Source organism: Gastrolobium bilobum, unplaced genomic scaffold (assembly GCF_033153095.1).
Source record: "Gastrolobium bilobum isolate Gb01-03AN ecotype WA unplaced genomic scaffold, APGP_CSIRO_Gbil_v1 utg32472, whole genome shotgun sequence".
Classification (NCBI taxonomy): Eukaryota; Viridiplantae; Streptophyta; class Magnoliopsida; order Fabales; family Fabaceae; genus Gastrolobium; species Gastrolobium bilobum.
The window spans coordinates 230,537-302,625 of record NW_026898916.1 but is presented as its reverse complement, the minus strand read 5'-3'; the positions used below and the strand labels follow the sequence as shown (position 1 = coordinate 302,625).

The 72,089-nt window shown below is 33.0% G+C and overlaps 6 protein-coding genes across 8 annotated transcripts; 2 read left to right on the top strand and 4 right to left on the bottom strand.

Moving 5' to 3' along the window:
• The first annotated feature begins 17,166 nt into the window (after nucleotides 1-17,166).
• On the top strand, nucleotides 17,167-19,031 carry LOC133285492 (F-box protein At1g67340-like). Of its 2 annotated transcripts, XM_061482732.1 has the most exons (4): nucleotides 17,167-17,506; nucleotides 17,598-17,760; nucleotides 17,859-18,173; nucleotides 18,249-19,031. In XM_061482732.1, the coding sequence occupies exons 1-4, from the start codon at nucleotides 17,286-17,288 to the stop codon at nucleotides 18,624-18,626; spliced, it is 1,077 nt and encodes a 358-aa protein (XP_061338716.1). In that variant the 5' UTR covers nucleotides 17,167-17,285; the 3' UTR covers nucleotides 18,627-19,031. The 2 variants fall into 2 exon arrangements, with proteins under 2 accessions (XP_061338716.1, XP_061338715.1); XM_061482731.1 differs by having other exon boundaries at nucleotides 17,859-19,024.
• Nucleotides 19,032-27,742: 8,711 nt separating this feature from the next.
• On the bottom strand, nucleotides 27,743-42,112 carry LOC133285457 (uncharacterized). The gene is given in 12 exon segments (XM_061482689.1): nucleotides 27,743-28,429; nucleotides 29,216-29,452; nucleotides 29,566-29,591; nucleotides 30,714-30,773; nucleotides 33,844-33,847; nucleotides 37,891-38,061; nucleotides 38,412-38,749; nucleotides 39,523-39,999; nucleotides 40,130-40,217; nucleotides 40,529-40,665; nucleotides 40,947-41,189; nucleotides 41,921-42,112. Coding segments are annotated over 11 exon segments (2,154 nt in total). The 5' UTR covers nucleotides 41,104-41,189; nucleotides 41,921-42,112; the 3' UTR covers nucleotides 27,743-27,970.
• On the bottom strand, nucleotides 41,640-57,425 carry LOC133285471 (cytochrome P450 78A5-like). The gene is made up of 4 exons (XM_061482703.1): nucleotides 56,493-57,425; nucleotides 55,443-56,044; nucleotides 41,921-41,982; nucleotides 41,640-41,833 (listed from the first exon to the last, which is right to left on the bottom strand). Exons 1-4 carry the CDS (start codon nucleotides 57,423-57,425, stop codon nucleotides 41,640-41,642), a joined length of 1,791 nt encoding a protein of 596 aa, XP_061338687.1.
• A 5,512-nt stretch (nucleotides 57,426-62,937) lies between these two features.
• LOC133285495 (mitochondrial import receptor subunit TOM20-like) lies at nucleotides 62,938-66,292 on the bottom strand. 2 transcript variants are annotated; one of them, XM_061482735.1, is made up of 6 exons: nucleotides 66,162-66,292; nucleotides 65,247-65,325; nucleotides 64,964-65,133; nucleotides 64,825-64,872; nucleotides 63,958-64,041; nucleotides 62,938-63,347 (listed from the first exon to the last, which is right to left on the bottom strand). In XM_061482735.1, exons 1-6 carry the CDS (start codon nucleotides 66,258-66,260, stop codon nucleotides 63,189-63,191), a joined length of 639 nt encoding a protein of 212 aa, XP_061338719.1. In that variant the 5' UTR covers nucleotides 66,261-66,292; the 3' UTR covers nucleotides 62,938-63,188. The 2 variants fall into 2 exon arrangements, with proteins under 2 accessions (XP_061338719.1, XP_061338720.1); XM_061482736.1 differs by having other exon boundaries at nucleotides 62,938-63,314.
• A 248-nt stretch (nucleotides 66,293-66,540) lies between these two features.
• On the top strand, nucleotides 66,541-66,972 carry LOC133285470 (NCT transcriptional regulatory complex subunit A). The gene has a single exon (XM_061482702.1). It carries the CDS (start codon nucleotides 66,541-66,543, stop codon nucleotides 66,970-66,972), a length of 432 nt encoding a protein of 143 aa, XP_061338686.1.
• A 646-nt stretch (nucleotides 66,973-67,618) lies between these two features.
• LOC133285517 (65-kDa microtubule-associated protein 8) lies at nucleotides 67,619-71,736 on the bottom strand. Its single transcript, XM_061482759.1, has 11 exons — nucleotides 71,653-71,736; nucleotides 71,355-71,558; nucleotides 70,842-71,093; nucleotides 70,529-70,741; nucleotides 69,676-69,831; nucleotides 69,441-69,600; nucleotides 69,192-69,343; nucleotides 69,013-69,100; nucleotides 68,852-68,925; nucleotides 68,189-68,263; nucleotides 67,619-68,041 (listed from the first exon to the last, which is right to left on the bottom strand). The coding sequence occupies exons 1-11, from the start codon at nucleotides 71,734-71,736 to the stop codon at nucleotides 67,712-67,714; spliced, it is 1,788 nt and encodes a 595-aa protein (XP_061338743.1). The 3' UTR covers nucleotides 67,619-67,711.
• Between the last annotated feature and the right edge of the window lie 353 nt (nucleotides 71,737-72,089).

Below are 72,089 nucleotides of genomic sequence, written 5' to 3'. Positions count from 1 at the left end.
AAAATCTCACTATTCCCAATTACTTATCGTAGTTTATTGGTAGTAATTAAGAGTATATTCAGGAATGAGAATAAGGAAAATTTACGCTACCTTGAGCTGCCATCACGTTTTAATTTAACCCTTCATTTTGTTCTCAATTATTATTATAATATCAACTGCTCCCCCATTAAGGTTTTTTCTTGCTTTCCTTCGATTGCAATGTGTTTGCTTTGAATTGAGCCCAAATAGTGCTACTAAATATTTCACTAGGAAAGTTGTTACTTGTTATAAAAAGAATTGCGTTGGATAGCTTTGTAAATTAAAATTGAAGTTAAAGCTTACAAGAATATAGATGCGTGAATAATCAAACAAACATTAGTTGTGGTTTATAGAAATTGAGAAAGATATTACGGACAAGATGATTTAGGACTTAAAAACAAGATGATGGCGTGCCATTAATTACCCTTACATAAAAGTTTAAAATGTATAACTTAAAAAAAAAAATGAAATTCACAAATAAAAAGTGCATTTAGAGTGCCATACCGTGATCTTTGGTAAGGGTTAGCTACCGACTATACATGTGTTATGACACATTTTCAGAATCGTCAAACTTAATTTACTCACATGAGCAGAATTAGTCGACACAAACCTGTTATTCATTTATAATGTGTAGATGAATGGACTTCAGCTTTTGTTTGTATTGTTAAAACCAGCTTTGCCGAATCGAATCCCACTCAGTTGTCGCATCAATAGTATCGTCAATTTTATTATATGTATATTTGGATCAAACGCTTTTTGCAATTGTCACTATAATTAGTTAATGTATTGCAATTTGAGACTCGGAAACGCGTACATGGGCAATTTTTCTGAAGTTTTTTCTCTAAAATTTTCTTATATAACTGAGTTCTTCAGCTATGAAAGTGACAAAAAAAATTAATTAAGCTTTTTAGGTCATTTATGATTTTAACTAAAGCTCTAATCTAATTATAAAACAATGGTCTAAATTGATATGCTCCATATATAATAGGATTCAGTTTTTATGTAACAGTGGCAGAAAGCAAACATATATCACAGAGACAAAAAAACAAAATTCATTGGTATTTTTTTTTAAAATAAAAATTATCAGAATTTAACGTTGTATCCTAATAAATATGTATTTGTGGCAGATAAATAATTTTTGCCACAACGGCGAAAATAATTTTGCCTATATAATATAAGGGGATTACTTCTTTCATGTAATATGAGAGAAGTTCTCTCATATGAAGAGACAAATAAAATAGGTCTTACCAATTTAAAAAAAAAAAAAAACATATTTTTCAAAATAAAAGTAACACGAAAGATCAATATCATGCAACATAATAATATGATTTGTCAAGCATGTTATTTGTTTCTTTCTTATACTTCTGACCTAGATAAAATTGGAATTAATGTAGCAATATATTCCCCACCACCACTCACAATGCACTGACCTGTGTGGGGATGGGGTTTGAAATGCAATGATTTATGTTTCACCCACTCGCCATCTTAAACCAATCTTTTATTTTTTTTTCTTCGGCTAAATTCCTGTTGACTCGTGTGGATAAGAACTTTCAAAGATAGGAAACTGTAGTACTTCGCTTCAATTGCAAATTTCTAAAATTCAAAGACAAGGGTTAATCTCTTTCAACGTGCTAATGAAAAAATTGGCTGGAACAGTCAAATAGTACTGTTTGGCCTTCAAAGCAAAACCGTAAAAGTCGTGGGTTGATAGTATGAGTAGGGTCACCTTTGGTTTAGGGCCAGGCGGTTCCAACTTTGAAATTCAGCTAGACTTAAAAAGCTTCTTCTTTTTTGTTTTTATTTTTTTAATTAATTATTGTTATCTTTTTTTGGAAGTTCCTTCTTCCGCTGCTTGTGTTTGTAGTTAAAATTGGTCAAGTTCACTTACCATGCACGTAAAGTTGAAGGGAAGCAGGGAGCACAGTAGTTTGTCCCAAGAATGGGACGCAAAAAACAACCTACTCCTTGCTTGCACGGCCAAGTAAGTGAGCGAATATATCAATTCAGCTGAATTGTTAAGAAAACCCCTTTTTCCTATTAGTGAATCCAATCCAAGTTCAGATTCAGAATTTCAGTGCATATAGAATTTTGATCTTTTCATGTGAAAAAATGGTCATGTGATCATATTATTTGATCATAATTACTCATTTAAAAATTATATATTTTTCTCTTTTTTATTTCATCATCAATGAGTGATTGTGATCAAATAACATTACTATATGACAATTTTTTCACATAATAAGATTCAAATCCGTGTATATGTGTTTCGGCCAAATTTGAAGAATTTTATTATTGAAAATATGATATTTTTTTTAATAAAAAAAGTATCATTCGTGAAAAGTAATTCTGTTTGGAATAAATTTTGAATTAAGATTTTAAATTTCTCCTAAAAATAATATTGAAAATAATCGAACACATGTTTTCCTGCTCCGCCTCGGCGTAATCAGCTTTAGTATCACCCGTTAAATAAAGTATCACCGTTTGCTTGAAAAGATGATCTGATTCGTTCATCCTAGTCCACTCTACTCTGTTACTCTAATAATAATAATGAACGGAGAAAAAAAAAAAGTTTTTTACTTTACTGCCAATGAATTTGTCATTCAGCTTCAAAGCGGCAAAGACGGCGAATGAACAAGTAATATGATATTGATATATGGTAGATGCCAAATGCCACTAGCTAGGGTAGTAGGATCTGAGCGTTAAGATGGCGTGCTCATCCACTCGCTTGTAACTTTTCAATACAGGGTAAGGTTCCCATGCTGTAAAGGACCAGTCAAAAATATGCCCCTTTCATCTGACTCATCACTTTCTTGCAAGAGAAAGTAAGGTAACGTGCAAATCTACTGGTACAATCGAGTCGAGCCGATCACGTGCAACAACATCAGTTGCTGAGATTCACGTGCCAGGTTAATTGCACAGTGTACATCATGATTAATTTATATTTTTATTATCTTAATTAAAGTTGTTTTTTACCTAAATATTTTTCATTTACCGTGAGTAACTGAAATATAATTGTATTTCTAACATAGTCTACATGACCTTATATGTATCACTTACATATGGTGTGCCTATCTATGATAATCAATAATACCTCAATATTTCTTGTGTTCATTTTAGGGGATCTAGAGCACTACAATTAAGATCTTAAACCCCTAAGTGGCTCCAGAAATTACAGGGCATTGCAGTTTGTTTCACATATCTCATCCATTTTTCTTTCTTTTTTGTTTACTTGTGGCTCACCCCAACCTGAGCCTGTTTGGAATTCTCAAAGCCACCCTTATAATTTTGAAGTAATTAATAGTTTTTTTATAGATATTTCAATCGATTAATCGCTTCGCAACTACTCGATTTAGAGCGGATTCTGAAATTAAAGTTTTAAATCTCTATCAAAGATGATATTGAGGATGATTAAGCACATACTCTCACCTTTATCTGTTCAGTTCTCTTGCCCTAACTGAATTACAATCATTTGGTACAGAGACTTTAATTATCAAGAAATTAAACGAGGCTCAAATATAACACAATCAAGCAAATTCTAGCTTAGACCATACTCAACTCAACTGGGATTTGCTTTTATATACATAGCATCACGTGCACTCGCTCACACCGGTCACGAGAGTCCCTAATGAACAAATGGCACATTTGGCAAATGCGTTAAGCAACATCCTCTGCATTTGTCTCGTTCAAATTCGTCAGTCAGGTATATTGAGATATGAACGCATGCACATGTTTATAAATGAAGTAATCTTTATAGTTTCAATTAGTTAATTTAATTTATCGATGAATCCCTGCGTAAGGAATGGGGAATGAGATTGATATAATTGCACGTAAACCATGATCACCTTATAGCTGAATTTAATATAAACCAACCTCCTCTCGATTCTCATAAGCATTCGTGGCAACAATCATAGCACAATGTAACCTTTTATATTACCCGTGCCTAGCTTTATATCTTACGAGTTTGAAGCAGGTGCATGCATGCTACGAATGGCAATGATAGGGGCACGTAGCCAAGTTAATTAAATAGAAAACAACCCTATCCGGAACGAATGGGTCATAAGAAATGGAATGCAAACTATCTTGAATCTTGACATTTCTTTAGCTAGCGATCATACATTTTGCGTGCCTTACCCATGACTTTTCATTCACCATCTATCATCGTCACATATTGGTGAGGCCACATGAACCCCATTTAATTGCGGTTTTGATGGCCTTGTCAAATTCTATTGTTGCTCTTATTCGCTTAAATGAGCAGATTGAGTTAAGTCGAAATAAGATAAGAAAAGTTTAAGAGCCATGAAAGGCACTGCCAAATGAAAGAGCATATGATTTATATGTATTTTTAAAGAATTAATTAACTCATTGCCCCCTCTTTTCTTGCACTAAATTGGGATTACAATTTTTGAAGAACTCTAGAATTCTGATTGATGTCTAGTTGAGTGGGTTTTGGTAGAAAGTCAGCGCATCTGTTAATTGGAATTACAGCTAATAGTAGAATGTAAAAGTGTTTATCCTTTTAAATGATACAACTTATATCATTTCACTTTCACAAAGAGGTGAGATTCATACTTTTATTTTTTTTTATACCCTCTCTCTCTCTCTTTCTTTCTCTTAAAATGATACAATTTTACATCCTTCAAAATCACACACACTTTTTTCATAGTAGAAATATGGAACAAGTATTTAAAATTTTAGGTATTTTGGAAGTAAAATGTTTTCTTCCAAAATGAAATGAAATGAAGAAAACATTACAGCTAATTTTCTTCCAAAACATATTATATATTGGGAAAACTTTTTGTAATTTTAAGGGATGTATGTTGTGATTAGGGGTGTTAACGGACCGAGCTGAGCCGAGTCGAGTTTTGGTCTTAAAAGGCTAAGCCTGTGTTTAAATGTGTCAGTCTGACCAAGCCTGTTACCTGTTATGGATATAATTTCAGCTTGTGGCCTGTCTTATATACAAAAAATAAAAGTCTGATTTGGCCAGTTAGCCTGTTTAAAACAAAATAAGACCACAAAAATTTATCCAAACAAAATATACAGTCAACAACACTAGTAATTCCATAAATATTCATAAATTTAATGTATATCCAAACAATATAATATAAAACAAAATCATTCAAAAATTTGTTTAATTAATAAAATGTGATGAAATGGATTGAGGAGAGAGAGGGCTATCACAAGTAGTATAAAAAATATAAAATAAAAATAAAAATTAATATATTAGGTCAGCCTGAGAGGCTCTAAGACCGAGCTTTTAAATTGGAGCCTGAGGCCTTTTTATTAAAGGAGCTTTTATACAAGTCCAGGCCTGGTCCAACAATCGATTTTAGACATAAAAACTCAGGCCTTCACGAGCCGAGCCAAAGGCCCTGTAAGACACCTGGCTCGTTTAGCATCCCTAGTTGTGTTATTCTAGATGCTTATAACTATGTACCGATGAGAGTACATAATTATAATATTAAAATTGTATTTTTTTTCCTCTTTCCACTCTCCATATCAGTACAACTTCTGAGAAGAGAGAAAAAAGTATTAACTTTAAGATTATAACAATATACTCTCAGGAGTACATAGTTGCATTATGTAGGGATGTAAATGGGTTGGGCTTTGCCCTTACTGGCCCAAGCCTACGTAAAAAAAAATTTAGCCTATCTGGCCTACTGGCCTATTAAAGGCTTTATTTGTAGGCCAAGCCCGACCTATTTTTAAAAATAAGAAAGCCTGACATGGCCTACAGGCCTTATAGGCCTCCTACGGTAGATACTAAGCAAACAAACTAATTGTATAGAGCAAAGAAAGTTCCATTCATGCATGCACTATACTTCTCATAAGAAAAAAACAAGAAAGAATCAACATAATACCCCAACTCTAGAATGTATATCATAGAGGAATAGAGTCAGAGAAATGGGAAAAATAAGAAAAATACAATTACTGGATGCTGAAATAAAGTCTACAAGAGAATATCATTCATCTAAAAGTCTTTAAACCACCATCGAGACAAGGGAAAGAAGAGTATTATTAAAAAATCTTCATGAGTAACATCATAATCCAGCAAGGTACCCATTGCTCCATGGTATTAAGCTGCAATAGCATGTAAAATTTGGAGACATTAGACAAGTTTTCCTTTCATAAAATAAAATAGCACAAAAAGTAAAAGATATTGGTATTTGGTACTTTGCGTCTTTGCCACATAAAATAAATATTATTTTATTATTTTATTTAAATAAATTAATTAGGCCAGCCTACAAGGCTGTAGGCCGGGCTTGACAAAATTGGCCTATGGCCTATTTGTTGAAAAGCTTTTTTATAAGTCTAAGCCTACTCTACTTTTCTGAAAGGTCGGACTTGGACCGGACTCAATGTAGGCCGGGCTGGGCCAGGCTGGCCCATTTACACCCCTACCAAAAATGATATTTACTCTATTTTTTTTAATACCAACCTTAATTATTTCTATAAAGCACGTTAGCTTCCAGGGTATTTCGACAAACCTTAAACTTGAACTGGTTATGAAACTAAATATTAATATTTTAAAGTACAAGTTATTTTACCTATCATTTTTTCTGCCTACCTTTGTCTACCTTCCTCCAACATCGTTAGATCAGAATCTCAAGAAGAGAGAGAATGATAAATGTTAGTTAAGATTCTGATCTAACGGTGTTGGAGGATGGTGAGTAAAAGTAAGCAGAAAAAATAATAGGTAAAATATCATATATCATATTTTAATCAAATGTGACGTATCATTTCTACTATTATTCTTATATTTTTTACTGAAAAACAAATATTGTCCAAATTTAAAGTACACACAATGCTTTTTCGTTTTGCTACACAAGAAGGGGATATCATTTATCAATAGGTGTGAAAGTGGATTGGGCCAAGCTTTGTCCCGAAAAGCTCAAGCCTACGTTAAAAGATTTCAATTTGGCCTGGGCCAAGTCTTGTACGAGTCTAACTGTCAGCCTGACTTAGCCCGTTTATAAAAAACAAATGGCCTGGCCTAGCCCGTTAGCCTGTTAATTTTTAACTTCCAAACAGAAACATGAATCAACTTTACAAAATATTCAAATTTTGTTGCTAAACCAAAAATCATAATTTCAACGTCCAAACAGAATCATGAATCACAACAAAACTCATACAATCTGCATTTAAGTCAATTTCAAAAGCAAAATGCTCAAACTAAATAATATATATTTCATCATATCAAACAAACAAATCCATACTATATAAATTATAATAACTACATGAATCCAACAAACACATCATGATGCCTGTAGTAAGCACAGCCGGCAAAACGGGCTCGGCTCGGCGGGCCAACCCGCCCCACCATCTAAACGGGGCGGGGCGGGCTCATTTTTGGCAGGTTGATGACGGGCATAGGCGGGCCGAGGCGGATCAGTGTAAAATAGGCTCAGGCTGGCGGGCCAACCCGCCTAACCTGCCAAACGGGCGGGGCAGGCTGAGTTTTTCAGCCCACTTTCAAAAGCGGAGCGGGCTGACTCATTTTTTGACGGGTTGATGGCGGGGCGAGGCGGACCGCCCACTTTGCCACCTCTAGTAGTAATTATAACATCTCCCAAAAACCTTTTAATATATTCATATACACAATCTAACATGCTGAGATGTTGGTTCCTCCTACATAAAAAATAAAGTTGGATTTCTATTAAAATATAATCAAATATAATTAAGTTATAAATAATTGCAATTGATTAAATTTATATATTTTGTTTTTCTTCAAGTCATACTTATTATATTTTATTTTATTTAAAATAAATAGTACAATATAGGTCGGCCTTGTAAAAGTGAGCCTACGACCTTTTTATTAAACAAGCTTTTTCAAGGTCTAAGTCTGGCCTATTTTACGAAATATACTAGGTCAGGTTTAGTTTGACGTAAGCCGAGCCGTAAGCCCCGCTAGGTCAGTCCGACCCAATTTCACCCCTACTTATCAGTATACAGGAGACAAAATCATTTTTCTCAAGCGAGGTGAATGAAAGCACTCATTTACGACACAAATGTCTACAAATCTCCTTCTTCACCACATTGCGACACTTAGGATGTACTCCGTAAAAATTGTCTTGCGTGGCATGTGAGACAGGGAACAAATCTTTGGAACTCCAGAGTATCATACATCCCCTTATAAAAAGGTAAGAAGTTGGGATTTAAATAAAAATAAAAATAAAAACATTGATTTAAATATGGAAAAAAAATTAAATTATGATTCTCCCATAAAACTAAGGAGTGTTTGGTAGGAGGTCAGGTGAAGTTTTTTTTATCCAAGAAAGTGGAGTGGAAAACATCATATATCCATGTTTGGTAGGAAGAAGAATAAAAGTAAGGTTGGAAAAAAAATTATTTGTTTTTCCACGTAGAATTGTCACAAATATTGTCATTGATGGGATGAAAAAAAAAATTCTCATGCGGTGAAAAAATAATCACATAACATCAGTAAAATTAACTCAATATTTTCGAAAAAAATTTGACCTATCAAATACATTTTAGTAACTTACTCGAAAAAAAAGATTTTATCATATTCCTGAAAATTATTTTTTACAAGTAAAAAAAATCCTCCTCTATCAAACGTTCCATTGAAGAAAAATTCGTGAGACTGGTGACAGAACTACATCGAAATACCTAGAAGTCATTCCACGTGGCATAATTTGACAAGAGTCGTGCTAACCCAAAGGGAACTTATCTGTCTGTAAACCTCTCAACTAGGGTTATAAATGGGCCAGACTCTAGCTTTCATGGCCTAAGCCTATGTAAAAAGATGGTGAGTTTATCTGACCTATTAGCTTATTAAAGACTTAATTTATTGACTAGGTTTGGCCTATTGTTAAAAAATAAAAAATCTAATATGGCCTAGGAGGCCTTTTAAGCCTACCGAGTTGCAAAGTTAATTAAAATAATAATAAAATATCTTATTCATTAAACAATATTTCCAGCAAGGGTCCAAATTACAAAAATTCTTAAACATAATTTTTAACAAGAATTCAAAGATTTTTAAAAATTATTCATGACAACAAAAGTTGATTTTTCTTAGTAGACTTAGGTAGATGAATAATATTTATGATAATTGATAAATATATTATTTTATTTTAAAATTAAATAGGTTGGGCTATAGATTTTAAGGCTAGGTTGTTATTTAGTTGGTCTATGGCCTATTTTTTAAAAAGACTAATTTATAAGTCTAAGCCTAATCTAATTTCTCAATAGGTCAGACTGTACGCCACTGTAGACTAACCTGACTCATTTACACCCCTACTCCCAACAAAATGAGTCCTACCTAAATAGCTCTTTTTTTTTTACTAAAATAAAAATAAAATAGCTCTCTGCATATCAGATTCTGCCCAAATTTAGAAGAAAATAAGAGTCTTAGTTTGTTGTATATAATTAACTTCTGATGACTTTTATTTCTTTTTAAGCATATTTCTTATTTAATTCTTCGTTAATTGCAAATACTTTAAAATAATAGCCAACTAAAAATACTAAGCTAAAAGATAATACATATGCCCTTACGACCTTATATCCATTGCAGCTAGCATTAGCCAAACATTTGAAATCGCTTCTTTCCCAACAAATTATAAACTATGACTTGGACAGTTACAACGTCGTTCATCTTATCATTTTATGGTCATTCTTGATTCTTATTGCCTTTCAATTTCGTGATTCTTGTTATTTTACCCGTTTATTAGGAGCTGCTTTAATCCATGCTGTCCACGGACAAGGTTTGTTACCTCATGACTTTATTGTTAGGTGGTCACGGAAGTTTATGATTAGGGGGAGAATTATTACTAGAAGACTAAGTGACAATTTAGTGCAATAAGGGACTCAATACTACTCATATATACTTGAATTTTCAATATTTTTTTCCATAATGTGAGTCTCAATTTTGTTTTCTCTCAATTTATATATATATATATATGGTTTCGACTAATCGGCTCAGGTCATTTTATAAAAGAAAATGAGTTGAATATAATATAAGATATTTATTGTTGGTTCATTGCATTTGACCCAGTTAATTAATGTCCAAGAAATTTGGAGTCAAACAGAATGACTCTTATGTTCAAAGAAATATCAATTTAAAATCTCATAAATTACAATCAAATTCAAGTTGTTGCATCAAATTTGATCATAATTTATTTGGAAAAAAATTAAATAAAATTTTGTCATAATTTAAGATTTAAGATATATTTTGAATGATTTAATTTTTTTTATAGAATATAGCAATTATTATATATTTTTTTAGGATTTTTAAATTTCAAATTGATTTATAATTAATTTAAAAAAGGAGCTTAAGATTTTTACTGTAAGAGTTAAATATTTTAAGGTAGCTCAGTTGGCAACTGAGCTTCCAATAATTTGCTTGGGTCAAGCAAATTTTTGGAAAAAAATTTGGAGTCAAAGACGTGCCTTTGTCCTCAAAGGGGGATTAGTCTCATCCTTCACTGTTCCAATGAGGAGCTAGCCTTCGGGCCATACTCCGAGGACAAGATGACCGGAGGAGGTTGAATAGGGATATCCTCCGAGTTATATAAAAAAAATATTTTATTATTTTATAATTATAATTGAGAATACAAATTTCTCTTTTATTAAATTTTAACTTTCTATTTAGTCACTTTTTTTATACGCTTTCCACATCCATCTATTCATACAAATTAAACCCAAGAATTTAAAACACAATTTATTAGGTTGCATTGCAAACAGATCGCTTAGAATGTCCTAAAAATTCTTAAAATCAGACATCTCTAACTTTAAAAAAAAAAAAAAAAAAAAAACAAAAAAAAAAAGTGAGGCAGAAAATGAAAAGACGAAATCCGGATAAGAATCATAAGATACACATCTTATTTATCGCAATTGAAGGCGATGGTAGCAAGCCGTGCCACTTGACCCTGCTCTACACCTTTGTTTGCAAATCTAGATATGCTTTGTATTATATATATATATATATATATATATATATATATTAATCTCATGTAACATAAGAGAAACTCTCTTATGTCATAGAGGTAGTTATGAGTGGGACCCACTCACTTAAAGAAAAAGAAAAAAAAGTAACACGGAAATCGATGTATGTGTAGGAGAGAAAAGTACTCTTCTACCACATAAGAAAATATTTTCCCTATATATATACACATTAATTATCGTAGTACCACTTGACCCTGCCACGTGTCGTGCTATTGCAAAAGTCTAATCCATTTGAGAGGGAAAAAATTTCATTTGATGTTAGAAGGTCGTGGGGTCTTTTTCCGCGTCGGATCGAAATCTATTTACACATTTAAGGCATTTAAATAAAATTTTCTCTCATACACATTGAACATTTCAATTCAGATCAAGAAAAAAATCCAAATTCTTTATAAGTTATACCTTGTTACAAAATAAAAATGATCTTAGTTAATATAAATTAGCTCAACTAATTTAAAGATTTTGAATAATTTACATTCATCAAATTGATAGATTTTAATCCTCCCCTGATCAATAGTCAATTTTGTTGAGTAAAATTTGCTTAAGGACGTGTAAAAAACCTTTGTGGTTAGACTTTTGAAACCTCAAATATGTCATTAATATCCTCCTGATTAATAATAAGAATTTTTTTTTTATTTTGTAGAAAAATAGTTACGAGAAAAAAAGAATGATAAGATCTACTCCTCTTTTATGTGTGTAGAAAAATTATTTGTCTCATATAAAATAAAAAAATATAACATTTAATAATGATTAATAATATTCAATGAACCCCGCTCACATGAGTCGGGAAAGAGAAAGAAGAAAATAGAAGAGAGAGAAAGATGAAGAAAGAAGAAAGAGAGGGACCACACAATAAATTTCTTACAATCAGAGAACACATAGGTTCATCTAAACATGACGTGAGTGGTCGACATCACTACCCCGTAATTTTCCAACCTATATCCGGTCTTCTTTCGAAAATTGCTACTAATTCGAAAATGCTTCATCTGTAGACTGCAAATGGCAAAAAAAATAAAATATTACTATTTTAATAAATAATTACGAATACATAACTGTTTTGAAACAATTAACAAATTTATTGTACTCATTCACACCCAGATTAACTATTCAGGTCCAAATTAGGCGTGACTCCCAAGGCATTCACGCCTAATTTAGACGTGATTCATCTGGTGTTGACACATGGCAAAAAAAGTCAACTTACAAACCGTAAAACTTTGGAAAGTCATAACTTCTGTCTCGGATATCCGAATGAAGTAATTCTTTTTTTGATTCCACATAACTTTTCGAGATCTACACAATGAAGCCTCATTTGATATATTTATATATCACAAACACAACTCAGATTTGCAACAACGATACTATAAAGATGACACCAAAGTGGATTAACTCATCTATAAATAAGATGGCACCAAATATTCTACTAAATACAAAACGCAATCAGCTCCTGTTAAATACAAAATGCAATAAACTCCTATAACATTAAATTCAAAATTCAAATAACCTCCAGCAAAATTTATTTGAATTGGCGATAATCTGTAACCAACTCATAAAATTACAATACAATCAGCTTCTATTATATACAAAACACAATCAACTCCTATTAAATACAAAATGCAATCAACTTATTGCAGGTTATTTGAATTTTGAATTTAATGTTATAGTACCATTATTGGGCGTGAATGAGTGCAATATATTGTAATTAGGTTCAAAATGGCAACTTATTTGTAATTAATTATTAAAACATATACAAATTTATATAATATTCTACCAAGTGTTTAGAATATTTATTTATTTATTTTCTTTATTAATACATATTTTTTAAATTAATTTTTGAGTTTAAATCATAAATTAAATCTTTATTTTGTTTTTCTTATTAATAATAATTTTTTAAAATTTTTTGGTAATACACTATATAATATAATTATTGCAAATTTGAATCGTGTTTGTGAGAGATAAAATATATCAAATGAGGTGTCATTGCGTATATCTCGAAAAGTTATGTGGAATCAAAAAAAGAATTACCTCATTTAAATACCCTAGTCAAAAGTTATGGCCTTATAAAGTTTTACGGTTAAACAATTAATTTTTTGTGTCACGTGTCAACACCAGACGATTCACGCCTAATTTAGGCGTGAATGCACTGGTAGTCGCGCCTAATTTGGGCGTGAATAGTCACGCATAATTTGAGCGTGAATAAGTGTAATAAATTCGTAGATAATTTCGAAACAGCTATGTATTCGTAATTATTTATTAAAATAGTAATATTTTAATTTATTTGCCTTCTGCAAATAGTTAATTATCCTAAATTATATATATGCGCTTAAATTGTATACAAAGATTAAGAAAATGAATATTTTACATCGAACTAATCATTGATCATGGGATAATATATATATATATATATATATATATATATATATATATATATATATATATAGGGTAGGATATTCTTACACTGGTATAAGAGTTAGAAGTCTTACCCTTAATCTTGATCATTGATTCACTTCTATCCAATGGCTCACATTATTAAAAAAACTTGAGCCTTAGATATAAGTGGGATTAACGGACAATATTAAGAATGTAACTTACACTGATATAAAATTATCCTGACCTTATATATATATATATATGAATACGAGGTAGGATCCATTGACATTAGAGTCAAATTTGAAATTTGACAACTAATCTGAGAGGCATTAGATCAAAAAAGATCAATGGTGTCACATGCTTACAAATCAGAGTCGTTGATCTTTTTTGATCTAACGGCACTCATATGAGGTGTCAAAGGATCCTACCTCATATATATATATATATATATATATATATATATATATATATATATATATGGGTTAGGATCATTTTACATCAGTGTAAGTTACACTCTTAATCTTGTCCGTTAATCTTACTTATATCTAAGGGTTCAAATTTTTTAGTAATGTGAACCATTTGATACAAGTGGATCAATGATCAAGATTGAGTGTAAGACTTATAACTCTTACACGGGTGAAAGAATATCCTGCCACTATATATATATATATATATATATATATATATATATATATATATATATATATATATATATATATATATATATATCATGGAAACGATCAATTAACAACCGAATAAAAATAATAAATTTATATCCTTTTATTAGTTTTTATCATATTTATATCTAATAATTTTAATTTATTAATTATATGGATATAGGTGAAATTTACAATCAATATTTATAAAATTTGTGATACATGTGTAAGTTGATTAATGGTTATCAACTAAAGAGTAGCATGTTATCAAATAAAAAAATCGATTGGTAATGTAATAAGTTATGTAATTTTATTTTATTTTTAAAATACGCAAAATTAAGTAAAATGTGAAGGAGAAGACAACATTATCTCCGGTAAGAAATAAATCTATACCATTTTTCGTGATATTGTTGTCTTCTTTCACAACAGCAAACCACGAAAAAGTTTTAAACACAAGATTTTCTACGAAAGAGATAAATATAAGAAAAAGAGAAACAAAACTTCTTTTTATGACAACTGTTAAAAGAACATCATGAATTTAGGTTTTGGTTTTTTATATTTTTTTTATGTTTATTAAATCTGATTTTATTCTCTCGAAACTAGTAATTTAGTAAACGAAAATTATGTTATTTAATCTGTTATGAAAAATAAGTAAATATTTTAATGAACAGAAATAAAAAAAAATGTACTAAACTACTAATACTCAAATCCATAAAAATGCTCCAGGGGTAGCTTAGTTGGCAGCTGAGCTCCCAAGGGATTGCTTGGTGCAGGGATCAAATCCTGTCTCAAGCAATTTCTTGGAAAATCTTTAGGGGTCAGAGGATAAGCCAAAAAATCTTCGGTTGGGGGATTAGTCTCGTCCTTTCTCCGGTTGCGAAGCTTAGTGCACCCACTGTTACAATGAGGGGCTAGCCCAAACGGGCCGTATCCCGAGGACATGGTGCCCGGATAAGGTTGAATGAGGATACTTCCTGGCAATGTAGCAAAAAAATAAAATAAAATGCAAGAACCGTTATTTTAACTGTATGAATCAAAATTTAAATAAAAATAATAAAAATATTTCTTATTTAAACCTGTTGTTCACAAGAACTTCTTTTTGGTACAAATACATATACCTAAGTGTATCTACTCAAGCGAGGGGGCGTGGCTCAATTTACTTAAATTGCTTAATTGTCCATGAAATAGAACCAATTCAGTTAGGGTAATGTTTTTTTCATGCTATCGAAGAAAGCTTATCTCATGTCATTAATTCTTTGAAATTTGAGCCATCAATTTCTTTTTTTGTCCTTTTTTTATAGTGTGGGACCCACTTGAAAATGTCTCTATAGGAGATAGAGTTATCTTCAATGACATGAAAAAACACAATCTCATTCAGTTATGATACTTCAACTCTATTAAAATAAATTTTTTTTTTGTAACTTACAGGGAATAGAACTATTAAAATAATTTTTTATTTCATATTTAGTTTTCATTCACTTCATAATTTTTAATTTAAAGAGGAAACAAAACTTATCGTTAAAAGATAAAGAAAATGCTGTCAGTTGTTATTTGTTTTTAGCAAAATAACTGTAGAATATATGAATTATAATTTTCATTTATGCTTATAATATAAATAAGGGAAAATTATTTTTCAAAAATTTTATGTAACTGTTTTTTGATTAGTATTTATAGTTGATTTTTTGCCTTATCATTTCTCAGCGATACTTTATTTTTTCTCTCTTCTAATTTTTATCAGAGAATATAAAATAGTTTCAATTTTTTTATGTGGTAGGATAAATATTTTATGCTATAAACATATCTTGTATAAGATTTATATATATTCAAAAACTAAAAATAAAAGAAAATATAACACAAAAATTGAAGTGTCACTGATAAAAGAAAATAACTTTCATGGAAGTTGTTTTCCACAATATAAAAAGTACCAAAACCCATAATTATTTCACGTAAAAGGGCAATAATTTTTTTTATTATACGAGAAAACATTATCTCGTGTAGAGATATAATCAGGTGAGCTTCACAATTAAAAAAAGGAAATATTGACTTGGATTTTAATGAGTGTGTGATAGGATAAAAAATTATCATATAAATGAGAAAAACATTTCTTCTCACTTAGAATAAAATATAAAATTATGTTTTTTGAGATGATAATTTTTTCGTAAAAAAAAAAAAAAAAAAAAAACATTAGCATTCATGTGAGTTGGCTCTCGGACTCTGGTATTTATATAAATTTTGATTCTTTAAACTGATTATGACATTAATTCAAAATGCGAAACAGATCAAAAATAAATATATTTAAATTTTAAACTTCTTCTAAAAATAATGTCAGAATCAAACTGAGAATATTTCCTTTTCACTGTATTATTTTACCGCTTGAAAATAAGATTATGTCAGCGGTTGTTTGTTGGCAATTTTTCCATCCAGAAGCCCAAAAGGGTGGGGAAAAAATGGGCAGAAATGGTAACCTTTTTTTGTTTTTTCTGAAAGAAAAGAGTACAATACAACTAAGCAAGTAAAACAAACTAGTGTAACTGAACCAGTGCTGAATCATACATTTTGGCCTTAAGAGATGAATTTGTTAGGAAGAGTTACGTTATTTCCCTCGCCACTCGCCGCTGATTCACGTTATGATAGGGCACGTACGTTTTATTTATTAAATCATGGGCGGTGAAGTTTGAATTTTAGAAATAACCGTACTTTTTTTTTTAATTGAAAAGATAAATAACTGAAGTTAGTTTTTTTTGAAACAAACCTAAACACCGAGACATAAAAAAAGCAGCAAGGGTACTTTACTCTTCCTCTCCCGCTCCCTTCGAAAACAAAGTAATAAGGAGTGATAAGTAATTTCAATAGTTTGCATTATGTTAAACGTTAAAATTATTTTTATTATGTATAAAAAAAAAAAAGAGAAAAAAGAGAAGAGACTGTTCAAAAGCGTGAAGACAAGGGAGAAGGGTTTTGCAGTACAAAAAGAAAAGAGCCAGAGGCATTGAGAGCATTAACTTACGGACGAGGACAGGGTGAATCTGGGTCAACGCCGTTTGACTCATATAAAGGACAACAATAGGGCTATTTTTGTAATTAACCACCCCCCACTTCCTATGTTTTTTTTTTTTAATGTTCGGCTTTGTCGTTGCTTTTGTTGTGTGTGTGTGTGTGTGTTGGGGTGTGGGATTCTAATTCATTACCCTCTCGTATATATAACTCCTCACTTCGCTTTTACCCTTGTTCATCTCTCCCAGTTACCGAGAGAGAGAGAGACAGCGAGGTTAAGTTAAGGATATTATGAGAACGAGGAGAGGGTTGTGTTATCCTCGAGTGGTTCCACTTCCAAAGATGTGTTCAGACTCTATTGTTAGCCGGAAAAGGCAGAAGAAATCGCCGGAGAAAACCGCCGCCGATTCCAATTTTTTCGAATCTTTGCCTGATGACCTTGTGCTCTCTATCCTCTGCAAGTTTAGTTCCACCGCAACTTCCCCTTCAGATTTTATTAGTGTTCTCATAACGTATGTACCCAACACAACAATTAATTACATTCTTTCTAATGTTCCCTTTTTTTTGTTTTTTTTAACGTTTGATTTTTGTGGAACTCAACAGGTGTAAAAGACTAAACGCCTTAGGTCTTAACTCTCTCGTATTATCAAAAGCTTCCCTTAAAACATTCTCAGTTAAAGCTAAAAACTGGTGTGACTCCGCTCACCGCTTCCTCAAACGATGTTCTGATGCCGGAAACATTGAAGCATGCTATACTTTGGGCATGGTAAGTGAAATTAAAAATAAAAAAATAAAAAAATAAAAAAAATGTTTTTTTTTCATGGGTAGTGAAATAAAGACTATTGGGTCTTATTATATGTGCAGATTCGGTTCTATTGTCTGCAAAACAGAGGGAGCGGCGCGTCGTTGATGGCTAAGGCAGCGATGAACTCTCACGCGCCGGCTCTGTACTCGCTGGCGGTTATACAGTTCAACGGCAGCGGAGGCACCAAAAACGATAAGGACCTTCGAGCCGGTGTGGCTCTGTGCGCACGCGCTGCGTTCCTTGGACACATCGACGCGCTGCGCGAGCTTGGTCATTGCTTGCAAGATGGTTACGGCGTTAAGCAAAACGTTACCGAGGGTCGGCGCTTCCTCGTTCAAGCAAACGCTAGAGAAATTGCCGCCGTTTTGTCCTCCGTTTACAAGAAGCGCACGCGGTTGACGTGGAGCCAACAACCGGTTCCGCACCCGAACCCGAACCCGAACCCTCAGCTCCGGTCTTTTGGCGGGTCGGGTTGTCCCTTGCTCAGCGATTTCGGTTGCAACGTGCCGGCACCGGAAGCCCACCCGGCGAGCCGGTTCATGGCGGAGTGGTTCGCGGTTCGGGGCGGTTCGGGTACGAGGCTCTGTTCGCATTCGGGTTGTGGGAGACCCGAGACGAGGAAGCACGAATTTCGAAGGTGCTCGGTTTGCGGTGCGGTGAATTACTGCTCACGCGCGTGCCAAGCGCTTGATTGGAAGTTCCGCCACAAGACGGACTGCGCCCCCGTGGAGAGGTGGCTGGATGAGGAGGGAGAAGATGGCGGCGGTGAGGGTGACGCCGTTGTAAACGGTGGCGACGGTGAGGGGGTAGTTGTGGTTGATAGTTAGATGGTTTTTTCCAAACGTTAACGGCGACGGTAACGGAAGCCTGTTTGGAAGTTTCAACGGGTATGAGTCTATTTTTTGGCATTGGGGTATGAAATATGAAAAAAGAAAATATATTATTATCTCATTTATTACTATGGCCCTAGAAAATGCAAATTCCAATGGCAATGTGGCTTCCTCTGTACCTTTTTACTTTTGTATAGAAGGTTAAATTCTCCTGAAAAACAAAATGAAGGGGATGCTTTTTGTTTTAATTTTTCTTTTTTGTTCCATAGGGCAACTATCATCCTTAGTTTTTGTTAATTCCAGTAAATTAAGATATGAACTTTTTAAGTTCATAATTTTCCTATCGATTTGGTTACGTAAATATCATTTTGGTCATGAGCACAAAAATACGGAACTCACTTAAATTCCTTTAAAAAAAATACTTATATTAATATTTTTTGTGAGACTATTAAAATAGGTTTTTTTTTTTAATTTTAGAGAAATTTTGTTGAGGATCCAAAAGGTATTTACTGTAAAATAAATCTTCTCTTATTGATTTTGATAGTTAGACATTATGAAAATCATCAAGTCATTCAAATTCAAATGTTTCGAGCTAATTTAATTTTTTATTCCTAGTTCTAACATTTGGAACAAAATGATACATTTGAGATATAATTAAATAAATATAATACTTCAATGTAGAAGGATTGATCTTAGGATTTAGGCTTTAGTTGATAAGTGCTGTGTCTCTGCATCTTATGCGGCACAATGTTAGAACTAAGGTAAATCGTCAAAGTTTACTACTCCATATTTATCAAAGATTTTTCAAGGTGATAATGATAATTGTTTTTTTTTTTTAATTCATAACTTGATAGCACCGATTCTTTGGTGGATAAATATTTTCACTCAGTTGTTAAGAGAGTGATCAAGATTCTTGTTTGGGATAGATTTAGGTGATATTCTTATTTAATTGCTTGACTGTCCAGGAAAGTGTTAACTGTAAAGTAATAGTGTGTGAATATTAATAATCTTGTTTGGAATCTTAGAATCACTTTTGTACATATAATTTGTATTCTCATCTTTACTGAATTTGAATTTTTTATAAAAAAAATTTCCCTTGTTGATATTTCATCATTTTAAGTTATCCGTACATAATTTTCTCCAGATAATATATATATATATATATATATATATATAATATCTTAGTTACCATATCTTTTGACAACTTCAAACAAAAGAAAAGCATAACAAAAGTAATCCTTATCGAACACTAAAACTAGATTTTTGAAGATTCGAAGTCTTTGAATTTGGTGTCCTCCTAGAAGATTTTCTAAAACGTATGAAGCTATTGTTTCACGCATAACACTTTCCCTTTCATATAGTTGGGACTAATTAACGTTCTGCAATTCTTGTTGCATCCTCCAAAATCTGCTTTCAACCCGCATTAATTATGCCCAGCTTATTATAGTCAAAGAGATAAGAGATATTTGGTGACTGACCAAAGAGTGATGAGAAAAATAAAAGGAAAATAGAGAGAGACATGCATCTTTTCATATACAGTGTTTGAGGCGCTATGCGGCTATTGAGATAAAAAAAAAAAAAAAATTTCGTTTTATGACAATTGAAGATTATTATGCCAAATGGAGAAAACAATAATTTAATGTTTTGAAAAGAAAGTGAATTTTGTGGTGGAGCGCACTTATTGTTTCAATGTGCTCATTATTAATATTCAGTTGCATTTAAACACTACAGATATCGGTGGGTGGTCCAGGCCCGATCTAATCAGGCCCACACTATCAGAATTCAAATTCTCAATTCTATTTCTATCCTCTTGTTTTATTTTTTCATTCAAATCTCTGATTGTAAAAGAGAGATATTGACTTGATGCTCGGAATTAGAATATATATTAAGGTGCATGTAAATTGAAATAATAGGATTTAATCCATGATAATGTGTTCTTAGGGGTGGTAGAGAAGAAATTTTTTATTATCTGAAAAAAATAATTTTCTGGAATATCATAGAATTTTTTTTTCCTGGGTAAGTTACTAAAAAGTGTTTGGTAGGTTAGATTTTTTTCTGGAATGTTGAGTTAATTTTACTGATATTGTGTGTTAATTTTTTCATCACATGGAAAAAAACAATTCCACCCTTCCAATCAATAGTGGACCTAGAAATTTTTTTTAATGTCTGCACATTTAGAATAAAAGCATAAAATATTTTTTTAAAAATATATTAAAATACAAAAGAATATATATATAAAAAAACTTTAACTTAATATAAAAAAGTAATCAAGAGTCAACTAAACTATTACAATAGAACATTGTGGGTTCTCAACAAAAATTACGGGCCTCAATTTAATCGTGATCCCTCAAAATTCAAAAATAGATCTAGATAATCAAAATTATGGTCCTCTGAAATTCAAAAAGATCCTCATTAATCCCTTAAAAGGACTAATATGGGTCTATTTTGGATTTTAAAGAGATCACGAATCAACTTTTTTTTTCAGAGATTAAATTGAATCCTGTGATTTTTGTTCATAACCCAAAATATGTATGTATATTTTTTTCTCCAAAAAATTTGTAAACATATATAGGTCTGCCACTGCTTCCAAAAGTAATCTTCCCCGACTATTTAACGTAGAAAAGTAAATAATGGGAAAAAAAATTTCAGTCATATTTTTACTTCACCTCTTATCAAATATAGGCAAATAATTTTTTCATCCCATTTTCCTAGGAATTTTTTTTTTCACCTCCTCCCGAACACCCCCTAAGTTACAACCTATTATATTGTCAAAATTTACAATGAAAAATCAAACAAAAAATTATTTCCATATTTATCTTCAGTCTTATGAGAAATATGTACAGCTAGGAAACCGAATAGACATTTTCACAACCGTGAATCGAGTAGTCTTTGTTTCATTCACAACTTCCTATCCGAATGAAGTTATTCAACTCCTTAAATAGACATGCATATCAATAAACTGAGAATAGAATAAAAAGAAAGTTAGGTTCAAAAATCAACACCATAAAGTTTATGTAATAATAATGGTGAGTGGTGACAACATTACTTGTTACGTGCTGACTACCACTATTTAATTGGTAATCTTGACGGTTTATGGGAGGGACAGAAACGAGTTTCTTTATGCCTCGGAATTAGAATGTTTTCCTTTCGTTTGAGCATCTTCAATTCTTTCTTTTTCTCTTTTATTTTCTGCTTCTTACTTTGATATCTTTGCATATATAAAGTTATTGTGATATTGATTGTCAGCATCTCACGACCTACTTTTATCTTGGTTTATTTGGGGTTCAGAATTCGAGGGAGAATAATGTAAAGGGAAATATACCATACTAACTTATTCGACCAAAAAAACAAATCCTGGCAAAAGTCTATACGATATATATCACGATATATTCTACAAACGACAATTACACAATGAACATTAAACATAGGGGTGACGAGACCACCAAATTGTTAATTCAAATATAGCTAAAGATGAATTGAGGTTATGCAAGAATTTGTGCATAAATAGATGAATTTAAGTTCATGAAAACAAGAATAAATTAAAATTTTCAACTTAAATATGCAGACATAATTTGTTTAGAAAATTGATCGGTCAAAGAGATATTGGGCCTGATGACACACTATTAAGTCTAGTCTAGTTGGAGTCTGAAGTGATTTTGTAGCGTGATTTAGTGTGATCTGGTGCGGGATGCTTCCGCATGATGGTTGCATTAGTACTTGAGACCTTTTCTTGCTGGGGACAAATGTGAGTCAGTGTAAGGCAGTCCATCGCTAAAGTTAATATTTGGTTAATGAGCTTAAGTAATAATTGAGAACATGGTCATACTTGAACTTTGTGCATTCTTTATATAATGATGGTATGATTTGTTTGTGCGGCCTTAATACGATGACATTCAATCTCATTTATGGGTTCATGTGGATTCCATACTCAAGAGGGGAGATGAAATGAGCATTACAATTTTTTTTTAAAAGCCCATTTCTAGTTTCTAAATTATCATTTCAAGCAAATTGTGATATTTGAAAAATTAATCAATTAACTCAAACAATTCAAAACTTATAATCTATTATAATTATAGAATTTATACTAGCACATACAAAGAAGCAATTAAAGTGCTATAATATAAAGAATTGAGAATTTAGAGAATTACAAACACAATATATCCTGATTCGGTCACCACCACGTGTGACCTATGTCCAGACTGAAGCCACTCGATCAACTCTTTCACTAATAGTAAAGTTTCACGAGTGCTTGACAAACCTTTATAATCTTCCAAGACTTCGGGTTCTTAGATATTTTACAATCTTCAAGTTTGCGGGTACATGACAACCTTACAATTCTCTCCAAATTTACTTGGGTATTTGTCCAGAGTACAAGAAAGAAGATGTTTGAAAATGAATATACACTCTCACAAAGTGCGAATATAAAACTTGGAGCACTATTGGTATATGAATTTTCACAATATGAGCTCAAATATGTGTGATCTTTGAAAGATATGTAAATAATAATATAGAAACTCTTAAATCTTTCTTAAGATATGTAGGAATAGTGATTAATCGATTTTAGGGTCGTGGGAAATGCATGTATAGTAAATTTACCCAAAATTAGCCGTTATAGTTGTTCTGGAGCAGAGGGAATCGATTCCCATATGTTAAAAGTTGGAAATTCGATAACAAAAATATTGTTTCATATTTTAGGCATAACTTGAGTTATTCTTGTCGGATTGATATGATCTTGGTCTTGTTGGAAACATAAGAGATAGAACACAAGATTCAAATCCATCATCTTTGATACGAAAAATTATCCGGAATACAACAGCCAAATTATGCAACAAATTTTAAGTTCGGATATGTTTTAGCTTGCTTCCAACCACTTTTTATGAAAGATCTTGATTTGATAAATATGTTTTGAAGTTATAAAACAGGTCAATGATCTTTTCCATGAGTTTTTCAAATGTCTTTCAAGTATATAAAGGTTATGGATTATGCAATTTGAAAACTACGCTTACTTTGAGAAAAACTTTGAGCTTATGCAATGCAATCTACCATATATCCTCACGTATGAGTCTAAGTCTTAAAGATATATTTTAAATATGATTTTAGACTTAGCTTCATATCTTGTGTCTTGGATCTTCACTTAAGCCTAATGATTTGACTTGTTGGATATGACAATGCTTGACATTTTATTGATTTTAATCATTTTTCACCATTGTGATATTGAGCTTCTCTTTGATGTTGTCTGTGGTTTGTTGTCTTTCATCTTGATGTTGCTCTTCTAATTTTTTCTTGTTGCTCTTGATCAATGATCTTGCCACTTTGATATGTCATTACTCTTCTTATATGACTACATCATATATTTTCAATATCCATATATAATTGATACTTTTTGCTCTTGATCTGTTCCCTTCTCTTTTTTTTTTTTTTGTTGCCATGTTATCATCAAAACATAACATGTATTTACAAATTTTGTATGCTATCTTGTTTGCGGGATACCTACTTGTGAGCAATGCTATGTAAATCTATCTAGAACCTCATGTATGTCCTCAAGTTATCGTTGTTGAGAAGGCTTAGTAACTTTTTGTTGTTGTCTAACAAGTGTGCCTATTGAGCTTACTCCATGGATGTGGGATAAACGTCCTTAAGTGTATGTGGGATAAACGTGCTTGCTTACTCCAAGTATTTTTTGTTGGGCCTATTGAGCTATTTAGTGGATTGGATCATTTATCCTGCTAAGTAGAGGGCTAGATAATATATATACATATATATATATATATATATATATATATATATATATATATATATATATATATTAAATGCGTTTGAATTGAAATATTTAAAGAAATAATAAAAAATAAAAGATAAAACACATCAAATAAAAATTAATTATGATAAATATAAGCAATGATTTTCAATATATTTATTTTTTATTCAAATAAATTATAAGTTTTTAATATTTTATGAAATTTTAATCCTTTTTATAAAAGAAATAAATTTGTTTATTATTTAATGCATACAAATGTGTGTTTTTTCGTATCCAAAAGTGTTTAATATATAGACTATCCTTTACCACGTTAACATATATAATTATTTTTCATTTAACATTTTTTAGCAAATAAGTTTATTTATCAACTGTGTTTAATTATTTTTAATAATTTTAAATTATTATAAATTAAAGAAATATTTATTAAAATAATGTATCCATTAAACAAATAATAAAATGGAACAAATTTATATAAAATATAAAATATTTCAAAATGTCTTTTACATTAAAAATTGAGTTAGTAATTATTATAGTTTTTTCTCTCCTTTTTTTTTGGTAAAAAGTTTTTTTCTCTCTTTATTAAAACATAACACATATATTTTTTTATTTGTTAAATTCAGCCATTTTTCATTAAAAAATAAAAATATAAATGTTGAAAATATTAAAATATTTTTTTTCGTGTATAAAAAAATATTATATAGGGTTTTAGCAGAAACAATATTTTAAAGTATTTCATGGATAAAATATTATTTTAAAATAATATTTTGGTGCTGTTAGCAAAAACAAAATTTGGAACTTGCAAATCTTTTTTCCTATGATATTGTGTGTGTTTGTGTTCTTTTAAAAAATTATTATGAGTATATTTATTAAGAAAAATAAATTTGAAATGACTTATATTAAAAAGGAAAACATTTATTTACATTATAGCCTTTAAAGAGGAAAATATTAATTTACATTAAAGAGGAAAAGATTAATTTACATTAAAAAATAAAATTTCATTTTGGAAAACATTAAAGAGGATATAAATTAATTTTTATTAATTTACATTATTACCTCTATTTAAAATATGTTATAAAAATCAACCTTAACAATTAATTTTTTTGTAAATTCACTAATTTTCAAATGAATTTATTTTTATTCACAACTAAAATCCGAAGAACTTTAAAATTAAATCAATTATTACTCTAGTAATTTTCAAAATGAAAAGATATATCTGTTTTTATTGTAGATTTTTTTTTCTGTTACACTCACTTAAAATTGAGTGGTTCTCACTTCTCATTATATTCTAATAACTTATGATAAAACCTACTCACTTTTATATGAGCATGAAAAAAAAAAAAATCTACAACAAAAGCAAAAATGTTAAACCTTTTTCCTTTTCAAAATACAAGTTTATTTATAAATAAAATAAGTTCTCAGGATATTTCTTTCCTTAAATACTCAAGTTATATTTGAACACGACTCTACAAATTCGTACATGCTCGTGAACCCAATTATGGTCTATTTAATAACCATCTGTATGAATTATAACTTTAAACGCCGGAAGTGAAGTTCAAAGCAGCAGTGCAAAACGGAACAAGTAAGCATTTTCTCACACTCTTCATATTTTATATATGAAATGTACTTTAGGCTACTGCTTTTTTGTATTTCATATGAGGATTTAGAAAACGGGTCAGCAAGTTTTACCCGTCTGAAGCTCTAATGAACCAACGTGATCCATTTTGGGTCTAATTGGGTCTAAACCTATACAACTCTTGGGTTTGATGAAAGGAAGTTATAAACCAAACCAATTTTAAGATTTTATTGTGGGCGTATGTTTTTCTCCTGCAATCTGAAAAAAACATACCTTAGAATAGATATCATAAAAAACTGTGTCACTTTTATTTATTTTTCTATTATAATTATTGTGAGTTCCACATGTTTTCTTCTCTTGTAAAACAGGAAAAATTAATATCCCTTTATCTAATCGGTGTAATCGATCATTATTAGTTTTTATCAGTATTTTAATTCCTTTTGTTGTTTGTTTTGTTTTTTTTGGGAAAAGTTCACCGTATAGTTTACTCCAGAATCATTTGTATCACTGTGGTTTTTTTATCACATATGTCCTGCGGTTTGTAAAAGGATATGTTTTTTTATCTACTTTGATTTTTTATTTTATACAAACTAAAACCACAGGAGCATAAGTGATTCTGAAGCAAATCACAAGGCGTTGGTTAACTTTTCCCTTTTTTTAATATCTTACAGTGATGTTTGTTTTCACTAATGGCCGAATCAAAAAAATAGTGTTTAGGATTTAATATCTCCCTAGATCGATTTTCATTTTTCATGATTATTGGTTTGTAACTGATTAAAGTTTAAAATTTTGATTTGCATTATTATGGGGAATATGAAAGAGAAGAGAAGAGAAGATGGCATTCATCATGGAATTCGCTCAGCACATGGTTCTGAAGATAATGGAAGATCCAGAGGAAAGGGATCGCAAATCCAGAGCACACACTTATCAGACTTGGAAAGCAGGCAAAGTGTACGCAAAGACCATAAACAACTCCATTCCTATGCGACCATACGGCTTCTGGACATTTGAACGCCACAATTCTCAGCTTGCATGGGATCGTCAGATTAGCAATGTGCCTGGTCGGAGGGACCCATACGATGAGCTTCTAGAACACTATGGCATTGGCATATCTAAATGACCCTTTTTTTTTTCTTCAACCCAAATTCCCCAGAAGCAGCAAACTACATGAATAAATATCTGAATGGGAGCAATATCAAACTTTTAAATGTTTCATTTTGTTATTTCCTCTAAAATTTACTGCAGTCGTTAGTTGCAGTTTGAATAATATATTAGTCCTCAAGACTGAAGTTTATCATTATAAATGTCCTCTGATTGAACATTGTGCTGGTATCCTATAACATTATGTTAACTTTTGTGGGTTATGTAACACTTGGTTAACCAATGAATTTGTCCATGTAGGTCAAAGGGTATTTTTATAAAATTTAATTTTTTAAAAATTAAAATATATTAATAAAATTAAAAATTTAAAAAAATAAAAAAAATATTTAATATTATTTAATATTAAAATGTGTTTTAAACATCAAAATCTATTTATTTATTTTTTAAATAAACATGTTAAATATCTAGACGGTGATAGGTGTCCATCCTACATAGATTATGGGTTCGTTTATAAAAGAAATTAAATTCAAGAGTCTACGATAAATAATGTACTTATGAGTAAAGGTGGCAAAGTGACAAAAAATGGATCAGTCCGCCCAGTTTTATTTTTGACAAAACGGGACGAGTTGACCTGCCAAGCCGAACCCATTTTGCTTATGAGGCCTATGTCCACCGCCAATTCCCCTAAAAAAAAAACTTGCAATCTTTTTATAAGCTTTAAAAGTAGGAAACAAACTTCATGACCATTTACCACACCATTTACATAATCACTGTTTTCTACATACTTAGATTAGTTACACGGTCTTACAAACTTCAAATATTTTTCTAGTCACAATCATATTACCCAAACAAAGTCTCAACACAAAGCAAGGTCACTCAAGCAAATTTTATAAAGAAGTATAATTCAACTTAATCAGAATGGGATGATGATTTTGATCTCTGTTCAGCAGTAGCAGCTTCATCTCCTTTCAAGTTGGCTTCTCCCTGCTTAAATGCCTTAGCTATCTCGTCAATGGGAATCAAAGGTAAATACCCAAAGCCACTATAACCCTTTTCAGTCATGACCTTAATCACATGGTTGTACTTCTCTGACCAGTGAGCAACAGTGGGAACTGCCATCTCTGCCACTGCATGGAATGGTGGATAGTGGTTGAGCCCAGTCCATAACTTCACTGAATTAAATAGCAGAAAGTTCTTTGACTCTGCAGCAACGTAATGTACAGCTGCTCGTGGTCCTCTAGATTGAGCCTCATTTACAACTTTCTCTGCCTCGAGAGTCACTTTTTGAATCAAACCCTTAGCTTGGCCGGCAAGGTGCTTAGCAAAAGGAGGAGCATGCTCATCGAACTTATGAGTAGCTTCATCCACCTGCCCAAATCATATACTAGTTAGTCTACCCACAAATCGCTTAACAATGCCCCCAATTCATTCAAACATTAACATTGAATTCCACTCACACAGGGTACAAGGGCACTTAATTAAGGAGCTGCATCTAACAAAAGAATCAAGCGTCATTTCAAGGCAATAAAAACAGCAATTTCTTTTCTTTCTTTCTTTTTGAAATATTTCAATGGGTTCATCGTTTCGCAACTAGTCCGATTCGAGACAGGTCCAAGATTAAGGTTTAAAAGCAATCCCAAAGTAAAATTGGGAGGATCAAAACAGCAATTTCTGTATATTCATTTGGCACGCCAATGAATCAAGGAAGCTCCACCTTACAAAGAGTTAAACCTTCTCAGCACCATCAAATCATTGTCCAACCATAAGAACTTATTAATTTCAAATTAAGCTATTGCTATAAACTGCGATATCAACATAAAGTTTTTTAAGTTTTGTAAGGAAATAATCACCCACAAATATAAGAATATATAATATTCTTTTTATCTTCAAGCATCAACCAACCACTTCCGTAGTTATATAAGAAATAGATCTTGATCTGAGTGTTAAATACAAGGACGGACATAAAAAAGTAGCAAGACAATTCATGATTACAAGCTGAGGATGAATCATTAACAAGCTTTTCCCAATTTTGCCATGACCCTCAAAATCAGATCCAAGGGAAAGGTTTACAAAACCATACGAATAAAGCATCGATTTTCATCAAAACGAAAGGACGTAGAAGTAGTAGAGAGACAGAGGGAAAGAGGTAAATACCTTTTCGTCAGCAAAAAACAGGACATCATCGGGGACGCCCTTCAATTTGTTGTAGACAGGACCAATAACGGTGGTTACAGTACCCTCCACCGTTCCAACAGCGGATCTCAAAGGCCCCGAGTTCTGCTTCGCATATTCATACAGATATGAGACAAATACAAAAGTTTCAATGGCAGCAATCCTCACAAAGCCCAGGTGCTTTAGCTCTTTGTTCTTACTCTCAGCCTTGACTTCGATCTGCAGACACCAAGAAGAATCACAAATTGCTATAGTTCAATAATTACTATCTTTATCATAAAAATAAAGAAAGATCTCAGATTAAGAAGAGCCAAAAATAAAATTATGCTAACCAACCTCTTCGGTGGCCATTGCTTTGCTCGTTACTAAAATGTAAGCAGTTGAGAATTTTCAATTATGTTTTACAACAGCAAGACGGAAGAGGAATTAATAAAACACAAAAAAAAAAAAAACTTAAAAACTTCGAAGGCCCACAGAATGGACTGAAACCACGATATGGGATTGGAGAGACAATATTTAACGTTTGTTGGTCGGGTCGTGATAGGCTTTATTTATGAGGTCACGGCACAGGACAGCTTATATTTTCATCTTAATCTCTCATCCATCGGCACAATAATACGAATCCAAAACACACGTCTCTGTGTTCGTCAAGGTAGGGTTGGGGACCACATTCAGACCGACTCCTAGGGATCTTTCTAGGCCAAACTAGCTATTTCCAGAAGCCACGTGGCAGTTTCTCACATGAATTTTGAGAACCTTCTTCGGAGTTGAGCGACGTATATCGTTGCCGTAAGTATTGAACTTTGGGGAGAGAAATACTTTAATCATTGTGGTCCCCAGCAGGAAACTATATTTATGTAAGGATTCGCGAACCTGTGGACGGACGGAGTTGTGTCTAAGCAAAGAAAATTTTGCGTTTATTTTCGTAATAAATAAATAAATAATTGAAAATTTATTTAAAAAGAAATAAAAATTAATAGCAACTTATAAAATAAAAATCCAAAAAGACATATTTTTGAATATACCAGTAATTTTAAACTTGAATAATTTAAAAAAAATAAATAAAGAATTAAAATTATATACAGATATCATTTATCATTCCTAATAAGAAAATAAACTAAATATTAAACAAATATTAAGAAAGTATACTTTATTTTAATACATGGAAAAGAATATTTATAGAACCAAGTATTTATAAAATTATAACAAAAATTAAATATCATTTACAATTTCTGATGTGAAATAAGATTACAGGACAAGTGATGTAACAGAGAATAATTATCAGCACGCAAATTGTAACTTTTTTCCTGATGCTTCAACTTTTTTCTTGGCTTCCTAAGATTCCAATGGAATTAATTTTTCTAGATAGAGACAATTAATATTTGCTAAAAACTATATTCTGGCAAATCGCGTGCCCACATAATGAAGTGGAAGATGAGGTAGATACAACGACTCAAAAAAGCTGAGGCGGTGGGCCCACTTTGATCAATTAAAAATTGTAAAAAAAGAAAATAAAAGCCATCAAGTAGTAATTGGAATACTTGGCGTGAGCCAATTTAAAAATACAAGTCGCCAGGAAAGCAGACCACAGAGATATCTACCAAGTGCATGGTCCCTGCTGTGGGCTTTACCAAGTGTTTATAACGTACGCTATATGATAGTGTTTAACGCGTATAGAAGTCAGATTATGTTTATTATTAGCCACAAATACTGAGGGATCCGAAATTCAGGTTCACAGAGCCTGGGATCTCTGACGCTTCACATTTTGATGAATAGGCTCCTTTACCTGCAAAGGAAAGAATGAAAAGAGTCGAAAAATGCTCTCAGACAGCAGACATGTCCAAATTACACGAAAACTTTTTTTTTTGTCTTTTGGTAAATACACGAAGACTTTTTTCAACATAGAAGAAAATATAATGACCCTGTAAGGAGCAAGGAAGCCATAGTATACCGCGCTTGTTTTCCTTGGTCGCTTGTCTTGGGAGGACCTACTGCAGATAATTGTCTCAGCTTCGTCTCCTTGATTTGCAATGACTCTGCCGTTCTCTTTGCCTGGCGCAAAACTCTCTCTTGAATCAACTGGCTGGACAATTATAGAATAAGTTATCAGTTATATGTAAACATTCAAAAATGGGGGACCAACGCTTTGAATCCTAGAAACTGAAACTTAATATATATGACTTGCCTCAACCCTGCTTGTGGGGGTATTCCCGGGCTCTTTTGCCGTTAACATTTTCTGTCCACTCCTGGAGTCAGTATAATTTATATCGGATGTGACTTTCATTCGTGTTAAATCTGATCCGATGGAGTGGAGAACACCACATGTGGACACGTCGTAGTTGCTTCCTGATTACCGAGAAAGCATGACAGTTTTTAAGTTGACTAACCAGTAAGGTAGTTGCCAGGTTACAAGATTATAACGGCCGTAATCCATTACCATCTATGCGGTATCCAGTTTGTTTGGACTTGTTATTTGGTTCACAGTAATCAACATCCTGTAAAATTTAAAACTTGTCATATAAATATACATTAAATTAATGGTGATATAAACTCCAAATAGTCGGCAGTTATTACCATAGCTTCAGTGGCACTTAGAGCTTTCTGTACTTCAATGAATTTTCTCTCAGTCAACTCAGAATGGATCACACGTTTCCCTGACGTACCGCAGAAATAAAATGCAACCAGGTAAAAAAAACAGAAAAAAGAGAAGAGATGAATTATTCTGTGATTGTTAATTTCATACCTAATCTTTTGCTGCCTTTGGGTTCAACAAACCCATCCCGAGTCATTTTATCAATTATCTTTCGTGCTGCTGTCTGGTTTACTTCACCCTCAAGCAAGCTTTGAAGCTTTGTGACTGACACATATGTCATCGGAAGAGTATGATAGAGAGCCTGAGATATTTACACCTAAGTTAGGATATATTATAGCAGAAAGTACTTTTAAGATATGTTATATTGTTATATAACCAAATAACTCTTATCATGGGGCAACAATTTAAGAGAACCGTGATCATATTTCATTTTCATGTAGTGTACAGACTATACAACATACTCCATCCTCTCACTCTTCAGATGATGCAGGGTGTTTTGAAAGATAAGAGACAACTTGTAATATACAAAAATTATTATAATAAGATACTAAATATTAGCACAATTTATTGATTCTATTCATCCTCTAGCCCCAGCTCAAATCGGTATTACGAGACCAAGAAACAATTTTATAATCTTGAGTATTAGTTGCGACTAAACGTTACAAAGATTACAAGCCAGAAAAGATCTTCATAGATATCAAATAAAAGAAAAAAGAGGAAAAATGAAAACTCACTTTCATGTACATACGATCTTCAACCTGCAAAGCTCTGTCAAAGACTTGAGGAATTTGACCATCAACCTCTTCTTTCACAATGGTGAACTCATATTCAGATTTCTGAAATTGCAATTTCGTCAGAAATATAAAGAAGGGGAAGAAGAAGAAGAAGAAAGGGAAAGGACTACTAAAACCAAAGAAAGGGTTAAGGTCAATTGAGAGAAAAATCAACCTTGTTAATGGCGTAGGTGTCGTTCCCGGCTTTTGATAGCACACCTTCCTTAATAAGCTTGTCCATGATCTCTGAAGAACAAATCAAAATCAAGCAACAGAGTTTACAAAGGGATGAAGTCTGCAGCTCAGCTTGAACAAGATAATTAACCTTATACCTTCAGTTAAAACCTGCAAGTAAAACAATTCAACTGAAATTAAAATTGCAGTTAGATCATAATCTAAGAAAGGCCAAGCAAAAGCATCATCTGAACAGCAGTGTTATAATAATCAGGAGAAAAAAAGTAGGTACCACTGAGATGTCTGGAAAATTTGATAGAACGTCAGTAAGCTCAATGGTGTTAAGGTGGCAACAGTTGATCCACTCCTTGACTCGGGCCAGTTGTTGCTCATCTTCCACAGGGTCCTGGGTATTGTCTGAACATAATATAGATCATTAAAAATTCTGAGTTACCACCTAGTACTTGAATTAACAACTATACAGAAATAGAAAAAAAAAGTGGTGGAGCCAAAAAAATAATACTGAAAACTGCATTCGTCTAGGTTAAGTTTATCAGATACACACATCCACGTATCCACGTAGACACACAATTTTCTCCAACAAAGTAAAAAGACTCAGATTACCTTCATCAATCATGCCATTATCTTCCTGTGCTTGCTGTTTTTCTGTCATTATTTACTTATTAATAGAGAATAGTGGAGAAAATGAAGTAAATTGTTCAGCATAAGAAGAGTGATCCTAATTACCTATTGGAGCAACTATATATTGATCCCCTTGAGAATGATCAACCTGAGTTGTAAAATGTCAAATTTTAGTAACACAATTACTTTAATGGCTCATGTCAGTCATTTTCAATCACAGAAATCTTAATAGCAATGGCTTTGTCAAGCAACATCTCCATTTACCTCACTGTCAGTATCATAATACTCATTCTTTTGCATCGAATCATCACCAGCGCTCATATCATCCTGGATTCCCTCGTTATCATCCTCACAAGGGTCTAGCACACTCTTCACCTATATAATGAAAGAAGAAATTATTGGCAAAACATTGGAAATAGATTTAAAACTTACCTGTGAACATAATATCCTCCCATTACCTTCAGAGATAATACAAAATGCTTGCTGTTTACATTCCCGACCTCCATTTTCAATGGATTTTTCGCCCATGGATGACAAGCTTCTTCTTCTGGGCAGCTCCTGAAGAAAGGAGGCTCATAATCAGCTGGCTGCAGGAAAAGAAAATTAAATTGTGAAATCTCCCTGTATATATCTCAGCGCTGTGGCATGACAGAATGTTAAAATATTCACCATTTGCATAACAAATCATATGGTCATTTTGTATTAACCTTTTTCAGTTAAACATCAACCTAGTTGAAAACGCATTTCAAGTCTAGACAAGTCAGCAATTCACAAAACTGCTAGAGTTTCACAAACAGTTTATAAGGAAATGAGACTTAATTGCTATCCCATGTTAAAGAACCTACCGTCACATCATCATAGTAGAGGAGCTTCATCAGAATGGTACGCTGAGGAAAGAATAGAAGTCAGTTTTTGCAATGAATGTAGGAACTGTGAAGAGTGAATAATGTTGTGTTATCAAGCGAAGCATATGAGTTTATTTACCTCTTCTGGCATTTTCTCCAGTGTTCTCATTAACTGAACTAGAGTTCGGATCATTTTACATGCAGAACTCCTGAAGATTATATCGTATACAAATAATATTAGTTCAATTAGTGATTTATCATGATAAAACCACTTCAGATCTAAATTATATTTCCTTTTGTGACGACAACCTCATCTGTTGGGGAGTAATTTCTGCGGTCGAGTTACATTTGAAGGTTCCCCCCTGCTTTTTGTTTCCAGTGCGGCTGATATTCATGGAAACCTCTTGTTTCTCGGAATCCGAATAGCTAAAGGAAACTGCAGGACAAAACTACTTTTACTTATGAATCCTCCATAAATATCTCAAATTAAATTAAATTGGAATCCACATTTTACCCCTAGCATAGAGCAAGGTCATCCTAAAAGTAATAACTAGGTGGCATTCTCTGTTTGTTAAAACAATAACCCTCGTGCCGTATTCATTCAAGTACAGTTTCCAAATTCCATGATATTCTACTGACCAAAATCGCAATCAGATATGTCAAAGCCTTACATGCATATTCCTCAATCATTGGTCCGTCCACTGCTTCGCACACACAGAATAGAAGCGTCTTCAAATATTTCTTCTGTAAGGCATCGTATACACCTGTAAAAGAAATAGAATAGAACAAAATAAAACACGCGTTACGAGCAACTCAAAATCGTATCCTAGAAGTTCAGTCAGACGATAGGCTAAACGTGCCTTTCTCCATCCAATCAATCAGTCTGCGAGACTCGGCATCCAATGGGATAAGCTTTTTGATCTTCATCTCTGTCATTTCAGGCATAGTTTTAGAAGGAATTCAACAACAAGCATTAGAAGATTCAGAGAAAATAAAAATAAAAAGGAAAATGGCTGAAGCACTAAAGACAGGTTTTACCTAAAGCTGGAACAGACTTATCATTGAAATACTTCTCGGGAAATAGGCCTCTGATATAACTGATATTGAATATTGCAATTCGGAGCAGGTTCCTCGTCTGGCAAATGATATTTCAATCAGATAATGTAAATAAGGTGATTTTCAGACACTGCATTCATATTAGTAAAGCCTCTAAGATTGAAGAAACGGCTGGATGAACAATTCTCCATGTGACTCAAATTGAACTTCGTATAGCAGACAGTACAGTTTCTCAGAAATATTCAAAGCAACTAGGTACTGAAATTAAAGATCGCGAACTTCCAGTTTTAGATCTCGTCTAATCCTAATGATAATTAAGGGAGTTAAATAGTAAATTTCTGTCAAAAATGAATCAAAACATTTTTACTGAACAAAAAACTTTGGTAACTGCTTCTATCCACAAATGAAATCCTCTCAGATGTGGAATTTGATTAGATAAGAAACGTAACATCTATAGGATTTTGAAAACTAAATTTAATGAAGAAATCTAAAATCCTCTGAAAGAAATAAATGATCAAGTGGAAATGCAGCAGTGGAAAGAACAAAGAAAACTCGAACGAAAAAAAGTAAAAAACTCAGATCCCTACGATTTCAGGAAAAATCAGATTAAAACGTGTAATATATGAAATGTAAATGAAGCTAAACGGTAGTTTAGCACCAGAAGAAGTGAATCCTGCTCGGTGATTTCAGCTTCCTTGACTTTCTGTGCAACCACCTGAAAGAACGAAACGGAAAATTGAGAAGCAATCGAAGAGAGAGTAAGAAGAGGAAGAGGGAGGAATAGAAGATACGAAGAGCCTTCTGGTCTCACCATGGTAGCTGAATTCGAGAGTCACAAACTCACAGCGAGAAAATAGTGCAGAGAACTAAAGAGTGTTTAGTTTGTTATAAAATTTTAAATCAGAGGAATGTGGCGGGAGGAGATGAAAGTTGAAAGCCAATGAGTGATATTTGTAGGCCGAATCTGATGTAGCTAGGGACCTAGGGGCCACGATGCAACGCCACGCAAGTTGGCGCTGCCTTTAGTGTGTTGAAAAACTTGAAAGTTCGTTCAGGTGCCGTTATTTTGAAAGAATACTATTGCATTTGAATAATTCTTTATTATGATCACGCAAGTTTGGTGAGTGAATTAGCGCCAAGAGAAAAATAGATAAATTGTGGGCTCCACTCTTAAGTGTTTGTTAGGCGTCGAGTTTCATGCAAACGGTAGCGTCCTTCATTCCTTCTCACAATTTGACTACGGACTCCTTCCCGTGACAATGCAGCAGTTATACAGGCATGGATTCATTCAACTCAACCCCGAATTCAGCCTTATAACAAAATTAGAACATTTTGTCAATCTCTAATCCTCTAGGGGGTGTTTGGTTCAAGTTTTTGGAGAGGATTACCGGTAATCCTTCTTTGGTAAATGTAATTACCACGTTTGGTAGAAGGAATAAATTACGATTCCCGGATATCCAAGGATTACCGGTAATTTGATTTATAAAGAAAAGTCACTATTCAGATTACCAAAAATAATATGGTAATTCAGAATACCAATCAGAATACCAAGTAAAGGGAAAGCACAACAATAAATTTTGAGACAAAAATACCCCAATACACATAAAAATCTAGACTCAATCTATCAATTACAAAAGTAAAAATAGTTTGGGGTTATTTTTGTAAAATAACCTCATATTCCAAGTCATATTTCGTTCTAAACCAAATATGGAATCAGTAATTTTTACCCAATATTCCCGGTAATATTTTGGCGAACCAAACACATCTTTCGTAAGATTCCAAGTAAACTTACTGAATTCCCATTAATCATGATTCTCGATCATCAAAAAATAAATTTCTCATGTACCAAACACACCCTTAATGTATATTACAAGTTGCTAGGACGACCAGAAATTGAACAGTTGTTGACATAGCTCAAACGTAGATTCGGGAATAGCTCAATCGTAGATTCGGGATTCGAGAAGTGAAATCCTAAGGGCCGTTTGGTACACAAATTTTTTCTGAATTTCCAAGAAACTGAATTTTTTTAAATTTTAAATTTTCAGATATTATCGTAAACTGAATGTAAATTTTTGAAAATCGAGATTCTTGGACAAATAAAAATTTCTCCTGTACCAAACGCCTCCTGATATTATTATAATTAATCAAGTGCAGATGCATCAATAGTTATAGTTATGTACGATTCGTCCTCAATTAATTAGATACTAAAAGGAAGCCCAATCTGATCACGACAGAGAATAGCACAAGGAGAACCCATGGGCATTGAGAGGAAAATAGATATTTGAAATTAAATAATTGGGAAATTTTTATTACCATGATATAACCAACCAAGCATCCACACTATTCATCGTGTATAAACGGTTTCTACCAGCGACAAATGCTTACACTCATATCTTCCCCTTCCTTTTTTGGTTCAACGTATAACAATACAACTTCCGCAACAAAGAGAATGCCATTGTTAATGTCATAATCTAAGAATGTTATAACATACAAAAGTTCTCTCCTTTCCTCTATTGTATAACTCACAATTCATTCCGATAAGAAATCTCTTCTATTTGTATTTAGAGGATGCACAGCTGCAGCAATTTTCTCCCGGAGGTTGAATTTCCTTGCAATCAGTGGCCGGACATCATCAACTCCAACCAAGCTCTCCAAGAATGGAAGTAATAAAAGCAATTCTTGATCTGAAGAATCATCAAACCAACTCTCAATCGGAATTCCATTATCCACTTGGAACCCAAATGCCTGTGACCATAAAAATTTAACAGCAGAAAAAGTATTAGGTAACAATAAAACACAGTATTTTTCATGAACTATGTTCATACCTTTTCTGAAGGAAAAAAAAAAAAGAGCCAAATATAAAATCCGTACAAGTCATAACATAATTTTATTCTATACTAAAGGATATCTACTACCTATAGATAAAAAAGTGTTTAAAAAAGAGAGTAAACGGTCCAGTTGCTTCAGCTAGATTACACAGAGGCCTACAAAATATTACGAGGGCTTCCATGCAACTACAAGGGATAACACGGTACAATTGTCATCCATAACGAGTGCGATAATAATCTCAAAGACAATAGAATGTATAACCATACCTGTGGGGAGTTGTCAATAATTATAACATGTGCCAGATCACGACCAAGCACTGTTAAATCTTTGAGGTAATTCCCCTCCACATAAACACAGGATTCACGGTATACACGGTGGCGAAATATCTTCCGCTTTGGATCAAGCACATTTAGAAGTTGCTCAGCGTAAATACTTTGACTAGCTGTAAATATAATAATCTCAAAAAGACCAGAAACTCTCTCGAGGAAATCTTTGAGGTGAGGACGGCATCGTACATAGACAACGTGCTCCTCACAATTAAAATTAACAGGAAAACTGAAGTCTACATCCTCACAAGGTTCTAGGGTAGAATGCACCAAAGTTTCTGCAAACAGTTTAAAAAAAATGCAAAGTATAAAATGATCAGTTCAACCAAAAGCTTTGCCCAATAGTTATTTGGGTAACAGAAATGGAAAATAAGAATGTGCTTAGCTAATATAATAATTAAACAACTATGAAGTTTAGAAGCGCTTTACAGGGAGGAAGAACAAAAGCATTTTTTTCACTATAAAAAGCATGTTTTTCACTATAAAAAGCATGTTTTAACCTCCAGCAAGCATTCTCAGACAGTAGGATAACTTCAGTATATAAGACCACTTTAATTAAGGGCAGCCCAACCATGAACAGAAAGGTTGTTTTCAAGACTAGAACCCACGACCACCAAGTCACAAGGCAGCAACCTTAAGATTTACACCAAAGTTCACCCCCACATAACCATTTTAATAAGTTCGTAAAATTATATTTACTGATACATGATCATGATGACATTAAATTAAAGCATCTGATTAGCAACATCAAAAGAAATTGAATAACAGTATGCGTGGGGCAAGAGCATAGCCACCATAATAAAATGTCAATAAGTAAAATTATTAAAAAAAAACGTCTAGCAAAGTAGCAATAAATAAGACCTCAAAAGAGGGGAAAAGGACATGGAATGCAGGAAGTCAAAACAGACATGAATACGATGCTAGCATCAGTTCTGTGGCAGCAGAAAGAGCACCCATATATATAAATAACCCACCCCCACCCTAAAAAAAATGCTTTTGTTCCTTATCAGTTAGGCAAGCAATTTAAATTTGACATATATGATTTTCTTACCGTCCAAGTCCAGCACAAGAGTAGTAGGAGGGCAGCTCCGTGTCTGCTTAGGTAGCAACAATCGTCTAAAAGTTGGAACCACCGTTGACAAGTCTGGTAAGGTCTTTATGAATAAGTAAGGGTCGAATTCATCAAATTCCTCAAATTCATCATCATTTTGGCATATATCAGAAGACATAGAATCCTGACCAAGCTCATCGACACATTCAAGCTTTGAGTTTTTCATGGTAAGATAAATGGCAGAAACTTCCAAGGAAAGACCATTTCCATCAAAATCAGAATTGCAACCATTCACATTTTGTGTGCCTAAAGCAACCATCTCATCACCGCATTTCTGTGTCTTGGAGTAATTGGATGAGTTGTTTGTGTCGATTTCCATTGCAGTGTCAGATTCTTGACTAACATGACCATCTACTGTATCCTCCTGTAGTGACTCTATTTTTTGGTCCTCATTCTGAAAAATTTTGACACAATCAACTAGAGAGAAACAAAAGAAAAAGATTAAAATTAACAATGAAAAACTTTAAAATATCACATTGAAATTAGTAAGAATACAAGGACAACCAAAAAAGTAATTCAAAGTCAAGAATTGCAAAAACAATGTTACGTCATTTACCTCCGGAACCTTTGGATAAGTGAAACCCAGGAGAAAATATAGTTCCAGACTCCAGATGTACAGCTTGTTTGTTACAACCCTGAAGCAATATTTCAAAAAAAAAATGGATGAGAACATCCAGTATTTCAAAACATTTCAATTTTCATTAACATTTTATATTTAACATGCTCAGCTTATGTGAGAAACTTCTTAAAATTACTACATTCAAGAGATGGAGAGACAGTTACTTTGCCAAATGAGGTTGAGTCCTTATGCAGTTGAAGTCTATAAGATTCATAAAACAGCTTTCAAGCAAAAGAGAACTTATGCACTAGCATTCATGCACACCCACACACACACAAAAAGAAAATGCTGAACTAACACAAGTAGAAGGATGTCTAGTTAAATTACCAAATAATCCACTGAAGCACCATCACCTGCATCATTTCCCAAACAAGTATTGGAAGTTCCGTTGTCCACAAAGTCATAACCATTACTAAAATCCGGTGAGGGTGTTGGCTCCCCAGCTTTATTCTCAAGAGTGCTAACTGAAGTTGTAGCAAGAAGATGACAAGTAAAACCAGTTAATTAGTATTATTTTCTTATTGCTGAAAGACATTGTTTTGGACATAATATATGCACACTGGAAACTTTCAAAATGAAAAATAAAAAAAGAAAAGTTAGGGTCATCTGAAGGAGCAACCTGGTTATGAGTCATACACGTCAGAAATTAGAATAAGGAAAAATTTAGAGATATACTACACATAAACAAAAGGCTAATTGATATAGATTATCTTAAAAACAAAACCCACTATTACTAGTAACTTACAAGATTTATTCTTTCTAGCAGATGATGTAATTAAGTCGGTAACTTTCTTTTCAATTGCTTGTCCATTTTCACAGACCTTCTTCTGTGCTCTTGAAACCCTACGACTACCACACTCTTGACTGGCATTTCGCCTGGAGGCTTTTTTCTTAGTTTGCATGTCCACTTTGAGAAGTATGTCTCAAGACCTGGTTGACTTTTGTCAAAGTAATCGAAGCAGCAAAAAACAGTTCCAGAACAACTACCCTGGAAGGAAACATTCAGGAACAGATAATCAAGGATCCTTGCCAATTGGAGATACCCAAGTAATAACTGAGAAGCTAGCCTTTTAGACGAATATCCAAAGCGCAATGTAAGAAAATGATCACAATGGGGACTCACTACATTAAGCAATGCTTTTAGTTTGATGTTCTTTTGCTAGCCTTAACTCAAAAGGCGGGAGGCATTTTTATAATGGATTAATTAAAGTTTTTAAGTTCTATTTTTTAAAATCAAATCCCGAACTACTGTAATTGCACAAGGATCATAATCCATGTCACTAATATCAGAAAGAATAAAACCAGGAAAAAAAAAAGAACAACCATGGTCAAACTCAAAATTTGTTCCAAAAAAACAAAATATAATTCTAACAGCTATTCATACATAATTACATTGGGCAAATTATTAACGAATTAGTCACTCCATCATCACACGAGCCTATCGAATCAACCTAACTCTATATACCCTGCATCGGAGTATCTCAAAATAAACAAGCTGAAACTCAGAAAATCCCAAAGCACGACAAAACAACCATCCAGCACCAATTGCCATATAAGTATCCAAAATTTGAGCACCAAACAGAACGAGGAACAGCTGAAACCCAACCTTCACATTGAAATCACACAAAAACCCTAAAAACACAATAGAGCCAAAAACAGAACATCCATAAGACACAAACATAAGCTAAACGAACAAGCTCCAGCTCAAATCATAGATACCTGACATGGAAATCAAAAGCGATAAGTTCTCACAGCAAGCATTGCATTCGCACTGGCTTTTCCTTTTAAACAGGAAATGAAATCAAAAGAACAAAAGGAACAAGTAAATCACTGTGGAATCGGCTCTGAGAAAATAAGCTGAAGGAACACAGACTAAAACCCTAGATTTGTTTACTAGTTGAAGGAGTAGCTGTATTCTTTCAATTCCGAGAAAATTTTGGAAGTTTTCCCTCCCATAAGAGAGTGAGAGGGAAAATACGGAAGGATGGAAAATTATTTTAATCGGAACAAAGGGACGAGTCGATAAATAATAATGTAGACTGCGATTTATTATATAATATTAAAAATTATTTAATATTGTCCACCGATATTTGGAATGCTTCTTCTCACACGTTTGAAACGTACACGCGAGGGTGTTTGTGGGTTCCTACACGCTTATGTGGATGGGCACGTGTCTTGATCATCGTCGTGTTTTGGCCGTTGTTGAGGAGTGAGATTCACGGGTCTTAGTAATGACTCTCCTCACTTGTGTTGTGTGATTTTAAATTTCAAAACCAGATTCGATTCTACCTCTTACCATCGAACTTTCCTTAATTTACTTGTTAATGCCCTCCACTTTCCTGAATTTTCTGATTAAGGCCTTAATTAATGGACATTGTCAAAGTGTATTTCCAAAGCAATTAGAAATTCAGACAGACTTTCAGTCATTAAAGTATTGAACTATGGAGAAGGATGCACTTACCACCAAAAAAGTTTACAACTCTTACAATTAATTTAATCACAGTTGATTTTCATCAATCTAACGGTTATAATTTATTAGGAATTAATAAATGTGACATAATAAATATTATTAATTTTCAATAAATTATAACCGTTAGATTACAGAAATCAACGGTGATTAAATAGGTTGTAAGAGTTGTAAACTTTTTTGGTGGTAAGTGGATCTGTTCCCTTTAACTATCGAGTGTGTTTTCTTTTTTCATTAAATTAATGAATTACCCGTGCAATGTGTGGAAAATAAATTGAAATTATTGTCGTCTGTTATTGGTTAATCATCATACGGGTAAATCAACACTTTCATCTTGCTATGAAGCTATTAATAGTATCTTTGAAGCACCGACACTTTAAAAATTCGGACGTGTCGTGTCCGACACTTCCCGACTCTCCAATACTCGTTGCAAATACTCAAAAAAAGTTTCAAAGATTACGTTGCGTTGTATTTTGAGTTCCAACTATTAAATTTGTTAGATTACGGTTACAATATTATTGAGTTTAATATAAACATTTGGGATATATTATGTTTCTTTACAAAATTGATGAGTATTATAAGTTTAGCTTTATTTTTTGTTAAATTATTGAATACTAAATATAATATACGGTACATAAATTAAAAATATTATATAATATCAAAACGTGTCCTAACGTGTCGAAATTTAACATTTTTTAGAATTAACGTATCGGAGTGTCGTGTAGTGTCGTATCCCATGTCCCGTGTCAGTGTCGGTGCAACATAGAATAGTATAATGGTAGAGGTATAAACATGAAGGAACAAAAAACAAAAAAGCAAACATGTTACTTCAAAAATATCTAAAATAAAAAAATAATTGTCTTGCTATTTTAGGCTAATCTTAAAGTTGAAAAAGCTACAGTATTCACACTAAACTTTGTACGTATCAACCAATGTTATTAAACCCGGCAAGGTTATTGAACCGGTCGAGGCACTGGGTCACTGGTTCAACCGGTGGGTCACTGGTTCAATCGCATGACCCGGTAAGTATATATAAATCTATAATTTATATTAAAAAAACTATAAAAATACTTAAATACTTGTAAAAAATATACCAATTTTAAATATTTTAATATGAAAATAATAAATTACACGTCATTGTCCAACAAAAATCAATCAAACATATAGTATTTGTGATACCAGTGTTTCAGGTTCAGTAAACGACATCTCTAACTATAAATCAAATCCAAATTCCCTGCATATTGCATAATCAAAATAATATTAGTTTGAGGTACATAATCTATGTAAATTAATAAGCTACAAATCACTCAAATATTTCAAAAGAAAACAAACCATTTGTGTTTGAGAGTAAAAAAAAAAAGACATTAATTTATGAAAATAAATTATTATTTTTATAGATCAGGCCGGGTCATCGGTTGAACCGACTGGGTCACCAGGTTTTAGAAAAACTGGTCGGGTCGCACCGGGTCACGCCGGTTCTGTAATATGGCCGATCCAATATGAAAATCGAACCGGTTACATGACTGGTTCACCGGTTTCCGGGTCGGTCCGGTTTTTATAACATTGGTATCAACCACAAACAAAAATTCAGCAATTCAGAAGCATTAAGTATTATGCAAATCAAATATAGTTATGTACTCAATATTTCAGTCTTCGAATATAACCACCAATGAACCTTCTCATATGCATTATTATTCAATATGATCTCGTCTCATTGATTAAACTGTACACAAAATTTGCTACAAAATAAAATCAACTAATATACATGAAGAAAAAAAATGTTGTGCTGATTGTCCATTTTGTTTATATGAACTTTTATTTATCACGATATGATTGTTCATTTTATTTAGATGTTTGTTTCTGAAATATTTACAGCAGTAAATCTAATTATCTTAACCATACAAAGACAGGTTTGTTACACAGTAGATATAAGGGGGGGATACGTGTTCGCGGGTAGGGTGGGCCGGCTCTCCGGGTCGAGCCTATTTTGCTACCTCTAATTATCAACATTTTATATCAGCATATAATAGGTTTTCGTATTTATCCACACACAAAATGTTCTTATACTTGCGTCTATATTACTATGTATCTATATTTTATGTAGTTGTGACATATATATTAGATGAAGAGTTGAAAAATATTTGAGTTGGTACGTTTAATATTATAACAAACATTTAATCAATAGTACATCCAAAATTTATTTCTTTTATACCTAGGTTTATTAAATTTTAATTTTAGCACCTTTATTTTTTATTATAAATTAACTATTTTACATGTGTAATCATTTATTTTCCTTATACTTTGTTTAATCAACTTCCAATTTTTTATAATTTCAATTTTTGCTTTATACTATTTTCCCACCTATCAAGTTCAAAATTCAAATTTAAAAAGTTTGAATTTTAAATAAAAAATATTTTTTCATCGAATAGACATAAGTTTAATAATTTTCCATATAGGAAAATAGTATGAAACATGCATAGAAAGGCTATGCTCATTCTTCAAATAATAGCTTATAGTTATTCATTCAAGACATAGGAAATTGTGATAATTACACATTTACATCAAAAGAATGAAATTTTATTTTTTCTTATATATTAAATTAACATTTACATTTTTATAGTGATTCAATTTTTATATTTTATTTTTTACAAAATGATAGATGTCATTTTTCTATATTTAAAATTTAAAATAATTTGTATTAATTATACATATTTTTTAAAAAATTAATTTATTTCTGTTTGAATTTATATTTTTTAAATTGGTTATACAAATATATTTAAAATGTTTATGTTAAATATTTTTAAAAAAAATATTTGTACAGATTTTTTTCTCTTTTTGTATTATATTTTTGAAATGAATGTTTTGATTTTTTTTATAAAAAAATACATATTGGCAACTAAAATATTCACTTCTTTTAGATGACGTTGGTTTCAAGGCTAATTAAGATAAATTTAATTGTAACAGAAAAATTTGTATAGGCCTATATTATATTTTGGAATTAAAGAGCCACCAATCCCTCTTCTGGTTCATATTCTCAATATGAGCATGCAAAACATAGCTTTCCAATGCATTTTAGCATGCTTTAGAGTGTTTTAGCTCGCTCCCGAAGAATCTTAAAGGTTTGTATGAGGCATTGGACCTCCATTCTCATACTTGGGTATCTCATTGACCAACATAGCACTCTCACGACATTCATGTATAGATACACTCCAATTTTTTGTGCTATTTCTAGAAATACTTATGACTTGGGTCTTAAGTTATCCCCTTGCATATTTCTTACATCATAAGCTATCTCTTTTGCATGACTTGGAACTTAAGCATCCTTTCAACTCATCAACTCCCTATGCATTTTATAACCTTATACAACATTTGAGGTCACGCATTCTCATTCTTATATGCCAAAGAGAACACCATTAAGTTGTGTCTTAAAATGGTCATTATTCTCATTGTTATCATGTTTTAAGAACTAAAGTTACATGATATATATAGTCAAATGCATGAGAATTAGAGTTTATTAATGGAAAACAGTGAACTATTGAGATATGAACTAGATAATTGAATTTTGTTTGTTTTTTAAGGAAATTAAGTATAAATTAAAGCAAACATGAAGTTCGAAAACTTTAAGCTCAGAGTTGAAGACCATATAAGCCACAAAGTGAAAAGTGAAAGATTTTACAATATTTAAAGAAAAAGCTTAAGCCCTCTTTTAGAGAGCTTAAGCTTCCAAGTCACGCAGGAAGAGTAATTCCTTCGGTAGGAGCATGCTTAAGGGAGCTTAAGCGTCTGAATGTTAGACAAAAATGTTCGGGTAGAGAACGCTTAAGCCTCCTTGTAGGAAGCTTAAGCGCGCCACATGAAAAATTCACCAGTAAGGTGTGCGCTTAAGCGCCGTTGGAGGGGGCTTAAGCGCCCATTACGATCTAGCTAAGGCCCATTGCACTATTTATACTTATGACACATATTCTTCAATTATAAAAAGGCAAATTGAAGCAGAATTAAAGATGGACGGATCTACCTAGTAGAGAGGAAGCGTATAGTTCATGTTCTTGAGCATTAGAGACGGATCAGAATCAAATCTGCACTGAAAACCTTGAAGATTCACCACACTGTCATGGAGTTCAGGGCATATTTATTATTTTCTTTCATTCTTGATTATACTATGTTAGGCTAAGTTTTTATATTAGTTAAGGATAGATAGAACCCAATTAATCATTTAGAATGAATTCTTATGTTATTCTTCCTTTTTATTTTGAATGAAGTTATCTTTTCTTAATGCTTTTTATGAGCTTGAATCTTGTAGATTGATCTTAGGTAAGTGCATGGCAACAGGAATGTTGGTGCATGTTGCGAAAAATCAGCAAGTGCACCGATCGTACCAAGTAATAAAAAGTGAGTAGAGTATCGTTTCCACAGGGATTGGGTCGAATATCAATTAATTGTTCCTTTTAAGAATGGAAGAACAAGAGTTGATTTGAAAGTAATGGTGTTTGTAACAATTGTGAATTATTCAATAATTTATGAACAATTCAAGAGAAGTTGAAAACTTAAAGCAAAAGGGGTTGAGAATTGAGAAAATATTGTAAGAAAACTATTGCAGTAAAGGACTTCAACACCTTTCCGATCCCCACCTTGTAATAATGATTAATATTTATGTTTAATTACCCAATTGATCAAACAATTCACCATCTATAATTAGTTAGTTAAGCCATAATCCCATCTTAACCTTATTAACCCTATTAGAATCCTAATCCCTTAGAAATCCATTTTCAAGTTAATCTTTAAACCCAGTGAATTTTCCACATTTGCAGTTCATATAGCCTATCCCTAGTGCATACATGAACAATTATCTTACCCTTTGTCAGGAATTAGAATCCCAATATCCCTATTGCGAACTCTAACCCTCGCAATCCTAATAGAGTCGCGAATTCTAAAAGAATTATGGGATGAAGAACAGAGTAAAATAAATTCAATTGAATAATTAACCATAAACTTAACCAAAATACAAGGGGTTCACATCAAGGGTTGTGACACTTACCCCAATAAAAAAAGACTAGCCAGACATATTCATGTCTGACAATTTAAATAATGAGAAAGAGTTCATGAAAATGTAAAACCGGAAGAAGAAGTCTTGAATCTTCAGTCACCGAGAGCTTCCTCTCCAATTTCTCCTTGCCAAAAGATGATTCTCTTTTAGAGTTTCTGCTTCCTTTATATAGCTAGCTACTCAATCAGGTCATAATCCTTGAATTAATTCTGATTAAATTTCAATTTTCCTCATAATTCCACCAATCAATCAAGCCATAATCCTCTAATTAATTCTGATTAAATTTCCATTTTTCTCATAATTCCACCAATCAATCAGGTCATAATCCTCTCATTAATTTGATTAGATTTCCATTTTCATCAAACTCCACAAATCAAGGAATGCATTCATGACGCCCGCACGATCAGTGCCAAATTCGCGACTCCACAAATCAAGGACTGCATTCATGACGCCTGCGCGATCAGCGCCAAATTCGCGCGGATCGCGCGTACAAACAGAAAGTAATTTGCCAAAATCACGCGGATCGCGCCATTTTCGTGCGTTTTGCGCAAGACTATGCAATTTCAACTTCTCTCTTTCACCTCTTTTTGGTGTTTCCTGTTATCAAAAAGCATAAGTTGAGTGAGAGAATGATTGAGAAGGAATAATCAATATTTCTTGCATTTATGAGCTTATTTTCACACATTTATGATTAATTCCTTGCTTATTTTAGTTAGAAATCACCATATGTTAGACACATATCAGTGCATGATGATAACTTCATCGTAATCTTTATGATTCTAGGGATAGACATAGGATTTTACGCAATCATATGATTCTTGAACGAAAAGCTTATTTTATTGAGGAGTAATCAGGGAACTAGGGTTCTTGCAAGATTATAAAAATTTAGAGTGTCAATGAATTGAATTTTAATTAAATTAAAAGAATCGATTGACTTTATATTAAGGACGATTAATCTGAAAGAGTGAATACAAAACATAAGGGGAAGATTAGGGGAAGTTGAAACCGTAGCTACGTTTCTTTTTTTTCAAGTAATCAAAACTTTTACGTTCTTGTTTTAATTATTTTTAATATTCTGAATCCAAACTAAATTGAATTTCACATTTGATTCTGATTATCCAACTTAAGCAGAAGTAGTGAATTAGTGATTAAAAATATAATCCTCATGAGAAAGATCTCGTACTCAATACATTTTATTACTTGTACTCCGGTGCACTTGCCGAGTCCACAACATTGACTTGCTTTAAACACGTTTTCATGTTTTATACATATTTCAACACCTCAATTCTCAAGATGATAACATAACATTCTCATCAAAGTACTTAGCCCCGTTGGTATAGGATTTCAGGATATATCTTATATTAATACTACTTCTCATGCACGTATTATTATGGGTGTAAATGGGCCAGGCTGACCTGGCCTAGCCTACAGCCCGACCTACGTTGAGCCCGGCCTAGCCCGACCTACATTGGAAAGTATAGTAGGTTTATAAGAAAGCCTTTTTAACAAGTATGCCATAAGCCAATTTTGTCAAGCCGGTCCTAAAACCTTGTAGGCTAGCCTATTTAATTTTTTAAAATAATATAATATAATATATTTATTTTAGGATATATGATATACATTATAGAGCTGGGGTATTATGTTGACTCTTTCTTGTTTGTCATTTTTTATGAATTATGAGAAGTACTAGTGCATGCATGAATGGAACTTTGCTCAGTATATTTTTATAGTTATTTTTTTTACTATTGTAAAATTTTTAATGCTCACTAGTGAAATTTATATCTCGTGTAAAAAAATGCAACAATTTATGAACACGTTAATGACTCGTAATGTCAAGCGAATATTTTAAAAGTTGTTAAAAATATTTCACTAGGGAGGCCTACAAGGCCTATAGGCCATATAAGGCTCTCTAATTTTTTAAAATAGGTCAGACTTGGCCTATAAATAAAGCCTTTAGTAGGCCAACTAAGCTGAATATTTTTTACGTAGGCTTAGGCCAAGAAGGCCAAAGCCTTGGCCCATTTACACCCCTACATATTACATAACTCAAGTAAATGTACATCATTACATATCATTCTCAATATTTCACTACACATTTCTCATTCGTAAAATATAATAACATACATTATCATCTATCAAATGTAATGAAGGATTATACAAAATGTGTAATCTTAAAATAACATGTCATCATGACCTAAATTCCCTATTACATTGTGCATGTTCTTCTCAAAATAGGATTACAGTTACATGTACACATAAGTAATCCAAATGCAGCATGCTATAACAAGACATCTAAACTGGTCTCTAGGATGGTCCCTCTCCTGCTGTGGGAGTATCTGAAACGTGGGGTGGGATAAAAATTTAAGTAAACCAAAGGTCCTTGGATGGTCACTCCACCCTTAGATTCACTTCATGTGCATACATAATATTAGCAGTACAACATAACATACATCATTGCATTGTTACATAATCCATGAAACTTCCAAGTGAGATCCACTCAGGCTATTTCTCTTAGGTTCTTACCACTTAGAGATTTGCAAGGGCTGTTTCTAAGGGAAGTCCATTCATCACACATTCCTCAAACCAACCATGGAACTTCCAAGAAAGATCCACTCAGGGTTGTTTTTCTTCAGTTCTTACCACTTAGAGATCCGCAAAGGCTGTTTCTAAGGGAAATACATTCCTCAATTTAGGAACTTCTAAGATAGATCCGCAAGGGCTGTTTCTCTTAGGTTTCTACCATTTGGAGATTTGGACTGAACTAATAGAACCATATGGTAAAATGCTCATTGATAACCCAATGGATAAAATATATTATACAGACTATTTTAGGTATTGACAACTTACCCATTCAATGACTTTGACACGTAATGTTCCCAAAATAAAATAGATATTGTACTCTCAGGTTGAGTGAATTCAATAATAGATACCTGTTTAGGAGGACAAACCATCTGAATTGCTTTGTTTTTTAGCAAAACAAATTCTTCAAGATCAAGTTCATCACTCAACTACTTTTCTATGTTGATATGATCATTCCCTTCCCTTTCTGAGAGAGCTTCCAACACAATAATAAAAATAAAAACAATTTATTCTTAATTTAGATATAATTGTATTACTTTGTTAAAAGTATATGTTGTTTTGTTTTGCTTCCTTCATATAAAGTTTATAATTTTTTATTGTTTAATTTTGTTTTACAATCCATATGTTCCTACAAATCAATGTATTGAAATTGTAAAAGATAAAATTTTGTGTTGTTTTAAGGTTTTGTTTTTAATTTGAGTTTTTTATGTTTTATTTTCAATTCAATAATTTGTTTATTAATGAGAAAAATGTTTGTCCTTTTAAATGACACAACTTGTGTCATTTCACTCTCACAAAGAGGTGAGACCCATACCTTTATTTTTTTGTTCACTCTCTCTTCCCATGATCTACTATTTCTCTCACTTAAAATGATACAATTTTATATCATTTAAAATGACACACATTTTTTTCTTATATAATAAATCTCTTTTTGGCATTTAGAAAACTAAATGATACATTATATCTGACAACAATTAGTCTAAAGTCTAAATCATAAATTTATAACCTTAAGAATCATGATAACTACACTACATGAAATTGAAGTTTTCCGTAAAAATTAAAACACGGCAACAAGGCCTAACAAAAGAAGTGTCTATCCGAAATCAGGCCAAAGCCAACACCTCTAATCCAAAAAGTTGAGTTGTAATCGTCTCCATAATACGGGAATTTAAAGCCCAGTTGAACTTAATTAGCCCTTCAGTCGTTGTTCACAATTTTTTTTTTTGTTCACCTAATTGACATATTTGGGCTGAAATACTTTTCTTAGTTCGAGCCTACGTTAATTGAGTATTGTGGTGCATGTCTTACTTTCTTTATATATATATATATATTGAAAATATTTTCTCCTATTAGAGATTTATAGTATAAGTGGGGTTTACAAAATAGTGGAGAGAGAGAAAAATTCAAGGTGAGACTTACTTATGCTATAAGTCACTAGTAGGAGAATTTTTTTTTTTTGAAAATGGTTTTCTATATATATATATATATATATATATATATATAGGGTCAGGATCATTTTACACCAGTGTAAGTTACACTCTTAATCTTGTCCGTTGATCCCACTTATATCTATGGGCTCAAATTTTTTAGTAATGTGAGCCATTGGATACAAGTGGTCAATGGTCAAGATTGAGGGTAATACTTCTAACTTTTACACCGGTGTAAGAATATCCTGTCCCATATATATATATATATATATATGTGTGTGTGTGTATGTATGCCAGGATAATCTATGTGGGGGAATCTTTAGATTAACTTATACAATTAAGGAATTACAATAATTGAACTTTTAAACATACTTTTTTCTCATTATTAGGTGATATATGACTGTATCGATCGGTAGTTATCCAAATTGTGCAAGTAGTTAGCTTATTCACATGTTAAGTCAGAAAGCGATTATTTATCGTTAAAAGTAGTAAGGGGTTTATGAGTTTTGCCAGTATATTCCATGATCGCAATATGATATTGTAGCTTTGGCCTAATGAGGCGCATGCACTAAGATGTCAGCTTGCAATTTTAACCATTCGAATTTTATTGCGTAACATTGGTCACTATATCTTTGGAATGATCTCTAAAACGAATCATACATGTAGTACAAGATTTTATAATAGTGATATATAAATATACTATAAATTATAATAATCGAGATTTATTTGAATATTTTTTTTTCTCAAGCTGAGAAAGTGATTAGTATACGTGCAATTATACCTGCGATAGTTGGGAGTAACCAAACGAGCTCAGGGGACCCCAATTCAATGAGATAGTAGATTTGTGGAGCATTAACATGTTATAATTGGAAGAATGAGCATATATGTGCTTCATAAGTATAAAGGGTTTTGCCCTTTCGTTCTGTAGGAGACTAGGAAAAAAGCATGTTGATTTGAACGTGAAAAAGCCAAAACTTTGGGGACATATATATATATATATATATATGCCTTTAATGTCTTTAATATAATTACCTTAAAGAAACTAGTTTTGTGTAAAGCAGCAGAATCTAATCATGTTATAAATCTTAAAATATATGGCACACCTGTACTTAAAGAGTATAATGTCTTGGCGCATTAACATGTTAGTTGGAAATATATGTGCTTCAAAAGTATAAACGATTTTGCCCTTTCGTTATGTCGGAGACTAAGAAAAAAGCAGGTTGATTTGGATAATAAAAGCCAAAACTTTGGGGACACGCCTTAATTATCGTACTATATATAATCTTCTTAAAGGAACTAGTTTTGTCGAAAACACCAGAATCTAATCGTGTTGTAAATCTTAAAAATTAGGGAAAAGTTCACCAACGCCCCTGTGGTTTACTTCAAAATCACTTATGCCCATGTGGTTTTTTTCTTATCACATATGCCCCTGTGGTTTGTAAAAGGGTATGTTTTTTATCACATATACCCCTATGGTTTCTTATTTTTTACAAAGCACAGGGGCATATGTGATAGGAAAAAAACCACAAGGGTATAAATGATTCTGAAGCAAACCACAGGGGCATTGGTGAACTTTTCCCTAAAAATTATTGCAAACGACTTGAAGAATCTAATGACTTGGAAAATTCGCATTCCCAAAATTCCCACCAAAATGATTTTATTGGATTTCATTTCTAAAGAAAACTGTTGCAATAATTCTTTTTTATCCAATTGGTAATAAGTATAATATTTCTTTGGTAACATTTAATGAGTTTAATAAGCTAATATTTGTGTTAAATATTTTTAGAAGTTAACTGTAACCATGAGAATTTGTTTTTGTTTTTTTGGTAGAAGGAAGGGCGAAGCCCCAACAAAGAAGGAAAAAAAAAACAAAAAAAACAAATCTAAAATTAATGAAACTCTACGGGGCCTACTGCAACCGGCCATATCAGCTTGAAGCAAGAGACTAATACCAGGAGGAGGGTCTTCAAACCACATGAAATTGGCAAGCTCCCTATGATCAACACCCAAGTTAGCTAGTCAATCCGCACAAGAATTACCTTCTCTGAAAGTGTGAATTGCACGGATCTGCCAGTCCTTTGAAAGCCATGCCCTTATATGAGTCAAGAGGTGAGACTCAAGAGCTGCATCACCTTTTTTAGTGAGCATAGTGATTACACTGCTAGAATCACTTTCGAGAATAATTTTTTCTAACCCTTAGACCATGCTGCTTCCAATCCCTTGAGGACTCCCCACAGTTCTGCTTTATATACGTGGCATATTTCGATGTTGTAAGCAAAACCCCCCAACCAACGCCCTGAGATATCTCTAAAATGAGAATTTGTTTAAATTAAACTAAAATTGCTGACCCATTTATAATTAAAACTACTAATTATATAAAGGGATTCTCTATTTTGGTCCTCTATTTTTTTTTTTTTTTGATATAATGGTGACACTGAGATTTGAACTTATGATCTCATGCAAATTACCCAAAATCACCACTAGACCAATCTTAATGACTTTATTTTTTAGTTGTTTGATTATTGATTTCGTTCAAAGATTTGAAAATAAATATAAAACGGATAAAAGTGAATGATTTTTAAAAAAATACAAATACATTTACTTATTCAAAAAGCATATTTAACATCAAATGCCCTTTATTAATGTTATATATTTATATCATAATAAGAAATAAAATTAAAAATACAATTTGACGGATATATTTCAGCTATTGTATTAGTTATAAACTTATAATAATCAGAAAGGGTGTAAAATTCCGGCCCGCCAAAAGATGCATAAGGGAAGAAAAGCACAAGGAAAAAAAATAAAACAAAGCCAAGCTAGCCAAGACAACTGAAGATAGTGTGATAGTTTTTTTGGTAGCACAAATAGTTACAAAGTTAGAATTGGTACGTAGTTACATAGATTTAAGAGATAATTCTATCAATAAGCGTTTGTCATATTATATATAAAATAATCTTCTATCATTAGAGGTGGGAAATCGCTAGCAAAACCTAAGTACTATGATGTTGCCTTTTTTTTTTGTGGAAAGTTATTTTGATAAAATGTCCTTCTATTTTTTATGTTTATAAACATGCCATATCTATTATGCACTGTGCCAATCCATAATCGTGCAAATATTATTTCATATTATAATTGCCTGCACATGAGGATTTTGAATAGTTCGAATGATGTGCCGTGTCTAAAGTGTACGATTATTCGAAATGATATTCATATTTATAATTCATACTACAGGCTGCGAAGGGTTTTTAACCAATGGCTTGTGAAATAAGATGCGAACCTAAACGAAGGGTGAAAAATAGAAGAGATACAAAAGCAACTTCATTAGATTCAATAATGTACATTGTAGAGTTTTAAAGAGAGACAGTCTCTTCTCATTTGACTACTTAGCTCCATTTCATGGACTTTCTCGAACTCAACTCGTACTATATGTACTTATTAATAATATTTTACAACATTACACGACTTTCCACCACAACCAAAGATCATATATTTTTTCTTTCAAGGCACATAGATATGACGATATTGATATTCTCTACGGAAAAGATAAGAAATGTTATATTTTCAATTTTTTTGTTTATAAACTATATTAAGTATGACTGATCATACTTCAATCAAGAATGTATGACTCGTTATTTTTAATATAATTTATAAAAAAAATTGTAAACGGATACTTCTTCATTTTTTATTGATCATTTTACGTAGTTGAGTTCAAGAGCTTACGGTGTTATGCGTCTACAAATAACTTGGCATCGTAAAGGTTTTTTCATTTCGAGGGAGAGCTTGAGGCATTCTGAAAGATCCACAGGCTTCACTGGAAGCCATATGAAATGTTGTAGAAGCTTTGCAAGCCAAAGATGAACCGTAGCTAAGCCCAACGCTTTTCCCGGGCAAACCCTACGTCCTGCACCGAATGGTGCGAGTCTCAGGTCTGACCCCATTATAGATACATCTTCTTTCATGAACCGTTCGGGCTTAAAGGCCCATGGGTCATCCCAGATGGAAGAGTCATGTGTTATGGCCCACATGTTAACCATCGCTGTCGTGCCAGCTGGGACCATGACCTTGTCCACGTGGACATCATGGATTGCAAGACGAGCCCATGACAATAATGGGCCCGGTGGGTGCAACCGTAGAACTTCCTTGACTATGGCTTGGAGGTAAGGAAGGTTTGGAATGTCTGAGTCTCGCACGTGACCGTTTAGGCCGACGCACGTGTCAATCTCTTGGCGGGCTTTCATTTGAATGTCTTGGTGTAACACCATCATGGCCATAATCCATTCGAGGAGCATAGCAACCGTGTCTGTTCCTCTAAATATCATTTCCTGCACAAAACACGTAGAGAGAGTAAGGCTTTAATTAATATATATCACTATATGCACAAAGAAACTACTACAATGATGATTTAAGTTGATTTTTTTTTATAAACCACATATATGAAGCAATAGTATTCGTGATAGATTCAGTATTAAGGGTTTAAGCTCCTCCCAAAGATTGAAGTTGAGCTTTAACTAATAAGAATATTGATAACGAAGTAGCTCCTATTCGAGAGTTTATCTTCTACCTAGTGTATTTCTGTTTAATGAAATTTACACATGTTAACATGTCATAATATGATAATCAAGTTATTGTCTATTAGCTAGTCTTTATTTTAAGGGATTGGTGCAACTTTAGAAAAGGGTGCTTCTATCGTATTATTACTTATATATCAAGGGGTAGGTGGGTGTGCTTGGCAGAAAAAAAAAAGAAAAAAAAGAGAGATGCAGTACTTACCCACAAAATAGCCACTATATCCGAATCACATAACCTTTCCTCATGGGGCAACGATAACAAAGCGCTAAGAAAATCATTCTGTCCAACGAACTCACCACATCTTTTTCTTTCTTCCACAATTTGACCCACCACGTCATTGACCTTAGCCGCCAAATTGTGACACCTTCTCTTCACACCATGAAAGTCCAAAAATTTGAAAGGAAAATAGTCTTCCCAATTAAACTTTCCAATCAAGTCATAACCTTCCTTAACCATATCACTCAACACATCCTTCGTTTCCGAACTCATAGAAGAATTATTAGTACCAAACACACTCTCCAAAACATTGCTTAGAGACCCTTCATGCAATATCCCTCGAACTTCAACTACACCTTTGTCTCCCATCTCCTTCAACGTTCTCATCACCATTTCAGCAGCCACATGTTGCCGAAGGCTCTCCAAGCCGGAAATGACCCTCGGAGAGAACATGTGGGTGGTTGCAACCTTACGAAGATGGCGCCAATAATTCCCATAAGGAGCGAAACCAATGGCACGCTCAAACATGAGAACACGTGCTGATTCTTTGACAGGACGGTCAGAGAAGGATGAACCATATAGAATATCTCTCGCAGTGTCAGGGTGGCTACTGATAACAACAGGGTTTGTTCCCAAACTCAGCACCATGAGTCTCTTCGCGTTGAGTGAATTAGCCATGGTAGCGAGTTTTCTGTGAGCCAGAGAACCCATCTCAGGTAAAGTACCTAGTATGGGCCACCCTATAGGACCAGGGAGTTTTGTGTAGTAGTGTTTTTTGTAACGGTTGTAATAATTCCTCCAAGCATAACCTCCGGGAACAAGCCAGTAGTTAAGGGAGATAGCGAGGAGGGGTAGGAAAGTGGAGAGAAAGAGAGTAACAAGTGACCAAGAACAAGAAGAAACAAGTGTTGGAATCATGATGATAAGGAGGGAAAGAATGTTGAAGTGGGATTTATGTTTGGGATACAACGTGTGGGGTGATAAGTGTATATATAGAACTTGGAAAGTGGCTCAGGTTATGAATCTATGACTACTTAGATACCCATGGTTAATTAAGTAACACCGATGAAAGTGCCATTTTTTGTTAAATTTTTTATCAAAATTTCACGCAAATAGTATTTTTTAAAAGACTGCTATTTGTCATAATTCGCTACATGATAGCGAATTTTATGGCCAATAATTTTGTGACACGTGTCTATATTGCAGACTAAATTTGCTATCACTAATAGCGAATTATGACATGTCAGTCTTTTCCTACAAAAGTGTGTCACGTGTTATAAAATTATTAGCGAACATAATTCGTTATTAGTCGTAGCAAATTATGCCCAAGTGACAGTATGATAAAAAGTATACGTGATATTTAGATAAATTTTTTGTCAAGACATTTTGATCGGTGTTGCTTTAATTAAGCACTTGCACATCAAGTGGTAAGGGCTATGACGTTAAATAGTGACGTTAATTATTCTAAATTATAAGAAGTTGCACTATAACATGTTACTTTATGCAAGTGTCAGATCACCGCGCTGTCCATGTATTTATTTATTTATTTATAGATTGAGTCAAATTTTACATTTGAGATTTATTATGTGTGATATTCTGCCCAAGAACAATTTCCATAACAAAATATAAAAAATATTCTCAAAACCAAAACGAACCAAAAGTTTTTAATATGCTGGATTCAATCCATTCTCTAAACTCGATCCAATTACACCGGTAGTACAAAAGAGCTCTTTCTCGGGAGAATGATCATTTTGTCACGTTTTGACAAAAAAATTATCAGAATGTTACGTGAACAGTAAAATTTTCCAAATTGCCACGTGGCATAATTCGCTACACAGTGTAGCGAATTATGCATGTAAATAATTCACTACACAGTGTAGCGAAATATGCCACGTCAGAACCAAAAAGTGCCATGTGTCAAAAGTGCTATGTAGCGAATTTCAACATTTTGACCCATGACACTTTTTGGTTCTGTGCATTCTGATGTGGCATATTTTGCAATACTGTGTAGCGAATTACTTGCATACATAATTCGCTACACTGTGAAGCGAATTATACTGCGTGACAGTTTGGAAAATTTTATTGTTCGCATGTCATTCTGATAATTTTTTTTGTCAAAGGGTGACATTTTAGTCCGTGTCTCGCTCTTTCTCTGTAAACTCGTGCCAGCTCTGTGTGTGAACACATATCCACAAAGTCATCGCATTTGGAATGACCTAAATTATACGTGTCTCGCGGTTTTTGTCAAGACATACTCTGCCTCAAACTTTAAGCAAGAGCAGTGTAGTGGAAATTCAAAATTCATTTTTTTATGGAAAAACGCAGTTATTTTAAAAATGTAAAGTTGTGTCATTTAATATGAGAAAAATAAATAGATCATAGAGAAAGTGGATAAAAATAAAATAAAATAAATGTGTAGATCTCACCACCTCTTTATGATAGTGAAATAACAAAAGTTATATCATTAATTTGAAAGGACAAATATTTTTTTCATTTTTTATATACCCCTCGTCAAATGATTTCTTTAGGCAAAATTTATATTTAATTATTTTAAAAAATAGGGATGATAGAGATCAAAAACTCTAATTAGCTTAAGTAATTTGGTGAATGCTGATTAAATATAGGTAAAAGTCTTTTGACGTTGAAACATGTATAAAAAGCTTACTCGACATTAATTATATGTTAAAACATTTTTTCATTTATAAAGTCTAACACTAACATTGGGTGATTCAATGTAAGGGAGAGAATAAGTTGCTTAGTAAATGATATATATATATATATATATATATATATATATATATATATATATATAGGGATAAATAAATCTCTAGGAATAGCTTTCTCTCGTGTTAGTGAGAACTCGATTTCTGTATTAATATTTTCTTTCATTTTCTTTTTTTATTTAAATTAGTGGGCCCACTTGATTGTATGTGTAGGAGAAAAGCTCCTCTCATGTTGTATGTGAAAATGCAATTCACATATATATATATATATATATATGGCAAAATGATTTCTGCAGCCGCTGCACATGCAGCAAGTCAGGATACGGCACCGGATCTTAGAATACGGAACTGGATCCTGGTTTTTTTTTTTTAAAGAAAAAAAGCTGTGGAACCCATTTTTCTATGTCAAACTGCAGATAACACTCCCTACGACGGCTGCAGAAAAAATATCCCCTATATATATATATATAGTCCCATCAGTTCTACGTTGTTATTTAATTATAATTGGTAGGATCCCCAATATAGATGCAAACAAATCATATATAATCTAATGGAACCTTTCTTCTTCCGAGAATGGGAACGGGCACGAATGAAGGAGGAAAGTGTCCAATCCACTAACAACATGCACGGACACCGGGACACGACACGACACGCCGACACGTTAATTCTAAAAAATATTATATTTCGACATGTTGAGACACGTTTTGATATTAAATAAAATTTTTAATATATATAATATAATTTATATTTAATACATATAAGAGTCTATAATAAGTTATGTAACCAATCAAATATTTAAATTTCATAACATAAATATAAATATAAATATAAATAATTTTTCGTATTTTGTTAATTTTTCATGTCAAATTTCATAACAGAAAAAAATTAATTTATAAATTATTTCTTTTATATTTAGTTAACAAAATAAAATTAAGATTAAAAAAAAAACCGTGTCTGAGCGTGTCTTAGCGTTGACCGTGTGTCGGAAAAAAGTTGACTGCATGTCAAAAAAACGTGTCAGGACATGTCGAAGAGTTAACCGCGTGTCCCCAAATATTAACCGCGTGTCAGACGCGTCGGATGCGTGTCCGAACGTGTCCGACACACAAATTTTTCACAAAATCGCGTATCGGTGCTTTGGAGCTAACAACAATATCGAATATATATCTTTGATGTGGTTTGGCGCTTCCTAAAATATTTCGGATTCTGAAAAAGGATATTGTAAATGTCTTTGCTATTTTTAATTATATTTTGTTAACAAACTTAATTAAATAATTGTATGTAAATTAATTAAATATATTTTTATTTATTTGCATTTAAAATAAAATGTAAAATCGCTAGAACATAATAATATTTTTTGAAGAAGTCATTAAAAATACTAATAAAGTCATTTGTCATTATTATGTAATATAATTATGATCGAACGATTCAGAATACGCACGAGGAAAACCGCTTAGCCGCCTCCTCGCCTATGAATCTAGGTGCTATTGTTAGTATAGAATTGATGGTTCCTTTCAGAAAGCATAGATGAAAATATATAAATACATTAATCTTACACCAGTGTAAGAATAATAAGTCTTACTCTAAATTTTAATCGATGATTTTTTTACATCCAACGGCTGAGATTTATTGAGAATTAAAAATTAATTAATGAGTGAGACTTAATAAATCTTAACCGTTAGATGCAGAAAATCAACAGTTAAGATTTAGTATAAGACTTATTATTAAGATGATCATATCCCATATACATTATATATAACATTAGAATTCCCACTAACAATACAGCATTTGGATGAAAGCACCGAATCAATGGGTACATGAGGTGATTATAATTATTAAACCCTAGGCTCAAGGGGAGGACCATTTACGTAGATCCAACCAGAAGGAGTGAACCAAAGATTTACTAAAATACAAATGCAAATAAAGCAGATTGTCTTTGCAGTAGTCCGAAGATGCAAAAAGAAAATTATTGCTTGCAATTCGGGAGAAACCCTTGGAAGAAAAGTGGAGTCTTCTTTAGACCAACTTTTTTGTTTTTGTTTTTTTGTACATATTCTTTAGACCAACTTTTGATTTAATTTTATATGTCATAGGAGCATCTAGACACGTACTCTAATTCCAATGAGTATGTTAGTGGCCATTATACAAGGCCTTTTCAGAGTAATTTCTCCGATGGCGAGGTGACCAATATACACATGACACCTCAACAATTATTCTTACTTACAAGAAAGTAGTGGAACTTGCAACCATGAGTGTGGTTATCATTAAAAAAAAATGTTAAATACGTTACTTTTACTTACGAGAAGAAACTCTTGCGAGATAGAAAGACACAGATTTTATGTTAGCAAAATCTGCCCATCTTATGTAAAACTCACTAACTTATGATACAAAATTGCCTACCCCTCTCTTTAAAGGACCTTGTCCGATAATTCCTTAGCAAGTTAAAAGAAAAAAGGAGGATCCAAATCCTGTTTTGAACACCCTTTCTTCAGATTCAGACATGTTATACCTTTTAAAACTATTTCAACCGACTAAGAGAAATACCTATTTCTTACCGTGTTTATGGTATTAATGATTAACAAACCCGATTCCTCATCCATAAAAATATAAATAAATCTGATCAACGGATATAAAATAAACTGAAGATTGGTGGCATATTATTCTCCTGTACCGTTGTCCGTTGGTTTATATTATCCAGAAATAGTCATTGCTGAGATAGGGTACCCGAGGCAACTATGTTATTCGACGGTGCCAAAGGGCTTGAAAAAGAATAGCCATTGCATGCAACAAAAAGTTGCAGATTCCATAAAAGACAAATCTGCAAATCTGCCACAACATACGCGTTCAAATACTCTCTAAAAGAAAATTATAAGCGAATATGTACTATACTATTAATTAATAAAGAAACAGAGACGTTTTTCAACTCACTTTTTGTTCATAGTGTTTTTTTTTTTAATACGTTGCCATGGATATGTTTTCCAAATAAACTAATATTAAACAGAGGGCATGGAAATAAACAAACATACCAATTTTTCTTTTCACTTTCACAATTTTTTCCACAATGTTTCCTATCTAATCCTATGTTTTGCCTTTTATGCACGCGTATGATTCATAGCTAGTTCACACAAAACACAGATCAAGGAGATCAAAATCATAACTACGTCTACTTCATCAATCAGAACCTTCGAGATAAGAAAAAACCAATGTTGTTAAGACGTAGAGTCTATGTAAAAACAGTAGAGGTGAGCAAAAACATAAAATTGCAAAACGTAAACGAAATGTAAAACTTTACTAACGTATTAAAAATAAAATATATATCCAACATATATAATACCAAAACCCACAAACATTTTTATTTTATAAGAATGTCAATTTTAATCTTTGTTTTAATTTATATAGAATAATTTTATTGTATTAATTATATAAGTTATTAAATTTAAGCTAATTAATGACTAAAAATATATATAATTTTTTTTATTATATATATATATATATATAAATATGAACTATACAAAAAAAAATTCATATTACATTTCGACACTACGTTTGAATCGTTTCTACGTTTCGACACTATGTTTGAACCGTTTCAACTCAAAACCCGTTTCAACTACCGTTTTGACTCGATTTTGGTCATAAAAACATAGACACGGTCCGTTTTTACGTTTCGACACTACATTTTTACAACACTGGAAAAAACAATACCACCAAAAAGTAGTGAAGTTGAGAATTCGGAGGCTAACGAGTCATACAAAATTACAAACAAGTATTGGTACCCACAACATATTTTAAAAAGCTAATTCTTAAAAATCAAACTTTCCACTGTAAAAGAAAGGCGAAATGATAAATGAAGTCACCATGCCTACAACATAAATGCAACACCTAATTCACTACTTCTAATCTAAAGTGAATAATCTTTCAACAATAGTTTTGGTAACGACACATTAAAGAGATAAAATGTTTATCTTGGAGGTGGTGGTGGAATCTGAGATTTGGCCATTCCCACCCATGCTACTATACCTACTGCAAGAATAATCCATCCAAAAATGTCATACTTAAGGTCATTGCTCTTCTGCATTTTAGATTCCTGAAATGAACAAAACAATGACGCATTAAGTTCCTCTGTAACAAGCTAAAGCAGATATGCATCAATTATCTACAGACTGAATATCAGAAATAACATTCTCTTTATTATAGATGATGGAATACATATACTTTCTTAAAAAATAAGCATGAATAACTCTTTCAAACAATCCAATCGCACAAGACTACTTTCATCATTTTTCAACGTCCAAAAATATGGCAAGATAATGTAGAAGATGAGCAGTTCAAAGGACAGCAAAGCTTGTTATCTATATTTTTTTAGTAAGTTATATCTTCAATATTCAACTGGCCAACCCCAGTACTTATGATCTAAGTAACAGAAGGAGAATAACTATTTGAGTAAAAAAAAGATCACTGCATATTGATCCACCAAGCTTGCGAACGCGACTTGTTTGCTAATACAGAACCTAATTATTACCATATTATCACAGGCAGCCAAATGGCCAACCATAGTTAGCTAATTCATTTGAGCTGCTTTTACCTTTTAGCATTTTAAAATTTTCAAAAACCACCTTCATAAACTTGACATGGCAGGTTGTAGTTGATTTGAAGTCAGCAGTTAGTATTTGTGAGAACATGACTAATTGAATAAGAATTGCATGCAATGAAATTTCAGTAAATCCAACCTTTCCTTTTGAAGAAGCAGAGGATCCATCAATACTCATCTGACCAAGCCCATTTTTGTGGATCTCCATGTGTAGTTCTGGAGCCTATGAGGCATGGTTCACAGTGACTCATCAAAGTAGAAAAGATAAAAGGGTGAACAAGTTACATATAATATTAACAGAAAGAATAAGGAATCAGTAAGCAGTAACCCCAAATGCATATAGAAAGAATTTAAACTTGTTTATGTAAAAAATACTGAAATTGCTCTCCAATAAGACTTATTAAGCATGTGAATAAAGGTTGTGGCATCACAAGAACAATTTTCAACATCCATAATGAACCAAATGAATACCAAAAATACAGATGAGTGGCAATGACAAGTAAAAAAAAAAAAAAAAACTCTGCTTTCACTCATACCAAGTCCCAAGGCAAATTTGCTGTCTCCAATCTAATTTTGATTGCTTTAATATCAATTAACCTTCTCCCCATAGTTTAACACATTAACAGTAAATAAAATCTTAGATATCTGGTATAGTGGGCGTTGAGACTTAGAGAACAAACACTCCAAATATATTTTTCATTGTTTTAGTCATTCATAAGACTTACTGAATATTAAACAACAGAATCTGAATCAGTCAATAAAACAGTAAAACCTCGTACAGTAAACAATAGAAACATTAAGACTGATAGTTAACTAATTTAAACTAAAATACTCTCAGCAAGCTGTGCTCCCATCAACCATGAAAAAACTAACATTTTCAGCTAAAAACCAGAGTAGACAAGTTAGTTGTAGCTCATTTGATCATTTTGTTAGCAAAACTTTGAACATGAGAAGAAAATCAAGTGCACAAATAATATTGATACAAAGGCCATAGCAATTCCATTACCTTAACAGCAACTTCCAAGGACTTTCTATAGAGATCATTCTCAGGATCCTACAATTTCAGAATCCACCACTAAGTAACTTCTAGATTTACAAGGGCAGCATGAAAGAATACACCAAAAAGAACAGAGCAAATACATTACCTCGTCCACAGCTTTCTGAAAATACTCAAATGCCTTGTCAAAATAACCCTTTGCGTCACTGATATCAGGAGTCAGAAATGCACAAGACGTGTTGGCATTTCCCAAGCACCAAAGAGTGTCATGCTTTGTTGGATTGATTAGTAAAGCCTCCTCTAACTTTGAAATGGCATCTGTTTAGTTAGTTGGTTCCCATCAAAAACCCAAAATAATCAATCACCATAACTCTCCCTTTGCAAAAGAGAAATTCACTTTATAATTTAGCTCAATTTAACACGTCATATACCATCAACCATCTTCTTGGAATCCCTAGGATTTTGGAAAGCTGACAACTCGATCAATGCTCCCCCCCATTTGGTCAGATTCTGTATGAATACATGTTCAGAAAAAGAAGAATGAAATGCATAACAAGTAAAATGAACCTAAGCTCTTTTCTAAACTACAAGGTTTAAAAAGTGCATAACTCCACCAAACACCCTACGTAAGGATTCTGGGCCCTTTGAGTAGGGATGTGCATGGGTCGAACCGAACCAATTTTTTTGAAAAACCGAATCGAATTGGTTTAAATGGTTCGGTTCGAATAGAAACGGTTCAGATCGGAACCTGTTCGGGTAGACCCTATTTTGAAAAGAAAAAAAATTAAAAATTAAAAATTAAAAAAATAAAGTTATAAAAATAAATTTGGTTCGGTTAGAAAACGGTTCGATTCTTAAACTGATTCTAAAAAATCAGTTTGGTTCATGAACTGATTTTTAAAAACCGGTTATTTTAAGAACGGTTTATTGTTCGGTTCAATTTTTTGATTATTTTACACATCCTACCTTTTAGGGCTCGAATCGAGCCTCGAATGGAAAAAAGGATTTTGTAAAGCAGCTCTTTTCAATAGGGTTCCATAGGTGCTCGAACCCAATGTAGTTCGAAGAATGAACCCGTTGAAAAACTAAAAAAACTAAATAAAAAATGCATAACTCCAAGCAGCAACATTTCCATGTTGTAATGGGACACAGACTAATAACAAATACAAATACAAAAAAAAAAAATCAGAAACAGTTTCATAAGTTACAGAACTTTGATAATTATTTCACAAATTATAAAAGAAACATTCATAAATTCTGAAACAGCTAATGTATAAGTAAAATAACTCATAGATATATAAGTGATACGGAAGTGGGATTAGGTTAGAATGAAGAAAGATACGTACATCAGCGTCAAGAGGGTTCTCTGCGTAGTTTACTTCTGCGGTTTTTCGCGCGTGCTCGAATAACAGTAACCGATCAAAGTCACTCTGAGAAAACTCCATTTTCTTCTGTGATTGTAAAATGTTAAATGAAATCTGCAACCTTGCCGCAAACACTAACAAGTAACAACTCTAGTTAACAAGGGGAAGGAGAAATATTTGGGCCTGGGCTGAAAATTCCAAAATATGGGCCTGGGCTAAAAAATAAAAAGCCCGAAAACGAATGGCGGGAAGGGTTAGGTTGATATGACGATAATGCCCTTATTTCTCTTACCGTTCCCGCCAATTTGAAACCCTAACTATTTAAAAAAGGGAAAAGAAGAAAGAGAAAGAGGTGATGGTTATGGTTATGGCGGAGGAAGAAGAGAACGCAGTGTCGATTCGACCCGAATTCCCAAATGGTCGAGTGAAGAAGATAATGAGGCTGGACAAGGACGTGGAGAGGGTGAGTTCAGAAGCGTTGTTCCTGGTGTCGAGCTCCACGGAGCTGTTCCTACAATTTCTGGCTGAAAAGTCAGCGCGTGTTGCCATTGAGAAGAAACGCAAGACCGTGAAGCTCGAGCATATAAGAATCGCTGTGAAGAGGCACCAGCCAACCAGTGATTTTCTCCTCGATTCGCTTCCGCTACCTTCTCAGCCCGCTAAATCCGATAAGCCTGATATGGATCGGGCCAAACCCGATAAGCCCGCTCCGGCTGGTACTCGCCGCATCGATAATTTCTTCCGAAAGCCAGAAGCTGAAGCCCAAGCGCCGGTGCCCGTAGATGAGTCTTAGGTTGTGTTTATTTGCACTCTGCAATTTGTATATGTATATGATCTTAATCCGAGACAACAATGTATTAGATAAAAGATGGGATTCTAATTTGTAAGCAAAGTAAGCATCTGCTCTCTCTTTTTTTCTACATAATCGTTAGCATATTCAATCCTTTTTTATTGTTTGTTTATTGAACTAGTAATGTTGCTTTCGTTTACTCATTTGAAGTTGGAAAATATTGCATAACCATTCTGTTTCGTGAGATTTGGTTGGTGATTGCCTATGGGTTATATAACTGGTGTCATGCTATCACTTTTTAATCTATAAACTCAACCTTTATACTGTGTAGAATTTTACAGTTTGAATTTCCTAAATAGTATCAATACTTATTATGTGCCTTATTTAATGATGTTTGTAACTCCATGGAATTGTTATGGTTTTCAAAGTGATATCAAATTCAGGTCTTCTTACTCGATCGAATGCATGAATCAGCAAAACTGTTTCTCTTTTAGTTGGGGCAAGCAAAAACCCCATATCATGCAAAATTGCAAATAAAGCAATGAACCAAGAACTTGATCTGTTTGCAGTTGACAAGCATGAGCTCATCCATTCGGGCAATTCAAGAGCAAAAACGTGAGTACTTAAAAATTTCTCTGGGTAATGAGTTTGAATTTATTCTTTTACAGGTTCACAACAGTTTTCTTGGAAGCAAGCTTTCTAAAGTATTTTCAGTCAAAAACTATGTTTCTGATAGAAAAATTTACGGAGAAAATGGTCCATTTTGTGTTGACACCACACAAGATGCCTCATCTCTTGTATAAGCAGCAAAGCCAGGTTCACCAAAAATCTTTTTTCTTTGTACCTTCCTTCCATCCTTAAAGAAGGATATGCCTTGATTTCCTGAATTTATGCTGTTTGCTCCCTGTTGTTGGATACCCATAGAAAGCCTTCTGTTCAGGGGCACAACACTGTCTAGACCTCCATTCCAGCTTCTATTTGGTAGACGTCTACTGCTCGTTCCTGGTCTTGAAGCATAAGTATTATCTCGCTCAGCTACTACTTTGCTCTGAACCTTCTTCTTTTCCCATGACTAAAACCAAGCATAAGAGACGAGGTATGAAGAAGGTTATCATGGGGTATAACAATTCATATTGCAAGAATGTTTTCATGAATCATATAATTTGAACAAGAATTTAATATATTTGAACAAATATAATATTATGTATCAAATACTAACCTGCTGTCTTCTCTTATCCTCCTCCTTTTCTTGCCTTAGCATGTTATATTCTTCCAACATTTCCATTAGAGGTACCTGCGCAGATATCATTTTGGCTTGCTGTTATCAACTTAATGAACCATACGATAAAAGGTAAGGTCTGGTCAATTAAGAAACATATATACCGGAACATGAGAAAGGAAACTATGGCAGTGTAAGGTCTGATTTACAACAGTATGTTCTCAAATGTTATTAATATGTGAAAGAAATTTTGTTCAATGTTGAATGACGTTATTATTTTGGTATAAGTAAGCCATTCAGAGAATGTCATCTACAAGTTTTCGGTGCTTTCATATGTGATATCAGTTAGTTACCAGTAGCTTGCTCTGTGAATTTAGTTCTGTCTTTGCTTTGAATACTTCAGCACGTGGGAGTCACCTGTACCTGAGATATTTACCAGGGTCTAGGACTATCTCATCAAGGAATATATTATGTAGGGGAATCTTCTCATAATACTTACTTGGCCTCTCTTAATATGCTGTATTTCTCTGTGTTTTTACAATCTTCTCTCTTGTTCACTTATAAGAATTAGTTAGCCTGTTTGCTATACACTTTTTATGTACATATTTTCTAATATATGAAGAACAGTGAATTCCAAGTGTTGCAGAGTGTAAGATATCTTACCTGATCATACAAGAAAACTTTCTTTCTTTCTTCTTCCCAACTCCTAGTCATTTTTATTAGCAAATCTACCAAATCTGGAAACAGCAACCATTTTATTTGAGCACATGTGGGTTAGCTGCCAGTTGGTCCAAATTATATTGTTTTGATCTCATTATACATACCTGGCATTCTGCTAACCATTATACGGGCACGTTCAGCACGTCTCAAATTTTTGTGAGCTCCTCTGCTAACTGAGTATCTATTCTCATCCTGATAGTACACATTGATTGTGAAACATATAACAGACACAATCATTTTTTAAATCTTTTTTATCAAGGTTAATTCAAATGAAAATTCTAACCATGCTATATTCTTCTAGCCAGCGCTCCTCGTCACGTGCTAACATCCACTTCTCAACTTTCTCCATTATAGCCTTCCTGCTAGAAGCCTCTTCTTTTGCTCGTGATATCTGTTCATCCATGCTCATGAGGAGATCGGAATGGTCAATCTCCCCTTTTGTACATGTAAGTCAATTTCTAGGGTGGTTTAATTTTAGAGTAAGTATACATGCATTTTTAAAATGGAATACACCCACGTTAGTTAGATTCACCTGAGTTTATGAGGCTAATTATATTGTTCATCTCTGTCCGTGAAGGAATCTCCACGTGTGATTTCTTGCATATCAACTCAAGTTCCTCCTGCTTCTTTTGGAATAGCTCCTTCATCTTGCTTGCTTTTAGTTGATCCAGTCTCTCGACTTCGGCTTCAGTCTTGTAAAAAGTTGAGGTTTTTTAAATATCTGAAAGTTTCTGATATTTTGTAGATCATCTAAGTTAGACACCTACCCGCTGGACTATTTCTAGAGTAAGACTTCCGGGATCTGATACTTCTGCTGATGAGACGGACAACAAATTGATTACATGGGAAAAAGATAGTCGATCATTGTATGGTGTGTCCATAAGATTCCATAGCTTTGACAGTGCTTTGCCTAAATGGTGAAGCTGCAAAACATATCTAGAATATGACAAATTTGTATAATGAAGAGCTTAAAAAATCAAGGGAAAAACACAAAACTTGATGCTTAAGGACCTGAAGCAGTTATTTATAACAGGCTCATGACAGGTTAGTATGTAAATCTCATAACCCAGAAGAATCTCTCTATGACATACATTCTAGTCTGGGCCTAGAGTCACTGTGACAAAAATATAAAACCATTACTATAGCTTCTTTCAACAACTTAAGTTTTTGGGTTGAATTGGTTCTTTACATTGTAAAGAAGCCTCCGTGACCAAGTGGTCACAAGTTCGATTCTCAGTGTCCCATTCTATTAATAAAAATAATTAAATATTGTGGAGTTTCTTAGCACAAATAGGTTTGGCCGATGTGTCATCCGCCCTTCAAACCTAGTGGGCTCTCGTGTGAAGGTATATATTAGAAAAATATAAAACCATTAATATAATCTCATCCAGCAGCTTAAGCTTTTGGGGTTGAATTGTAATGTTTTATTATTTTGTATCCAGAAAGTCATTTTTTATTTTGATGAAAAAATAGCTATGCCACTCTTATAAGAAGTGGAGGTATATGTGTTTTGATAACTCCTTAGTCCTTAGAAAGGGGAGAAAGTGTGTTTTTCAATTTTTACGTATTTTATTAAACCAAAAATAAAAAGTAAAAACTACAACAATATTATTATTTCACCTTATCCAGCCGATTTTGCTTTTCTTCAAAAAGGGACTCCACTTTGATATTGAGCTTATCCAGGATAGTGTCACTTATATTTTTGGTTATTCCACACAAATCATTCAAGCTTGGGTGAACTTCCATGATGATCGCAGAGGAATCCTTTCCCAAGATTGTGGACAAGCTGTGTATTTTGTCCATGTATTTCTCCACTTGCTGGAGTCTTTCATTCTTCAAATGTAATCACAAGAAGTAATATGAAAATGTTAAGTTTGAAGTATACTACCTCCTTAATGTTGGGGGTAAAAAAACATAAACTGCTTCTAGGTACCTTTTCATTGTAGAGCCTTTGCAACTCATTCTGATACTCCTCAAGCCTTTTTAGTGAAAGATCATTCTCGTTTACTACAATGATTGAGGGTGCATTGTCCGAGTTACCAGCAATTTCTGCAGAAATTTTTTGAATTTGCCCTTGCACAGCTCGGAATTGGTTCAACCTCTCTTCTTTCCTCAAGCGCATCTCCCGGAGTGCTGGAGTGATTGAATCTAGCTGCTCTTTTAGTGTACCCGCCCTTTTCTCCGGCTGTTCAGTTAGTACTGTCATCAGTCTTTGAGTCTACACTCATTCATGATGTCTTGTTGAAGCATACACATTTATTTAATTTTAATCACATTTAAGAATTAAGAATAAGATACTCTTGTTAATCTATTTTCTAGCATCTTTCTCACAATTATCACATGGAGGTTTGCTTTACATATATGAAATAGGTTCTTATATGCTTGTTATTATTCCAGGTTCTGATTGTTTAACTACTAACTCTCTATGGCTAAGTGGAATAGGTACCCGTCCAGGTAGAGATCGTTCACCAAGGGACAAAAGAAGGTGGGTAAATTCAGCCTCAGCTTCGGCCAATTCCTGATGCAGACGAGCTCTAGATGTATTTGCTCTGTCAACTTTTCTTCTGTAAACCTCAAGGCACTCTTGCTCCAAATCCAGCAGAACCTTCTCCCTCTCGAACTTATCTTCTCCGACTTCCTCCCATATTATCTAAATTCATTTGACATGAGAGGAAAAAATAAATGAAATGTAACAGAAATTATCTGAAGACATATTTGACGTATGAAATAAATGAGCTTCTTGCCTGCAGTTCCTGTAACAGGAATCCACATGAAGTTTCTAGCAATGTGGAGCTTCTCATTCCAATTGGTGTCTGGAATGAACCCATTTTATTTTTTGGTTACCTTCAGTACAGATCGTAGTTAGATACTGCTGAGGAGGGAACTTCCTGGATAAAAAACTGAATGATGAAGAACTCAAAAAGAATGATGAAAAAACAGTTTTGGTGTCAGTGGGGTTAGTATTTACTATTTGGTTTTAGTTTTTGCTTAAAAGACAAGGGTGGCAGAGGTGGGTAATGTAAGCTTTGGGTTCAAGAATCAGTCTGTCATTTGATTCTTCAGACTTTAACTTTTTTCCTCTTTTATTATTTAAATTTTATTACATATGTCTCGCTCTCTTCATAACCTAAAATTGATGGACTTCCTTATTCAGAGATATCAGATGTGATATGTGTTCTGC

Bases quoted from the DNA above. Each gene is read 5' to 3' on its own strand.
- LOC133285517 (XM_061482759.1), bottom strand. From the start codon at position 71,736: ATGGGTTCATTCCAGACACCAATTGGAATGAGAAGCTCCACATTGCTA. The intron at 69,344-69,440 runs GTGAATCTAACT...CATGTACAAAAG, and splicing joins AATTAGCCTCATAAACTCAG to GGGAGATTGACCATTCCGAT. The intron at 69,101-69,191 runs GTTAGAATTTTC...GTGTACTATCAG, and splicing joins GGCTAGAAGAATATAGCATG to GATGAGAATAGATACTCAGT.
- LOC133285492 (XM_061482731.1), top strand. From the start codon at position 17,286: ATGAGAACGAGGAGAGGGTTGTGTTATCCTCGAGTGGTTCCACTTCCA. The intron at 17,507-17,597 runs GTATGTACCCAA...GGAACTCAACAG, and splicing joins TTTATTAGTGTTCTCATAAC to GTGTAAAAGACTAAACGCCT. The intron at 17,761-17,858 runs GTAAGTGAAATT...TTATATGTGCAG, and splicing joins CATGCTATACTTTGGGCATG to ATTCGGTTCTATTGTCTGCA.
- LOC133285471 (XM_061482703.1), bottom strand. From the start codon at position 57,425: ATGATTCCAACACTTGTTTCTTCTTGTTCTTGGTCACTTGTTACTCTC. The intron at 41,983-55,442 runs GTAAGCTCTTGA...CCTGTTTAAAAG, and splicing joins ATTTGTAGACGCATAACACC to GAAAAGCCAGTGCGAATGCA. The intron at 41,834-41,920 runs GTATCTATGATT...TTGTGTTTTTAG, and splicing joins GCTTTTGATTTCCATGTCAG to GGTTTTTGTGTGATTTCAAT.
- LOC133285470 (XM_061482702.1), top strand. From the start codon at position 66,541: ATGGTTATGGCGGAGGAAGAAGAGAACGCAGTGTCGATTCGACCCGAA.
- LOC133285495 (XM_061482735.1), bottom strand. From the start codon at position 66,260: ATGGAGTTTTCTCAGAGTGACTTTGATCGGTTACTGTTATTCGAGCAC. The intron at 64,042-64,824 runs GTAATGGAATTG...CATGCCTCATAG, and splicing joins CCTTGGAAGTTGCTGTTAAG to GCTCCAGAACTACACATGGA. The intron at 63,348-63,957 runs GTTGGATTTACT...CTTGTTACAGAG, and splicing joins CTGCTTCTTCAAAAGGAAAG to GAACTTAATGCGTCATTGTT.